The 69,357-nt window shown below is 53.6% G+C and overlaps 9 non-coding genes and 1 pseudogene across 9 annotated transcripts; 7 read left to right on the top strand and 3 right to left on the bottom strand.

Annotated features, from left to right (window-relative positions):
- Positions 1-8,336: 8,336 nt before the first annotated feature.
- On the top strand, positions 8,337-8,536 carry LOC142016250 (small nucleolar RNA U3; annotated as a pseudogene).
- Positions 8,537-12,642: 4,106 nt separating this feature from the next.
- On the top strand, positions 12,643-12,724 carry TRNAS-AGA (transfer RNA serine (anticodon AGA)). Its single transcript has one exon. It is a non-coding gene; the product is annotated as a tRNA-Ser (tRNA).
- Positions 12,725-22,538: 9,814 nt separating this feature from the next.
- On the top strand, positions 22,539-22,620 carry TRNAS-UGA (transfer RNA serine (anticodon UGA)). The gene has a single exon. It is a non-coding gene; the product is annotated as a tRNA-Ser (tRNA).
- Positions 22,621-26,212: 3,592 nt separating this feature from the next.
- Positions 26,213-26,284, top strand: TRNAH-GUG (transfer RNA histidin (anticodon GUG)). The gene has a single exon. It is a non-coding gene; the product is annotated as a tRNA-His (tRNA).
- A 1,392-nt stretch (positions 26,285-27,676) lies between these two features.
- TRNAS-UGA (transfer RNA serine (anticodon UGA)) lies at positions 27,677-27,758 on the bottom strand. The gene has a single exon. It is a non-coding gene; the product is annotated as a tRNA-Ser (tRNA).
- Positions 27,759-37,632: 9,874 nt separating this feature from the next.
- On the bottom strand, positions 37,633-37,705 carry TRNAA-AGC (transfer RNA alanine (anticodon AGC)). The gene has a single exon. It is a non-coding gene; the product is annotated as a tRNA-Ala (tRNA).
- A 4,026-nt stretch (positions 37,706-41,731) lies between these two features.
- Positions 41,732-41,805, top strand: TRNAT-AGU (transfer RNA threonine (anticodon AGU)). The gene has a single exon. It is a non-coding gene; the product is annotated as a tRNA-Thr (tRNA).
- Positions 41,806-47,055: 5,250 nt separating this feature from the next.
- On the bottom strand, positions 47,056-47,129 carry TRNAT-AGU (transfer RNA threonine (anticodon AGU)). Its single transcript has one exon. It is a non-coding gene; the product is annotated as a tRNA-Thr (tRNA).
- A 7,894-nt stretch (positions 47,130-55,023) lies between these two features.
- Positions 55,024-55,096, top strand: TRNAK-CUU (transfer RNA lysine (anticodon CUU)). Its single transcript has one exon. It is a non-coding gene; the product is annotated as a tRNA-Lys (tRNA).
- A 3,988-nt stretch (positions 55,097-59,084) lies between these two features.
- On the top strand, positions 59,085-59,157 carry TRNAL-GAG (transfer RNA leucine (anticodon GAG)). The gene has a single exon. It is a non-coding gene; the product is annotated as a tRNA-Leu (tRNA).
- The last annotated feature ends 10,200 nt before the right edge of the window (positions 59,158-69,357 follow it).

Raw genomic sequence — 69,357 nt, 5'->3', positions numbered from 1 at the left:
TTGTTGAGCACGGGGGGCTGGCGGGGGAGGCGGAGGACGCCGGCTGTGTGTGATTGCCTGGGTAAGTGTTTCCCAATTTTACTTGGCCACAGAACCCTTTTAAACTTGAAAGAATTTTACAGAATCCCAAATAACCCCTTAACCCCTCTCAGCCCCAAATCTGCTCCCCCCATCCCCAGGCTTAGCCCCTCTCAGACCAAATCTGCCCTCCCCATCCCCAGGCTTAATCCCTCTCAGACCAAATCTGCCCCCTTCTTCCCCAGGCTTAATCCCTCTCAGACAATATCTACCCGCTCATCCCCGGGTTTAACCCCTCTCAGACCAAATCTGCCCCGCTCATCCCCAGGCTTAATCCCTCTCAGTCCAAATCTGACACCCTCACCCCCAGGTTTAACCCCTCTAAGCCCCAAACCCTCCAAAATACCTCACCCAATCTGAGGCTTGAATATACCCCTGCTCCTCCAACTCTAGTGCGGAGGGCCCGACATAGGACAACGCAGAACCTGCCTGACTCCCCTTCCAGCAGTGGCAGAGGAGTCAGCAGTGGCAGCACCCAGACCAGCAAATGATGCGTTAAGCCCCGTGCAGCTCTGGAGCCACAGGTTGCTGAACCCGACCGGGGAACCCTGACTGTCACTTTGGGGAACACCGATTGGGGAACACTGGCCGTGTGAGAGGTGACAAATAAAGACACGTCAGTGACAAGACTGGAGCTGAACTGAGATCTTTGGGAAGTGGGTGGAGACGTCTCTGGTGAGCCCCAAAGTAGCCGTGCTGGGACTTGAAGCCTTTCATCGGAGCGGGTGTTTACTCCCTGGTGTGTGAGGGTTGCAACCTGGCACTTAGGGAACTGGCCTTGGGAGGGATAAAAGGGCTCAGTGTGCGGAAGCTGGTGTCACGCTGGAGAAGTGGTTCCATCTAAGGGTGGGCAGTTTGGACTCCCCGGAGACGGAGGAGAGGGAAACTGGGACAATGTAGAAAGGGAACTCCAGAGAGTGACCACATGGCCCTCTGGCAAACACCAGACACCAGTCTCTGGGGATAGGGGAGCTGCTCTCATGTGTCAGGGCTTTTCCGTGATGGGGGGGCTGCTGCCTCATGATGATGCCCCAGAGATAGAGGTGCCACAGCAAGATGAAGGGGAGCAGAGAATGGGGGATCCACAGCCTCCTCGTGGGGGGTGTGTGCTGAGAATCGGGTCCCTGAAACCTCCCAGGAGGGGGGCCAGGGAATGCAGCAGCCACCCCATGGCAGGGATCCCTCGTAGTGGGGCTGTCACGTTGGGTAAAGGTGCAGCTGTCCCATGGAGGAGTTTCCCCTTAGCAGGAGCTGCCCCCTGAGTTGTGACATGCTGGTGCATGAGGCAGCTGCCCCATGGAGGAGTTTCCTGGCAGCAGAGTGACTGGCGGAAATAACAGCCTAAACATGTGGCAACTGTGGCAGTACCAGTGAGGGAGTGGACAGAGCTGAGGTCTCTGGAGAGTAGATCCCTGCTGTGTGGAGGACCTGCCCTTCCATCTTCCCCAGCCCTCCCAACAGGCAATGTGCATTACAGTGACTCTGGTGGCATTTCAACCCACAGCCTTTGAATGACTGTCCTTAACTCCACACAGCCATGGCAGCTTAGGAGTCTAACTTGTTTTCCATTGCACCCCAGAGCCCTGTGTGCTATACAGCACATCCTCTCCTCTGGCACTCAGACGCCAGGGGCACCCAGCATATGGGGTCTCCTCCCTGACAGTCCTGGCTAAAGAGCCATCAACGCACCTCTCCTCCAGGGACTTAGCTCATTCTTTCATGCACCCAGCTGGGGTTGTGCCCTTCACAGCACAGTGACACACCTCTGAGACCCCAGCATTTAGAAAAACTATTCAAAAATGAGATTGATCCATGCAGGGCATAAGATTTTGAAGAGACAGACAGACAGACAGATTATTTTTTATGTTCCTTTCTTGTTCCAGAGTCTTAGGGTGGATGACTTCTTTGTTTCGGTCTTCACTGACAAGTCTGAGGAAGTATTGCCTAACACAGTGAATGCTAGATGGAAAGGAGTAGGGTTAGAAGTTGAAATATAAAAAGAACAAATTTAAAATCACTTCAAAAAGGAGATGTCTGCAAGTCACCAGGGCTTGATGAAATGCATCCCAGAATACTCAAGGAGCTGATAGAGGAGGTATCTGACCTTTAGCTATCATCTTTGGAAAATCGTGGGAGACAGGAGAGATTCCAGAAGACTGGGAAAGGGCAAATATAGTGCCCATCTATAAAAAGGGGAATAAGAATAACCCAGGAAACTACAGGCCAGTCAGCTTAAATTCTGTTCCAGGACATATAATGGAGCAGGAAATTAAAGAAATAATCTGCAAGCACTTGGAAGGTGGTAATGTGGTAGGAAACAGTCAGCATGGATTTGTAGAGAACAAATCACATCAAAGTGAAGTGGGGTTCCGCAGGGGTCTGTTCTAAGACCGGTTCTGTTCAATATCTTCATCAATTATTTAGATATTGGCATAGAAAGTACGCTTATTATGTTTGCAGATGATACCGAGCTGGGAGGGGTTGCAGCTGCTTTGGAGGTTAGGGTCATAATTCAAAATTATCTGGACAAACTGGAGAAATGGTCTGAGGTAAACAGGATGAAGTTTAATAAGGACAAATGCAAAGTGCTCCACTTGGGAAGGAACAATCAGTGTCACACACACAGAATGGGGAGAGACTGTCTGGGAATGACTACAGCAGACAGGGATCTAGGGGTTCTAGTGGACCACAAGCTAAATATGAGTCACCAGTGTGATGCTGTTGCAAAAAAAAAAACACACACACATGATTCTGGGATGTGTGAGCAGGTGTGTTGTGAACAAGGCAGGAGGAGTCATTCTGTTCCTCTGCTCTGCGCTGGTTAGGCCTCAGCTGGAGTATTGTGTCCAGTTCTGGGCACCGCAGTTCAAGAAAGGTGTGGAGAAACAGGAAAGGGTCAAGAAAAGAGCAACAAGAATGACCAAAGGTCTCGAGAACATGAGCTATGAAGAAAGGCTGAAAGAATTGGGCTTGTTTAGTTTGGAAAAAAAGAAGATTAAGGGGAGACATGATAGCGGTTTTCAGGTATCTAAAAGGATGTTATAAGGAGGAGGGAGAAAACTTGTACTTGTTAACCTCTGAGGATAGAACAAGAGGCAATGGGCTAAAACTGCAGCGAGGGAGGTCGAGGTTGGACATTCAGAAAAAGTTCCTAACTGTCAGGGTGGTCAGACACTGGAATAAATTGCCAAGGGAGGTTGTGTAATCCCCATCTCTGGAGATATTTAAGAACAGGTTAGGTAGATGTGTATCAGGGATGGTCTAGGACAGTGCTTGGTCCTGCCATGAGGGCAGGGGGCTGGACTCAATGACCTCTCAAGGTCCCTTCCTGTCCTAGCACTCGATGATTCTATGATCAGTAGATGCCACTAAATATCCATTTCACTCCAGAAACTGATGTTTCTTTTCCGATTTGGAATTACTGAAGGGCACAGACAGGGCCCAGAGGAATGAGGCGACGGGAGCCCTTGGCAGAGTTGGATTTCAGGCTGTGGAGTTCTGAGGGTTCCAGATCTGCTCTTGACAGTTTTGGTTTTAACGGTTACAAAGTTTGGAGTTTGGAGTGGGTGTCTGCTGCCGTTCAGTAATTACTGTCTGAGCACCGGATTGTTTCACCTCCTACCATGCAGAGCTTCCCACGGCTCTGCCCATTGAAATGGATAAAACCTTTGCAGCTGGGAGTGTGTCAGGAGATAAATGTAAAATACTGTAAATATTAATTCTGTCAGAACTATGTATTAAATTCACTGAATTCTGCCTAGGGCTGAATATCACCCCTTAGACACACCCAGTTCTGGCAGCTTATCAGGAGTGGGGGATTCTGGTGTCCACGTGCAGCCCCAGTGACCTGCCACAGCAGCACAAGTGGCAGATTGCAGGCTGGGCGCCCAAGTGTGGTCGGCTTTTCCCCAAAGCCCCCAGGGCTGCAATGACACCAGCTGGCTCTGCCCACTTCAGCCAAGAGCTGAGTCAGTTCCGGGAAGGGGAATGCCCAGTATTTGCTGCAGGCCGGGCCTAGTCTGAACTGAGGAAGTTGAAACTAGCCCTGTTCCCCAGCCCAGAGGGAGCCAGGGACGCAGTGAGCCCTGTGAAAAGTCTCCAGGAGGAAGCAACGTGTCCCGTCTGTCTGGAGAATTTCAAGGACCCCGTGATTACAGAGTGTGGGTACAACTTCTGCCCACCCTGCCTCAGCCAGTGCTGGGGGGGGACGATCCAGCCCCCTCCTGCCCTCAGTGCAGAGAGACTGTGTGGCAGAGACACCTCCGGCCCAACAGGAAGCTGCAAACGTAGTGGAACTGCTCAGAGGGCTGAGTTTGCTGGCAGTGAAGGGAGCCGGAGGGGACGGGGTGTGTGGGGAGCACCAGGAGGCTCTGAAACTGTTCTGTGAAGAGGATCAAAGCCCCATCTGTGTGGTCTGTGACGGACCCTGGGCTCACCGCGCTCACATGGTGCTGCCCACAGAGGAGGCTGCCCAGGAGCACAAGGGCGGGAAATTCAGTCTTACATTTAAATCGAATCACTGGCTAATTTGATTGGCACTTTCCTGACACAATCGACATTCAGCCCGTGAAGCCTTCCTGGCACAGGAGAGGCTGGAAGGAAATAACGGATCTCTCAGTGCGGGAACAGAGGCAAACTCTGCAGTGTCAAAGGAGAGCTGGTGTGGGGTACTTCCTGTGAGGTACTAAACCCTTCTGCAGGGCAGCCCCCGCTGGGGAGCTGGGGCCACTTGGGACTGAGGGGAAGGGGTTAACGGACAGTGAGGCTAAATCCTAAGGGCGGTTTACGCCAGAGAGCTGCCTTTGGGCTGGAGGAGAGGAAATTGGGAACTGGAGTTGCTATCAGTGATTTATATCATAGAATTGCCTGATATTACCTGTGTTTCCATCTCAGTAGTAGTGAGAGACCCTGAGGAGATCTGAACTTTGTGCAACACACTTATACACACTTATACACGTCTACACCTATACACCCTTGACTCCACCTGCTGGGGAGCAGAATGTGAGGTGTATTGGTGTCGTGATTGTGATCTGTGGTAGATGGTGGAAAGGCTTCTACCCCCCAGTGTCAGGGGTTCACATCACATCCCAGGCAGTTTCTTTCCCGCCTGGATATTGATTTTCTCAGCCAATACAGCAGCTCTCTCCCAGCTTGCACTGGTGTCTTGGACTTTGGTAGCACACGGCTGCTCTTGTTCTCTGATTTGGTGGAAGCAAAGACAGTGCAAATGGATAATTCCATCCTCTTTGGAGTGTGGCAGAGGATTTTCTTCTCTTCATTTCTATCCTCACCTGCCCAAGGAGGAGAGAAGAAAACTTTTCCCCAGCTGACTGTCCCCCTTCAGTGCTCTGCAGCTTCAGGGCTTTCTGCATTCGCTCCAGCTGTGCACTGGGCATGTACATGAGCTATGATTATCCAGGGGACGGTGAGAAATGTGGAGCTCGGTGCTCACCCGACTCACTTACACAAGGACAAGAGATGGAGAGTTCAAAAGTGTGATGGGAAAAGTGTCATTGAGAAGGGGAAGGTGATGGTTTGTGTTAAATAAACCTGGGGCTGCCGGAGGGGAGGTGGCAGCCTGGCTGGGGTGTCTGTGGCTGTCTGCAGGGCAGGCATGACGGTGACCCCCTGAACAGTATGGAACATACGTGCTATTGGGAGAAAGCTTTTGCACATGCTGGGGACAGGAGCGGAGCAGTCACTGAAGCAGGCAGCTTGTGCGCCATTACCTGTGCAGGGGCTCAGAGCTGGGTAGAGCAGTAAAGGTGGAACAAGCCTGCACTGCTGTGAGGAAAGGGACACTGAGGCAGTCCTACTGAGGAGTTTAACTCAGATTGCAAGAGGCAGAGTCCTGAGCTCTGTGCTTTACACCAGAGGACCGGCTGCTTGTGTATAACTGACTCTTCTCTCCCCCAGCTTACACGCTGCACTCTGCCTTTAGGGCTTGTTTGCATCTGCTCCCTCTCCTGGGCCTGGCAGGGCTGTGACTGTGCTGCTGGACCTCCTGTGCACTGGGGATGGAGCCTGGGAACACCACGTCTGCCTCTCCTAAGTGCTGTGAGTGCAACCAATGGCAAGAAGAGAATCCATTGAGGGTCTTGCATTTTGCTTTCCTGGTTTGTTGAAGGGGTCCCTGGGCTGTGGCAGGAAACATTGAGCAGATATGAACATTGTTGGTTGGAAGGTTTGTCTCTGTTTCTCCTCCTTGTGAGAAAGGCGAATTGGAGAAGCTGTTGCACCACTGCTACTGATGAAGTTTTTAGAAGTTCTTCGTGCCCTTTGCTTGCCCGTTCTTCGAAGGGAAACTTGCTGATGCACTGGCTCCTGTGAACACTTCATAAAAGCACCAAAACACCAGTGTGTATTTTCTGCAGTGTCGTGGTTAGCACATGGGTCTAACTTGTAACTAGTCGCTTGTTCTAAGCCAGGTAGAAACAGTCCTGCTTCCTCTTCTGTGGGGCCAGCTCATTTCTGGAAGAATCCTTAAGAGCTCTGCCTTCTTTCTCATTGGTTTTTTTTTTCCTTTCATGAAACTTTAATATCTAAGGATGGGGGAGAATATGATCCAATAAGAGCTCCCATCACTTGGGTGCTTGGTTGCCACCTCCTAGCAAAGATGATGATAGAAGAATTCCAACCCTCAGGGTGGCAAACTGGCAGTTTCTCCTTCATCCATTTCTTTTCATCTAATGTCAAAGCACGTCCCAGCATTAGGTCAGGGTGACTCTGTATAAAAACCTGCTGTGCTGAAGAACGGCTGTTTGGTGTTGAAAGAGTTGTGCTACAGTTGTGTATGGAAACTGTCTGCCTGACTCATAAAATATTAAAGATAATTAGTGGCTCAGGAGCATTCTTTCCAGCAGTGTCGAGATGGCTGCGTGGTCTAAGGTGCCAGATGTAAAATACTGTCTTTCCTTTCCCTGGATGTTCTGGCCTCCAGAAGGAAAGGTGGGTTCAAATCCATTTCCTGAGGCGAGTGGCTTTCTCCACATGCTGAACTGGCCTTGATTCAATGCCTCACCGAACAGCGCACCAGTGGTTGCTTTGGATTTCTGTTAGATCAGGGGCAAGAGTGAGGCAGAATTCAGATATGAACCTCTCGGGAGAGTGAAGGTGAACCTCCCACTCTGGCAGTGTGACCACACAGTCAACGGGCCAACACCCACCATCTGCACCAGGCTTCTCTTCTCTGCTCTGATAACTGCATGAATACCAGCTCTGTAATGCAGCACAGGAGACCAGAGTATTCACAGAATCACAGGCACATTCTCATGTTCCTCTGCTAACATCATTTATGCCATCATGTGCCAACAATGCCCGGGTGCTTTGTATATTGGACAGACTTCAAACTCTCTGCGACAAAGAGTTAATGGGAACAAAACAGACATCAAAACACTCCTGATCCACAAAACAGTTAGTCTACATTTTAATGGAGTGGGCCATTCTGTTAATGACGGAAGAGTTTGCATCTTATTGAAAAAGAATTTTCAGTCTGCTTTGGAAAGAGAAACTGCTGAACTCTCTTTCATATTCTAATTCCACACAGTAACACTTGGTTTCAACCAGGATGCGAATTTTCTGGGACATTATAGGGGCTCTTTTGCATACTTGGTTTAATCTAATTCTTGACCCTCACCCCGCCCTGCCACTCTGCTCTCTTATTTGCTCACATTGATAGTTTTTTTCTGATTTGTCAACCTTGATTACTGTTTTTGGTTCTCTGTGTCTAAAATATTGAGTCTGTTCTGGGCTAGCTCTGGTCTGAAGAAGTGGGTCTGTCCCACCAAAGCTCACCTCATAAATTCTTTTGTTAGTCTTTAAAATGCTACTTGACTGCTTTTTTGTTTTCATTTCAATTGGTGCCTGTTGATTTCAGTGCCTCTCTACTTTCCTTTTACATCACCTGCACAGCTGGCAAGAAGGAACTAACCTGTCAGAGTCCTCTGTGCCTGATACCTGTCACATGAGAGCCTGTAAGAAAAGTGGCAGATTGTGGAAGTAAAAGTGAGAGGGTTTGATTGACTCCAAAGGGCGCTGTATGCTAATCAGGAGGGGTGTGTCTGCAAACAGCCACATGCGACCACCTCTGATACACTGCGTCCCAAAGCGGGTGAATTGGGCTTCAGCGAAAGTGGTGGTTGATTTTAGACTTTTGTCCCTTAGTTGGAGGAGGGTGGAAGCAGCTGTTTGAAAACGTTCCCCATGGGCGGGAAACTTGTGCCTGTTCTGCTGGGTGTGCAGCTGAGGAGTATGTGTTTCAGACTGTACTTTTAGGGATCATTTCTGTAGTGTGTAGCTAGAGAAGTGCATGTGGGTGTTCTTGGTCTTACCAACAATGATGATGAATTGAAGTGTTCTCTTTTGAGCCTGAGATAAACAGGCAGTGCTGCTGTTTGTTCTTGATGATTGTTTTTGTTTTCTTTTGGAAGCAAGAAGAAGAGAACCTAGTCTGAGTGGTTGGTTTTTATTGTAAAGTTTAAAAGAAGTTTTTAGAGTGGGGAGAATTGTGTTAGCTGCTTTTGCATGAAATGTTCAGGAGCAGAGAGAGTGAAAATGGTGTTTAAAAGTTTCTGTTTCTTAGTCATTAAAAGAATTTTATCCTTTTTTGATATACACACACATTTCCTTTGTTACACTATGCTGCAATTTTCACGTGGGGACCTGGTTCTGCTTTTCTACCCTTTTCTCCGTGGCTGGCTGAATCTGAACCACAGAGTGATGTCAAAAGGCAAACTTTCCAAAGCCACCTTCTGACAGATCAGCTTTTGAAAGTGAGCGTCCGCACGCCCCAAGTGAAAGGAGATTGTGAGCCGCTCTTTGAAAAGACCAGGCCTTTGGTTTGCAAGGAAGCAGCCACATGTCACCGGGTGCTCTTTTGGGAGAAAAGGGGCAGAAAATGCCGTGGCTGCGCTAGCAAGGCAGATAAGCCCTTCTGGGGGCTGCAGCCTGGTGCTCCTTTAAAGGGCTCCTCCAAAACACACTCATTCTGCATATGCCAAGGGCTGGCTTGTACCCAGAGCACCAAGAACTCAACCACATGGAGAAGCCACTTGGTGGCACACAATGGCCCCCAGAGACTCCCCGATGCCCGACCCATCCAGACCATGGTCAGCCTGTAGGCACTGCTCCGAGCTGCCACCCTCCAGCAGCGAGTGATGGGACAGGCTGGTTCTGGGGGACTGGAATGACACCCGCTGGCCCCACAACTTCAGTATGACAAAGAGGCTATTTCTGGAGTTAAGTCATTGGCCGTGCCCTGCCCCCCAGCCCCATGACACACAGGTGCAGCGCACACTCCCCTTGCACAAGGGGGTAGCCATTGCTATGTGGAGGCTCACTACCCTGGACAGCCACCAGTCATTTGGCCATCAGTTGGGGGTGGGCAGGGCCACCATTGCGGCTGTTCTGCTGGAGGTAGGGCATGCTTGGGGCACCTCCCCACCATGGGGAGGAGGGCTACCAGGCAAGGGGGACCCTCAGAGACAGGGGAGAGGGACAGCGTGGGGTGTCTGGGGCCAGGTGGTGGGAGGGGAAGGGGATGCATGGAGCACCCCACCACGCACACATAGACATGTTCTCCCCACACACCATTCAGGTCTTCTGGGCAATCAAAAACAACCTACTTTACTGGGTTGTCCATGTCTGGGATCTGCAAGTCACCCTAATGGGGGCTCAGAAGCTGGACTTCCCCAAGTGCTTCAGAGCTCTGGATGGGACCCACATTGCTATCCAGGCCCCAGAATGCAGCACAGGCATCTTCATCAATTGCAAGGGGTACCATTTTGGGGTGCTCCAGACCTGCGTGGACACCAAGGGACGATTTGTGGCATTCTGGGTGGGTTTGTCTGGGTGAGCCCACAATGCCCGTATCTTCCAACTCATGGCTCTGCTGCAGCATGCAGGAGAAGACATCCATCCCAACCTGGGAGCTACCAAATGGGGACACCACTAGCCCTCCGATATAATGCCCAATGCCATTTACCCCTTGCATGAGTGGCTGAGTTGGCCCTACAGGGGACACACTGAGCCCAGCCAGGACATTTTTATTTAGTTCCTAAACTGGGCTTGCAATATTAGGTGGCTGGAGGGCACTTTCAGGGCCCCCTCAGGATACTGGAGATCATCCCGTGCAATGTACCAGATGTGGTGGGTACATGCTGCTCCCTCCACAACACCGTGGAGGTAAAGCAAGAGCTGTTCATGCAGGGGTGGGTTTTGGGTCTGGCCACGGCTCCAAGCAGCTGGCTGCTTTCCCATGCTGTCAGGCACAGAGGGTCAGGGTGCAGGTCAGGAAGTTCCTCTGGGAGGCCTTTGTGCGGGGGCCCATGTGACCCCCCAACATCCAGCCACCACCACAACTCCCTTCCCACACACCCAACTCTCGCTATCAACCCCACTCCCCAACACTCCCATACCCTCCCGGCCTCCCAATAGACACCAGGGACAGGGAGTGTTGCTAAGGAAAGTATTTCATGAAACTCTGGCAATGGATTCCAAACTGCATAAACAGAAGTGTAAACGATTGACAAGAGGGATGGGGGACTATAGACAATTGGGGTCCTGGGGTGGGCAGTGGGGGCAATGGAACTTAGAGGAGGTCTTGGAGAGGGGGTGGGGTAACAGAACTCAGAAAGGGCTCTGAGGAGCGGGTGGGAGGCCACAGTTCATATTCTCACAAGGGCTGGGAAGGAGCTTGGACCATCAGGAGGTAGGGACAAGGAAGGGGTCCAGTGGGCTCAGGCTTGGGCTCACTGGGGGCTACAGGAAGGGAGGGAGGGGATGGGGGAAGGCTGGGTGGGAGCAGGGCAGCAATGTCAGGGACTGTGGGTGGATGGGTGGGGGGAACTGTGGGACACTGTGAGGGACATGTGGAGGGAGGAGCTGCAGGGGCTGTGGGAGGGACTGGTGATGGGGTGGGAGGCTGAGCCAGGTATGTGGTCACAGCCTGTGTGAGGGTGTCCAGGCTGCCTGCCACCCAACCCCAGGCCTCCTGCTCCATCACCAGCCTCTCCTGCATGACAGCAGTCACGTCCTGCAGGGTGGTGTGAGCAGTGACAGCAGCAGCTTCCTCCTCCCCACAGTGGCACCATCACATGCCCCAGCACTGGCCCCATGTGGGCGCTCTTAGGGGTGCAGTTCCAGCCCCCTCGCCCTCCGGTGTGGGCCTTTCTGGCTTGTGTACAGGCCTTGTCTGGCCCCTGGATGGTGCAGCTCTGGAGACAGAAGGGGACCCAGGGAAAGGCCATCAGTACCATGACCTGGCCCTGGGGGCTGTGTGCCCCCCTCCACCTTGTCCCCCCATCTGGCCCGGGGTCCCTGAGGGATCTGTGTGGCTGGGGGGTCCCTGTGAGGGTGGGACATATGCAGTGTAGCTCAGCCTCCCTCCCTGGGCATGCAGCCTGTGGTGCTGTCCACAGGGGCAGGTGCTGAGTGTTGCATGAGGCCCCCATTGAGGCTCAGGGAGCACAGCCATGTGGGGTGCATCCAGACTGGAGCTGGTGGCTGTGTGAGTGGGCCACTGCTGGCCTCCCCTCCCCTTGTGCCAGGCATCCAACATGCACAAAACCTACCTTGGTGTCCCTAGAGGAACTGAAGGGAGGCCCAGGTGGAGGGGGCCCAGATGGAGACCTCTCAGGACACAGAGATGATGAGGGCCCCATTGCTGGAACCCCTGTCATGGCTCTGGGCTTCTGTTCCTGTGCCTGTTGGGTGGGAGCTGCTGCCTGATACTGGTCCTGACACCTCCTGCAGCCCCCTGGCAAGCGCCATCTGACCTTGTGGTTTGTAGGACGTGGGTGGTCAGTGCTGCCTCCTTGGGTCCCAGGCGGCCGTTGAGCTCCTGGAAGTGGGGCAGGTAGCGGCCACTGCCCCTCGGGTGGCTGGCCTCATCCTGGGCCTGGCAGTCGGCCTGCCACAGTTCCTTCACTTTTCTCCCCAGTAGTTCAGCTGTTCAGGTGGGGTGACCCTCAGAGCTCAGGCCAGAGAACAGGTGGCTGAAGGCTGCAGCATCCTGGCACCAGCCAGTCATGTGGAGCAGCAGCTCCTCATTCCCCAGTGTCAGAAGTCCTTAAACTCAGTCTCACTCCAGGAGGGGCCCTCGTCTGCGTCCCCTGGCTGGGCTCCTGACACAGCTCAGATGGGTTGAAGGGGGGTCTGGGGGATACAGGGCTGTGGTCAATGGCCATGGATTGCCCCATGGAACTTTCACTGGGGCAGAATGATCCCCCTCCCCCACCATCTGCTGCCCGAGGGCCACAGTTCCCTCTAATGTTCCCTAGGGACATAGAATACATTTTGCTCTGTGCCCCACGGCCTGGGCAGATGTGCACCTCCAAGAGAAACACCGGCTGCTGCCTGTGGGGCTCTGCTAATTAGCCAGGCAGCACCTGCATCTCTCCTGAGCAGCCGCCCAAGCACACAGCTTCCAGGGACACTGCCGGGGCCGGGGCTGAGGAAAGGGGAGGGCAGCAAACCCCAGCAGCTGTCTGGCAGTGTTCCTGACCAGCCTCGGCCCACCGAGCATTCACCAGGGCCTCTGGCCTGGGGGGCAGAAACAGTCTCACAGCTGTGATGGCCGAGTGGTTAAGGCGTTGGACTAGAAATCCAATAGGGTTTCTCTGCGCAGGTTCAGTTCCTCCTCACAGCGGGTGCTGTGTTTTAGCCACATCCTGGAACCCGGACAATACAGCAGCACAGGCCCTGAGACACTGCGCAGGGGCTGTCTGTGACCAGTGTGTGCAAGAGGTGAGGGGAGTCTGTGCCTGGGGGAAATGCTGACCCTGGGGCATGGTCACTGCTCTGGCTGCTGCTGGGCCCAGCCTGTCTCCAACGTCAGCCTGACAGTGTGACACTCACCTGTTTAATGCCCTGGCAAGGACTGGGCAGCCCTGGTTCAGCTGCAGCCAGAGATAGGGCAGCTGCCTCTAAGGGAAGGGCCTGTTCCCAGGGCTGGCTCAGGGGCTCTGGTCTCTCCCAGCTCCTGAGCTGTGCAGTACACAGCTGGGAAAGGGACAGACACTTGCCCAAGGGGAATGAAAGTCACAATCTCCTCTCTGCCCCAACAGCAATAGACTGATCTACACAACCAGACACAGGCCAGCATCCCTTCCTATGGTTCTCCCACAGGTTGTGGGGACCAGCTTAGTGCAGGGCCAAAAAGGGGGCACAGCATAAAAACTGTCATCACCCCTTTTCTGGGGCAGCCGCCACAGCTGGGAGACCCCGGCTCCTCTGCTCTCTGGGGCAGAGTCAGTGATGCTCCTTTGCATACCCACAATGCATTGCGTGGTGTGTCCAGAGTCCCTCATCCATGCGCTGCCTTTGCTCCTGGAGCCCCTGGTTCTGGTGCTGAAATTTGGCTGGACGCACCTCTGGGTAATGGACTGCACAAAGGGGAGGCTTTGCGAGTTGTCTGTGGGGGCCCTGTGATGTGAGAAGAACTTGCTTTCCCCCAGCTCCAGCTCCTTCAGTGGGTTTGGTGTATAATTTCTTCCTTGTTTTTTTTTTTTTTTTTTCTTCTCTCTCTCTCGTCTGTTTGAAAAAATGTCTCTGCAAAGAGACGTGTGAGAATTTTTACCTGGTTTGTGTTTCATGTGTGTTAACAATTTGAGTTTTATGTGTATGCTCTTGAATGTTTCATGCCGTTTTTTCCAAATGTATTTGATGTGCTGTGTGGATGAATCTGTGATTTTATTGAATTTTTTGTGTGCTGCATAATTTTTGCCCTTTTAAGGTGTGGGTCGCTGTCTTCTGGAGCAGCAGGGTGGATAGATTGTAGGTTGAGGGCTCTATAGCCGTGTCTACACATGCACACTACTTCGAAGTAGCGGCACTAACTTCGAAATAGCGCCTGTCACAGCTACACGCGTCGGGGGCTATTTCGAACTTATCTTGGATGTTAGGCGGCGAGACGTCGAAGTCGCTAACCTCATGTGGGGATCGGAATAGCGCCCTACTTCGACGTTCAATGTTGAAGTAGGGACCGTGTAGTCATTGCGCGTCCCGCAACTTCAAAATAGCGGGGTCTGCCGTGGCGGCCATCAGCTGGGGGGTTGAGAGATGCTCTCTCTCCAGCCCCTGCGGGGCTCTATGGTCACCGTGTGCAGCAGCCCTTAGACCAGGGCTTCTGGCTGCTGCTGCTGCAGCTGGGGATCCATGCTGCAGGCACAGGGTCTGCAACCAGTTGTCGGCTCTGTGGATCTTGTGTTGTTTAGTGCAACAGTGTCTGGGAGGGGCCCTTTAAGGGAGCAGCTTGCTGTTGAGTCAGCCCTGTGACCCTGTCTGCAGCTGTGCCTGGCACCCTTATTTCAATGTGTGGTACTTTGGCGTGTAGATGTTCCCTCGCAACGCGTATTTCAATGTGGTGCTGCGCAACGTCGAAGTTGAACATGGACGTTGCCAGCCCTGGAGGACGTGTAGACGTTATTCATCGAAATAGCCTATTTCGATGTTGCTACATCGAAATAAGCTACTTCGATGTAGGCTTCACGTGTAGACGTAGCCTATCTGTGTCAAAAGAGACACATTGTAAAAGAAGCCAGAGGGTTCTTTCTTTTCAGGAGAATGAGGCACTTTCTTGCACAGAGAACAGCTGTTATGTAAAAGTACAACAAAAGACAGAACCATCTGCTTCCCACCTGAGGCAACTCCCCCAGCCTTTTCCAATGTGGTCTTCTTGAACATTTTACATTCCTCTAATGCTGCCCTGACTGCACTTGTATCGAGGGCCAAAAGGAAAAGCCCATTTTACCAGCAGAAGTTGGATGACCATCAGGCTCTTAATCTGGCAGTGCCGGGCTCAAGCCCTTCTCTGGGCAGCTGGCTGTTAATTTGCTTTGTGCCCCTGGAGCCCAAAGAGTCCTGCCTACAGCTGGAGCAGTGGTCCAGGCTCCAGACTGGGGGGTGATGACCTAGAAAGGAAAACTCACTGGAAATCTTCCATGGTCGTACCGTGCTGAGTACTCTGCACTGTAGCTGCAGAAACCTTGGTTCAAATCCAAGTCATGACAGTAATAGCACAGGGCTGGTACCGCTTTTATTTTCCCCTAAAGGGCGGTGAAGCACTGCAACGCGTTACCTGAAGAGGTGCTGAAAACTCCATCCCTGGAGGTTTTTAAGCCCTGGCTTGACAAAGCCCTGGCTGGGATGATTTAGTTGGGGTTGCTCCTGCTTTGGGGAGGAGGCTGAACTCAATGATCTCCTCAGGTCCCTTCCAGCCCCAGGATTCTGTGGTTCTAAGCCCATAGCCACAGGAATGGGCCTGGAAAGCAGATTATCTGTCTAGTGGAAGCTTTGTGGGCCCAGGTGCTGAGAAAGCCCCGGGCAGAGAGAGGGAGACCTGGGAGACACAGGATCTGCAGAGAAGCAATAAGGACACAGTCCATGCTGCCAGCTGAGGGTGAGAGGTGCCCAGAGGGCAATGCCAGCCAGCCCCAAAGGGTAAGGGGCAGGTGGGGAGGTCTGGAGCCATTGTTCAGGGCTCTGCTTCCTGCAGTCTGAGTTCAATGTCAGAAGCACCTCCTGGGGCTGCCTTACTGAGGCACAGCCCTAAAGCTCTCTGAGCTGCTTCCCTCTCCTGTCCTGCACAAGAGTGAGTGGGGTGACTGGCGCCTGGTGGAGCCAGGTCTTTCGCCCAGCCAGATGGAAGGGTTCAGGCGATCGGTTGGTGCGCTGGAACTTGGCAGTGTGCCCAGAGCTCCCTGGAGTCCTGATGCTGGTGTGATCTTGTGAGCCTGGGGCAGCCCTCCCTGGAAATGCCGTGTCTCTCCTGCTGAAGGTTCTGGTGCAGTGAGAAGTGATTTAAACTCCCCACTCGCATGTCCACAGCGCTCTTCTGACCCCAATAGGCCCCCTGCCGCCCATCCCTGCAGTGTGGGAAACAAAAGTTTATGACCAAGAGAAAACAAAGGAACAGGACGGGAGGTGTTACAAGGCAGGTCACAGGCATACAAAGCTTTCAGAAGCCTTCTTCCATGCTGTGCTGGGGAGTTAGCAGGCCTGAAAGTCCCTCTGCAACACACCCCCATCTGGGGTGGGTCATTCAGTGCTTTTCTCAGAGCTCTGATTGTACAAAGGTGACCCCAGAGGGAAGAAGCAGAAACCTGGGATAGATGCAGCCTCCCTCTGACCTTCCTGGTGCCACGTGGCTTGTGTTTCCTCTGTCCCAGCCACAAGCTACCCAGCGTGTAGCCTGGAAGCCTCAGGGTTATGTGCATGGACATGGCCAAACCGACCTGCTGAGCCTTCAGCTGTACCCTTGTTTTCCCAATGGGCCAACAAGATAGCAGGCGGTACAGGATGAGCCATCAAGCAGGGTAGGCAGCCTTCCAGGCCAAGCCACCCGAGCCATTGGCTGCCCAAGCCCCACCCTGCTGGGGCCAGCCACCCACCCTCTAGCCTGAGCTGCCCGAGCCCCACACTGCCAGTAAGTTTCCCACCCTGTCAGAATGGTCCTTCTTTTGCTCCTATATGTGTGACCTTCAATTGGGCTGTACAGAAACACATATTTCATTGCACTTTGTTCATCAAGGTGTCCAGATTGGTTTGGGTTAGTGACCTGTCTGTCCCCTTCATTGTTTACTGCTCCCGCAGTCTTTGCCTGCGTCTACACTACAAAAATAACCATGAAGTTAAGTATGGACACACACCAGACAGCGAAGCTGGGCACTTCTCCATCCCCAGGAATAGAGTAAAGACTTTGACGTTAGCTCCCAAAGGGCAAATGTGTGTAGACTCTCTGCTGCCTACTTCGAAGTCGCGCCTAACTTGGAAGTTAACTCTGAAGTTAGTTTCTAGTGCAGATTCACCCTTTGTGTCCTCTCTCAACTTGGTCCATAATAACTTGATGTTGCCTTCCAGGTCACGCCTAAAAATGTTACATAGCGGTGAGTCAAGAGTCCCTGTAACGCCTCATGAGAAACACCATCAGCTTGAGTAGGACTCCCTGTTTACACTTACATTTTGAAACCAATTGGTGAGACAGTTCTTTTAATCCATGTCATGTGTGTTATGTTTATATTGGATCATTCTTGGTTCTTAATCAAAATGTTGTGTGGTACCAAGGCAAGTGCTTTACACCAGAATAAGTCAATTGTATCAACTCTATGATGTTATTCGACCAGCTTTGTAATCTGCTGAAAATCTCAGGTTAGCTTCACAGGAGCTGTTCTCCACAAACCCATGTGATTAGCATTATCTTCCTGTCATTTTTTTATCAAGTCCCATACCAGAAGCTCCATTATTTTTCCTGAAATCAGGTTCTGGCAAACAGGCCTATAACTACCCAGTTCAGTCTGTTTTCCCTGTTTAAACATTGGCACATTCACTTTCTTCCAGTTCCTCACAATCAACATTCATAGTTCAGCAGACTCCTTGGCTAGCTCTTTTAAAACTCTTGGATCCTTTCAGATTTGCTGCATTTAAAATGTCTAAACTTAGTAGCAACAAGGTGGGCAAAGTAAGAGCTTTTATTGAATGAATGGATGCTCCTGTCATGAGTGCAGGGGACTGGACTAGATGTCCTCTCGAGGTTCCCTTCAGTTCTGTGATTCTGTGTTGGTGAAAGAGACAAGCTTACGCACAAAACTTCATGTTTTTCTCCATTTCAATCAATAATAGACCAATACTGATTCTTTTTTATCTTAAAATGCTTAAATAACTCCATCTTATTGTCCTTAAATTTGCTGCCCATAGAGTTTTCTCCTGTGTCCTTTTGCTTCTATTATCAATTTTCTATCATTCTGCCATCTGATTTCTATTTATTGCTATCAGTTCTTCTCCAGGCGGTTGCTCGTGTCCATTCAGTGGAGATGTGTGTGTGCTTGCTGCATGCGCAGGTGCAGCTGGTGCACCGAAGGTAGCTGGCCCATACAGGAGGTGCCCCTCCACAGAAATGTCAAAGCGTTACAGGTGGTTCACAGGGCGTGTGAGATCTTCCGCCCTCACCTTGCAGGTAAAGTGGTTTGGGTCTTCATGGACAATACAGCCATGATGTTTTATGTCAAGCACCAAGGGGGAGCTCAGTCCAGAGGGCTCCGTCAGGAGGCCGTCCGTCTCTGAGCCTGCTGCACCCAGCACGGCGGTCACTGGGAAGCCGGCCATCTCCGGGTGCGAGGAGTTCCTTGGCTGACCCGCTGGCAGACAGTTCTCCTCTCCTGGGCTCTGAGATGGCCCTATTGTTCTGGACTGTCTGAGGTCACCGTCTCCCCACCGCCTTTAACCAATCAGCTAAGGTCCTTCAACAGGCCCTTGTGATGTCACTGCCACACCCACCCCTGCCCTGCAGGGCTCATGTCCTGCCCCTGGCAGACCCTTGTGTAAACACCCCCTAAGGATCTGGAGCAAAAAAGGCACATAAGAAACCCAACAACTGCTCCCATCCTCAGTGCCCTCTGGGCTGCAACTCCCACTGCCTTTATGTCTGTGCTGGGGAGCTGGAAGGTGTTGCTATGGGCAGTCCATGTTGGTCAGCCCCACCAAAGCTCATCACTTCATCAATTATTTCACTTGTCTTTAAAGTGCCATAGGGCTGTTGTTTGGTTTAAGATACAGACTAACACAGCGACTTCCAGTCACCAAAGAGCACTCCTGAGAGAGGGGCACCCTGGCTTAGGTGATTACCATATCTACCGCATAAGGAGGAGATCTGGGGTTTAATCCCTAGTGGTGTCTTGTTCTATGTGCAACCCTTCTATTAATGCCAGATGCCTGCCAGAAGGGCCCAGTTCAACTCTTGTGGGGTTTTCCTGTCAAGGATACAACCAACTGGCTCGAGCCCCCACCCAGTGGCCTGGGACAATTTCACCCCCCCCCCCCCCCCCGCCCACCGCTGGGTGCCTGTAAGGCCGTTTCTTCCCCCCCCTCCCCCGCCCCGTCGCAAGCACAGAGTCTGAGATAGAAAAGGCTTGTTTAATGACCATAACCTACCCCAAGGTTACAGTGACAGACGCAGTGTATCTAAGCAAAGAAGAGACAAACCCCCTTCACCCAGATCCCATCCCCATATGCAGTAGAACCCAGTCTCTTGCTGGGGCTCTTGGCCCTTTACCCCACACACAGTTACAGGGTGAACCTTCTGCGGTGCAGTCCCAAACCCAGAGCCCGCAGATACATCACCAGGGCAGTACTAGCTGTCCACTTGTCTGCAGCCTCCCCTTCCTGCCACCAGCCACAGCCCACACTCGTCCAATGCCGCTTCTCCTACCAGCTGCCCACCAGTTGCCCTTGTCCCCTGCTGCTCCTACCAGCTGCCCACCCGCTGCTCTCATTCCTGCCTGCCAATCACCATCATCACTCTCAACCCCACTGCTTGGGATCACCCTAAGACAGAACCCTGTGATTTCAGCTCTGCAGGGCCTCAGCTGCCAGTCTGTGATTCCAGCTCTTCATAGTTCTCATATGAGGTTTCATAAACACCCTAGTATCCAACTCTATCTTGGAACAGATAGAAAAAATTAGTCAAAACAAGCTTATAACTATATGGCCAAAACATAAGCAAGACCATGGCCTTGAACAAGCTAACTCTATCATTACCCTTCCTCTTCTTTTTTACAATGCTTTAAACCAGGGAGCCCTGTGTAATCAATGTCTGACACAGCTATGGCGACTGCCCTGTCCCCCACAACAACCCAGAGCATTGGCGAGAGCTCACAGCTCCCACACTGAGTGTCAGCTTCAATTGTGATTTTACAACTACATGTTTACAATAGACCAAATCTCATGGCTGACTTGCTACCCATTAGGCTTTGCCTGAAAAGGTATCACACATGCACACCTTTGCATTCTCATGCAAATGATCTCTGGGAGACACATTCCTCCCAGCCTTCAGCAGCCTTGTGTTCCTGCTGCCACATTCCTGACATATGTATTCCCTAAAGTTCTCCTATGCTTGGCAGGGGAGCAGAGGAGACCCCCCTTGCAAGCCCAGCCCATGATGGGGTCGGAAAAGGCTGATGAGAGAGGAGCAGTGGAAAGAATCCAGTTGCAGCCTGGAGCTTGGGAAAAGGCGTCTGTGACAGCTGCTTGGAAGATGGCAACCTCTGCAGGTGGGGCAGGGCAGGACAAGAAGGGTCACTCTCCTCCCGTGTCCCTTTGTCACTGACAAAACCCAAATGAGTTGGGAGAAAAGTCCCAGCAAGGCACTGCGGCTCCCCTGGCCGTGCACCTGCCAGGCAAATGGAGGGGAGGGAACCAGCACTCACTGGTGCCTGGCCAAATATTTCTGGCAGCCTCTCAGCTGTTTTGCAGAACCACTGGGCTGTGCTGGAGAGCTCAGAGCAGGGGAGCTGTTCCAGTGGTTCCCAGGGGTGGGGCACCCAGGGCCAGGGCTGTCCCTGAAACCCCTTCACCCGTTGCCTCTGCAGAGCGGAAAGGGAAACCCTGAGACACGGCCCTGGGGCAAGGCCTGGAGCAAAGCTCCCTCCTCCCCTCCCTCCTCCCCTCCCTCTGCTTCGATCATAACCCTGGAAGAGAGAGATACGAGCGGCACATCTCGCCCAGCACTGCTCAGAATGAAGGGAACTGCCTCTTCTCTCACCCACCCCAGGCAAAACCCTCCCTGCCAGCCTCTTGCTCCTGGCCACAGCCTTCTATCTGGTCCGGCCAAGTGCCACCTCCCCCACCCCCACCCATTCAGGAGGTGACTGTGCTGGGCCTTCTCCTGGGCTGCTGCTCACACAGCAGGGAGCCATGGAAGGAAACAGTGAGGGAGGCATCGGACACCAACGGGCGCTGAGCCCATGGTTGATTATGATGGTGATGATGATGCCAAGAGCCTCCCTCGTGTGTTCCCTCAGCAGCCGCACACCCACCTTTCTGGGCAGGAAAAGAGCACCAGGAATTGGTGATACCCCAACAATGAACATCTACCCCACATAATTGGCTACCCCTGGCCTCTTCCAGGCTGGTATTTACCTGGATGGAGCTGGAGTTCCCCATGGCTGTCTGCACCCAGCCAGGAGGGACAACACCACTCAGGATCCCGTCTCCACTTTACCCCAAGGCCTGGCACTTGGTGAGCATGTTCAGAGCAGCCTGCAGGCGAGAGGCCATGAGCAGAGACAGCAGAGTGTGGGGGCGGGAATGAGCCCTGTCGAAACGACCTGCCCTTCCCAGGGGAGGGATGGGACAGACAGACACCGAGGCATGTGCGGATCAGCACCGCCAATGAACACACACACTGCCAGCTGGGCGCGCTCTGCTAATCAGCTGGGCGGCATTTGAATTGCTCCTGGGTGGTGACCCAAGCGCTCAGCCTGTAGGAAACACTCGTGTGAAGAAAACGCTCGTGTGAGCTGCATTCTCTGATGCGCTGTGCGAGGACAGCAAGCCACAGAGATGCGGGTGTAGCAGCACTTTGATGAGCCGCTGACGTTGAGGCCTCGAGTGATCAGAGACCGGTAAGCGCACCTGAGAGCATTGCTGGTGCTGCTCTCAGTTCTGCAGGAGCTGGGTGTGGAGGGGAAAGTGGAAATGTGACATCGATGCTCCTTTGGGTTCCCCCAGAGCTGCACCAGGTGCAGCAAGGATCTGGCCCCTTGCATTGAGTGGGGGATGGTCTCTAAATGGGGAAAGTCCACCTGTCGGAGGAGGCAGAGTTCATAGTTCTGCAGTGGTGTTTCCCTGAGCTGAGACTGGCTACAGACAGAATTTCAGTCTCTTGCTTATTTAATTCTATGACTTTTCTCCGAGGCATTTTCAGAGCTGGAGCTCAGGAGGGTGTTTGTGCCCTGCCTTGCATAGAGAACCAGCCCTGACGGGAGAGCAGCTGCACATGAGGTCGCTGTGGTGTCTCTGGCACATGTACATTGTCGCTGCACAGCCCAGGCTGACCATTTAATCCTTGTTTTGTTTGGCTCCATGTGTGGGATCTCTAGAAATGCTGCCGTTGACATTCAAAGGAGGCCATTGGGAGAAGTTCCACCTGGGGAGAGATGTGAGGGAAGGATAACAAAGGAAGTGATTCCACTGTGAGAAGTGTACCTAGGTGCCGGCTTTTGGAAACCTGCTGAGCGTAAATGAAAATGTTCCTCTATTTGCACCTTGTGGCAACAATATTTTCTGAATTAGAAAGCTGTGATTTTTCCGATTTTACATTGAACTTTAGCCGGGGCAGCATGATCCCCCTCCCCCACCATCTGCTGCCCCAGGGCCACAGTTCCCTCGAATGCTCCCTGGGGATGTAGAATACATTTTCCTCTGTGCACCAAGGCCTGGGCAGATGTGCACCTCCAAGAGAAACACCGGCTGCTGCCTGTGGGGCTCTGCTAATTAGCCAGGCAGCACCTGCATCTTTCCTGAGCAGCCACCCAAGCACACAGCTTCCAGGGACACTGCCGGGGCCAGGGCTGAGGAAAGGGGAGGGCAGCAAACCCCACCAGCTGTCTGGCAGTGTTCCTGACCAGCCTCAGCCCACTGAGCATTCACCAGGGTCTCTGGCCTGGGGGGCAGAGAAAAGTTGCACAGCTGTGATGGCTGAGTGGTTAAGGTGTTAGACTTGAAATCCAATGGGGTTTCCTTGTGCAGGTTCAAATGCTGCTCACAGCGAGGGCTGTGTTTTAGCCACATCCTGTAACCAGGACAACACAGCAGCACACACCCTGAGACACGGCCCAGGGGCTGTCTGTGACCAGTGTGTGTAAGAGGGCAGGGGAGTCTGTGGTGGGGTCACTGCTGTGGCTGCTGCTGGGCCCAGCTGAAGGCTCAGCAGGTCTCTTTGGCCATGCCCATGCGCATAACCCTGAGGCTTCCAGGCTACATGCTGGGCAGCTTGTGGCTGGGACAGAGGAAACACAAGCCACATATCACCAGGAAGGTCAGAGGGAGGCTGCATCTGTCCCAGGTTTCTGCTTCTTCCCTCTGGGGTCACCTTTCTACAATCAGAGCTCTGAGAAAAGCACTGAATGACCTGCCCCAGCTGGGGGTGTGTTGTAGAGGGAATATCAGGCCTGCAAACTCCCCAGCACGGCGTGGAAGAAGGCTTCTGGAGGCTTTGTATGTCTGTGCCCTGCCTTGTAACACCTCCCGTCCTGTTCCTTTGTTTTCTCTTGGTCACAAACTTTTGTTTCCCACACTGCAGGGGTGGGCGGCAGGGGGCCTATTGGGGTCAGAAGAGCGCTCTGGACATCTGAGTGGGGAGTTGAAATCACTTCTCACTGCACCAGAGCCTTCAGCAGGAGAGACACGGCATTTCCAGGGAGGGCCGCCCCAGGCTCACAAGATCACACCAGCATCAGGACTCCAGGGAGCTCTGGGCACACTGCCAAGTTCCAGGGCACCAACCGATCGCCTGAACCCTTCCATCTGTCTGGCCCAAAGACCTGGCTCCAACAGGCGCCAGTCACCCCACTCACTCTCGTGCAGGACAGGAGAGGGAAGCAGCTCAGAGTGCTTTAGGGCTGTGCCTCAGTAAGGCAGCCCCAGGAGGTGCCGCTGACATTGAACTCAGACTGCAGGAAGCAAAGCCCTGAACAATGGCTCCAGACCTCCCCACCTGCCCCTTACCCTTTGGGGCTGGCTGAAATTGCCCCTTGGACACCTCTCACCCTCAGCTGGCAGCATGGACTGTGTCCTCATTGCTTCTCTGCAGATCCTGTGTCTCCCAGGACTCCCTCTCTCTGCCCGGGGCTTTCTCAGCACCTGGCCCCACAAAGCTTCCACCAGACAGACCCTGTGTTTTCCAGGCCCATTCCTGTGGCTATGGGCTTAGAACCACAGAAACCCGGGGCTGGAAGGGACCTGAGGAGATCATTGAGTTCAGCCTCCTCCCCAAAGCAGGAGCAACCCCAACTAAATCATCCCAGCCAGGGCTTTGTCAAGCCAGGGCTTAAAAACCTCCAGGGATGGAGATTTCACCACCTCTTCAGGTAACGCATTGCAGTGCTTCACTGCCCTTTTGGGGAAAATAAAAGCAGTACCAGCCCTGAGCTGGGCTATCACTGTCATGACTTGGATTCGAACCAAGGTTTCTGCAGCCACAGTGAAGAGTACTAATCACATGGCCAGCTGGGGAAGCTTTTTAGTGAGCTTTCCTTTCTAGGGCATGTAGCTTTTGTCTGGCCCTGTCGACTTGTTTTTTTACTTCTCCTGGTAGGTAATTCAGGTTTATGAACATTTGGTAAAGTTCTTGTAGTTTTTGGTCTCTGTCAGTTGGACCAGAGCAAATGCGATTGTACCTAAGAGCTTGACTGTAAACAATGGATCTAGCCACGTGTGCAGGATGGAAGCTAGAAGGGTGTAGATAAGTATAGCGATCAGTAGGTTTTCGATACAGTGTGGTACTGATCAGGCCATCCTTGATTCGTACTGTAGTGTGCAGGAAATGTATCTCTTGCATGTTGTAATCGAGGCATAAGTTGATGGTGGGGTGCAGATTATCAAAGTCTCTGTGGTGGCCGGGGCTGAAGAAAGGGGAGGGCAGTAAACCCCACCAGCTGTCCGGCAGTGTTCCTTACCAGCCTCGGCCCACCGAGCATTCACCAGGGTCTCTGGCCTGGGGGGGCAGAGGTGACCTCACAGCTGTGATGGTCAAGTGGTTAAGGTGTTGGACTAGAAATCCAATAGGTTCCAATCCTGCTCACAGCGAGGGCTGTGTTTTAGCCACATCCTGTAAGCAGGACACTACAGCAGCACACACCCTGAGACACTGCCCAGGGGCTGTCTGTGACCAGTGTGTGGAAGAGGCCAGGGGAGTCTGTGCCTGGGGGAAATGCTGACCCTGGGGTGTGGTCACTGCTCTGGCTGCTGCTGGGCCCAGCCTGTCTCCTATGTCAGCCCAACAGTGCTGCACTCACCTGTGTAATGCCCTGGCAAGGAGTGGGCAGCCCTGGTTCAGCTGCAGCCAGTGATAGGGCAGCTGCCTCTAAGGGAAGGGCCTGTTCCCAAGGCTGGTTCAGGGGCTCTGGTCTCTCCCAGCTCCTGAGCTGTGCAGTACACAGCTGGGAAAGGGACAGACACTTGCCCAAGGGGGAATGAATGTCACAATCTCCTCTCTGCCCCAACAGCAATAGACTGATCTACACAACCAGACACAGGCCAGCATCCCTTCCTATGGTTCTCCCACAGGTTGTGGGGACCAGCTTAGTGCAGGGCCAAAAAGGGGGCACAGCATAAAAACTGTCATCACCCCCGTTCTAGGGGCAGCCGCCACAGCTGGGAGACCCCGGCTCCTCTGCTCTCTGGGGCAGAGTCAGTGATGCTCCTTTGCATACCCACAATGCATTGCGTGGTGTGTCCAGAGTCCCTCATCCACGCGCTGCCTTTGCTCCTGCAGCCTCTGGTTCTGGGGCCGAAATTCGGCTGGAAGCACCTCTGGGCAATGGGCTGCACAAAGGGGAGGCTTTGTGGGTTGTCTGCGTCATCACTGTGATGTGAGAAGAATTTGCTTTCCTCCAGCTCCTTTCTTTCTTGCTTGTATAATTTTTGTCTGTTTGTTTATAAAGCTGTCTGTGCAAAGAGGCATGTGAGAATTTTTATCCAGTTTGTGGCTGACGTGTGTTAATAGCTTGATTTTTATGTGTATTTCCTTGAATGTTTCTTGCTGTTTAACACCATTTTTTTCAAATGTACTTGCTGTGCTGTGTGGATGATTCTGTGATTTTATTAAACTTTTCGTGTGTTGTATAATTTTTGCTCTTTTAAGCTGTGGGTCACTGTGTTCTGGAGGACGAGGGTGGGTAGGTAGTAGGCTGAGGGCTCTATTTGCGTCAAAGGAGACACATTGTAAAAAGCCAGAGGGTTCTCTCTTTCCAGAAGAATGAGGCACTTTCTAGCACAGAGAACGTGTGTTATGTAGAAGTGCAGCAAAAGACAGAACCACCTGCTTCCCACCTGAGGCAACTCCCCCAGCCCTTTCCAATGTGGGCGTCTTTAACATTGTACATTCCTCTAATGCTGCCCTGACTGCACTTGTATCGAGGGCCAAAAGGAAAAGCCCCTTTTACCAGCACAAGTGGGATGACCATCAGGCTCTTTATCTGGCAGTGCTGGGCTGAAGCCCGTCTGTGGGCAGCTGGCTGTTAATTTGCCTTGTGCCCCTGGAGCCCAAAGAGTCCTGCCTGCAGCTGGAGCAGTGGCCCAGGTCCCAGACTGTGGGGTGATGCCCTCGAATGGAAAGCTCACAAGAAGGCTTCCCCAGCTGGCCATGATCGTACAGTGGTTAGTACTCTGCACTGTGGCTGCAGAAACCTTGGTTCAAATCCAAGTCATGGCAGTGATAGCCCAGCACAGGGCTGCTACTGCTTTTATTTTCCCCAAAAGGGCGGTGAAGCCCTGCAGAGCGTTACCTGAAGAGGTGGTGAAATCTCCATCCCTGGAGGTTTTTAAGCCCTGGCTTGACAAAGCCCTGGCTGGGATGATTTAGTTGGGGTTGCTCCTGCTTTGGGGAGGAGGCTGGACTCAATGATCTCCTGAGGTCCCTTCCAGCCCCAGGATTCTGTGGTTCTAAGCACATAGCCACAGGAATGGGCCTGGAAAGCAGATTATCTGTCTGGTGGAAGCTTTGTGGGGCCAGGTGCTGAGAAAGCCCCGGGCAGAGAGAGGGAGTCCTGGGAGACACAGGATCTGCAGAGAAGCAATGAGGACACAGTCCATGCTGACAGGTGAGGGTGAGAGGTGTCCAGAGGGCAATGCCAGCCAGCCCCAAAGGGTAAGGGGCAGGTGGGGAGGGCTGGAGCCATTGTTCAGGGCTTTGCTTCCTCCAGTCTGAGTTCAATGTCAGAGGCACCTCCTGGGGCTGCCTTACTGAGGCACAGCCCTAAAGCTCTCTGAGCTGCTTCCCTCTCCTGTCCTGCACGAGAGTGAGTGGGGTGACTGGCGCCTGGTGGAGCCAGGTCTTTGGCCCAGCCAGATGGAAGGGTTCAGGCGATCGTTTGGTGTCCTGGAACTTGGCAGTGTGCCCAGAGATCCCTGGAGTCCTGATGCTGGTGTGATCTTGTGAGCCTGGGGCAGCCCTCTCTGGAAATGCCGTGTCTCTCCTGCTGAAGGCTCTGGTGCAGAGAGAAGTGATTTAAACTCCCCACTCGCATGTCCACAGCGCTCTTCTGACCCCAATAGGCCCCCTGCCGCCCACCCCTGCAGTGTGGGAAACAAAAGTTTGTGACCAAGAGAAAACAAAGGAACAGGACGGGAGGTGTTACAAGGCAGGTCACAGACATACAAAGCCTTCAGAAGCCTTCATCCACGCCGTGCGGGGGAGTGTGCAGGCCTGATATTCCCTTTGCAGCACACCCCCAGCTGGGGCAGGTCATTCAGTGCTTTTCTCAGAGCTCTGCTTGTCGAAAGGTGACCCCAGAGGGGAGGAGCAGGAACCTGGGATAGATGCAGCCTCTCTCTGACCTTCCTGGTGCCATGTGGCTTGTGTTTCCTCTGTCCCAGCCACAAGCTGCCCAACATGTAACCTGGAAGCCTCAGGGTTATGTGCATGGACATGGCCAAAGAGACCTGCTGAGCCTTCAGCTGGGCCCAGCAGCAGCCAGAGCAGTGACCCAACCACAGTCTCCCCAGCCCTATTATACACACTGGTCACAGACAGCCCCTGGGCTGTGTCTCAGGGTGTGTGCTGCTGTATTGTCCTGGTTCCAGGATGTGGCTAAAACACAGCCCTCGCTGCGAGCAGAATTTGAACCTGCGCAGGGAAACCCTATTGGATTTCAAGTCCAACACCTTAACCACTCAGCCATCACAACTCCAAGGCTTTTTTTCCCTGAAGGCCAGAGACCCTGGTGAATGCTCGGTGGGGGAGAAGGAGGTTCACTGGCCCTGGGGCAACTTGTCACTTGATAGCTGTGTTTTGAGCACACTGCTGTACACCAGTGAAACATGGACTTTTCACTCAAAACAAGAGCAGCGGCTCAACACGTTCCACATGCGCTGCCTTAGGCGCATACTCGGTGTCTCATGGCAGGACAAGGTCCCCAGTAGCGCAGTGCTTGAGAGGGCGCCGCCTCCATGGTCACCCTTCTCAAACAGAGGCGTATGCGCTGGCTGGGCCACGTCTCACGCATGACGGATGGCCGAATACCGAAGCACCTCCTCTTCGGCCAACTGGCGTCTGGAAAGAGGCTGAAAGGGCGACCTAAATTGCGCTACAAGGACACGTGCAAGTGTGACCTCAGTGCTCTCTCTATCAGTGCGAACACCTGGCATTCGCTCGCCTCAGACAGGCATGTCTGGAAACAGGGAGTGAAGGAAGCGCTTGTTATGTATGAAACTACCTTGGTGAAGGAAGCGGAAGGCAGGAGAGCCCTCAGAGAGGTCCGTGCCCGTGACCCCAGAGCGACGTCTGCCTCCTGCTGCTCACTGTGCGGAAAGGACTGCCACTCCCGCCTTGGACTGCACAGCCACAGGAGACACTGCGCGAATCAGTCCAGCTGGGGCGCAAACCCAGGATCCCTTGGGATCGAAGGATGCCTACAACTAATGAAAAAAGAGCCGGGGTGGGGTGGAAACCACATGCTCAGTAATTCATATTTCTGCATGTTGCCCTTTTAGCCCCCCTCCCCCCAAAATGGGTGCTGGTGGTGTAGTGGTTTGAATGGCTGCTTCCCATGCAGTTGACTTGGGTTCAATTCCCAGCTTTGCTTCTTACTTTCTCTTCCCCCAGCAAGTGCTCTGTTGGAATTGGAGAGCAGGGATGATTTGCTGCTTGGTGAGATGGGGGGTGTTGGAGTTCTAACTTGTGGTGCTTGGTGTGAACTAAGATCTGTTGGCCAAAGCTTTCAGGCAGCTTAAGTGCAACCCCTTTACTGTGGTCAAAGGAGCCCAGAACAAGGGGAGAGCAAAGCAGCTGCTCACCAGGAGCTTCAGGTGTCTCCAAAACAGACCTTCCCACATGGAAATGAGAAGTGGGAGGGGAAAAGTCAAGTTGAGTTGCTCTGCTCCAGTGCAGTAGTGGTAGAAATGCAGTCACCACCAGGCTGTGGGTGTTTGCCGGCTTCTCAAGAAAACTGGCAGCAGAAAACTCCTGAATATTTAATACCCAGCCAGCAGTTCCCCTCTTTCTGTTCTTTCCAAATACCTACAGAGAGCCTCTGGTGCCCTTTCATGTGAGACCAATCTCGTGACTGATGCTCACCTGCCCCGACTGCCCTGGCTAGACAAGTGTCAGGTGTGAAGAATCAGAACTCTCCAAGCAGAAATCTCCATCCAGCCCTTCAACATGCACCATCCCCTCCCCCGTCTCAGTAACACTTTTCCCATCACCTTTTTGACCCTCCATCTCTTGTCCTTGTGTAAGTGAGGAACAGGAACGCTGAGCTCCCCATTTCCTTACCGTCCCCTGGATATACGTAATTCATGTCTAGGCCCAGTGCACAGATGGAGCTGATGTGGAAAGACATAAGACATAAGAACGGCCATACTGAGTCAGACTAAAGTCTCATCGAGCCCAGTGTCCTGTCTGCTGACAGTAGCCAATGCCAGGTGCCCCAGAGGTGCTGAGGGGGACAGTCAGCTGGGGAAGGGTTATTTTCTCTCCTCTCTGGGCAGGTGTGGATAGAACTGAAGAGAAGAAAATCCACTTCCACTCTCTGAGGATGATGGAAATACCAATTTCTCTTCTCTTCACTTCTACGAGAGCTGAGGACAAGAAGAGACTTTTCCTGCCTAAGCCCAGGATGTCAAAGGAAACAGAACCAGAGAGAGAGCAGAGCCCTGGCTGAGTGTGTCTTGGGGTCATGACTACAGCTATTTTGAATATTTCAAAAAGCTCTTTTGACAAAGGGACTGTGTAGAGAGGGAATAGCGCCTCGTTCAAAATAAGCCATAGTCCTTCCAATGACTGTATTCAGAACAGGCTTCGGTGTCTGCAGCTGCTGTATGTCAAAATAGCTGAGCCATATTTGAAATCCATATTATGTGTAGTAAAAGAGAGTAAGCCAAGCTAGTCTATACACTATCAAACCAAAAAGCAGTCAAGTAGCACTTTAAACTATTTTGCTAGTCTTTAAAGTGCTACTTGACTGCTTTTTGTTTTGATATTGTGTGTAGCTGTGCTATGTTGGAATCGGCTATTCTGGAATACCTCTTCTGGAATACCTCACTCAGGAATAATGCTGCTGTGCAGACATAGCCTTTGGCTGTGTTGACACGTGCCGCTTCTTCTGGAAGCCTCAGGCTAATGAGTTATCTGGAAAGTGCTAATGAGGCATGGATGCAAATTTTCCACACCTCATTAGCATATCAGCACATGGTTCGGAGTCCAGAAGAAGCTCTTCCTGACTCCGAAGTACATGTGCAGACGTGTGGCCTGCGGGGATCTTCTGGAAGGAAACCCACCTGTGCCCCAAACTCGCTCACCCGTGCCCCCAGAGCCCTGAAGTCACTCTTGACCTGCTCAGCATCACACTTTGCCGTATCATTAGTGCCCACGTGGATAAGAAGCATAGGATAGTAGTCAGAGGGACGGATAATCCTCGACAACACCTCTGTAATGTCTTGGATACGGGCCCCGGCAGGCAGCTCACCTCCCGAGATGAACTGTCAGGGCGACAGATGGGCACCTCCTTCCCCCTTAGAAGAGAGTCCCTGAGCACCACTAATCTGCACTTCCTCCTCGCAGGGGTGGCAGCAGACTTCCCAGCCGTGGGGGCACGAGGCTTCTCCTCTGCTGTGTGGGGCGATTCTTTGTCTCCTGTATCAAGTACAGCGTAACGGTTTCCTAGTACCACGGCGGGAGGGTTCGGAGCAGGGGTGGAACACTGCCTGCTGCCAGCAGTAACCAGCTGCCAGTGTCCCCCCGATCTATCTCCTCCTCCACCAGTGGTTTATCAGCCGTCCTGTGTCCTGGGACAGTCACCTCAGCTGTCTCCACATGAATACTGTCCAGGACCTTCTCGTGGAGTCGGGTACTCCTCAACCTGGCCACCTCCTCCTGTAGCTCTCCCACCTGCCCCCTGAGAGATTCCACCAGCAGGCACCTTTCACACTGGATGGTGCCCCCAGCCTGGGTATCAGTGAGTGGGAATTGCAAGCCACAGTCCCTGCAAAGCCGCTCCAGCATCTGGGCAGAGGCATCCATGGCCAGGCCGTCTGTCTGGCTACAGGCGCAGGTGGAGGAGACAGGAGTCGTGTTCGCACAGGTGTTGGGGGTCTTCCTAGCCATCGTAGGCCTCCCTCTGTCACACTCCCTCTTCAAGTCCCCGTCTGCAGCGCCCTGTCCGTGTCTCTCCCCTGGTCACCCTTGCCTCTGACTTTCAAAGCCGACTGGCCTGCGTCAGGCTCTCCCCCTGGGAGTCACACAGGGAAAGGCTGATGAAGGCAATCAAGGGAACAAAGGTGAGACAGGCATCCCACCCGCCTCAGAAACTGAAACTGAAGCTCACCCACCTGAAATCAAAATGGCAGTTCAAATTCAAACAGTTAAGCACACGCACTCACTCACTCACTCACTCACTCACCCGCCCCAAAAGCCAGCGCTCTCACCTGGTAGCTTCTGCCGCGGCAGGATCACTTGCTCTGCCTCCGAAACTCCCCTGTCTGCAGCGCCCTGTCCGCTTCGCCATGAAGTCCAGCCCCGAGCTGAGACTCCTTTCTGCAGCCCTATTGGCAGCGTCCCAGAGCAGTTGATTGACTGACTGACCCTGCTTTAGGCAGCGGCAGAAACAAAAAGTTGTGTCAACAACCAGGGTGAACTTGCAAATGTTACAGCTTCTTAGCAAGGGCGCTGATGACCTCTGTCCCTGAACAACTTGCAGGAGAAAGAAGAACCAGGCAGAAGTTCTCTGTCTGAGCTGGAGCTCACAGACGCAATGGATGCCGGTTTCCCTCCCATGCGACTCAGCAGGTGCAGTTACAGTCCCCTCGAACTGACACACCAGTGTGAATCTGATAAACTCTTGCTCGAGCTGGAGCTGCTGAGCTGTCAGCCGGCACTTTAATGGAGTGGGCCATTTTGTTAATGACCATTTGCATGGCCATTTCGAAGTGTTTGGCTTGTGCAGACGTAGCCTTAGAAAGACTTAGTTTTCACAGCTCAGAAGAGAAAAATTGTTCTCTGTTGTTGAAATATATCGTAAAGCTTCCCACAGAGCTGTCACTAAAAGCAGTGGGGGTTCATCTGGGTAAACGCGTGAGTGTAGGAGGCTCTGAGCGTGTGTGGTCGTAGAATCATAGAATCGTAGAACAAAAGAGCTGGAAAAGACCTAAAAAAATCATCAAGTCCAGCCCCCTGCCCGAGGCAGGACCAAACCCATCAGATCAGCCCTGCCAGGGCTTTGTCAAGGCGAGACTTGAACACCTGCAGGGATGGAGACTCCACCACTTCCCTGGGGAGACCATTCCAATGCTTCACCACCCTCCGAGTGGAAAAAGTTTTTCCTAATGTTCAACCTGGACCTTCCCAACTGCAACTTGAGTCCATTGTTCTGTGTTCTGCCATCCGTGACCACTGTGAACAGCCTCTCTCCAGCCTCTTTGCAGCCTCCCTTCAGTAAGTTGAAGGCTTTTATCAAGTCCCCCCTCAGTCTTCTCTTCTGCAGACTAAACAGTCCCAATTCCCTCAACCTTTCTTCATAGGTCACATACTCCATCCCCCTAATTATTTTGGTCACCCTCCGCTGGACCCTCTCCAATGTATCCACATCCTTCCTGTAAAAGGGGGCCCAGAACTGGACACAGTCCTCCAGATGCGGCCTCACCAAAGCCGAATAAAGAGGAATAATCAGTTCTCTGGATCTACTGGCAACGGTCCTGTTGACGCAACCTAATATGCCATTAGGTTTCTTGGATACAAGGGCACACTGTTGACTCTTGTCCAGCATCTCGTCCACTCCAACTCCCAGATCCTTTTCGGCTGTTATTCCCCACTATCCCTCAAGTGTTAAAGTTTCATGAAAGGAAAAAAAAACCAATGAGGAAGAAAGCAGAACAGGTGAGGGTTGGACATCCCTGGACCCAGCCTCCCAGAGCTACCAGCCCTCACTGCACAGCGCTCCTTACTCAGGTAGGAGCAGCAGGATCACTCTCCCAAGGGCACCAGAACTCCACAGCAGCTCCATTGGCTCTCTCTGCTTCTCATTTCCTTGCCAGGTCTTCTGGCCTCAAGAACTCCCTCTCGAGGAAGCAAGAAAGTTATGGAAACAGGAATCCACTACTCAAGCCAAACACAGCCACACTTTAGCAGAGACTCGTGTGGCACCCGAGAAATCCCATTCAGCCTGGTTCAAATGCCTCTGGCTATGTCTGTACTACAAAATTAGGTTGAACAAGTTTGTCATGGCTGGTTTTAGTAAGAGGGAGGCCAATGTTGCAGAACAGAGAGACATTTGCAGGCTGACAATTCTGGGCTCCTGGGAAAGGAAAACCAGCAGTGGGAGGATATGGACATGGAACCGACTCTCGCCTCACCTGAAAGGGGAGGAGGTACCACTTGAGCTAAGCCCCCACATATGCAAGCCGTTTGAGGCACCAGCCAGGGAAAGTGAACGCTCCAGAGTCTGAAGTGGAACAGGGTCAGATGTGTGTGGTGGGAGGGGAATATGTACATTTGGGGAAAGGGTCCTGAGTCCTGGATCCCAGCCACATGCCTTGGCACAAAGAGCAACGGCTCCTGCATGAGGTGTGATGTTGGGCTAAGAGTTCCACCCCCCCCAAAAAGCACCATACCCCAGAAGAGAAAACCACTGTGATGTAAACCAACAAACCCAGCCGCACACCCAGCTCGGAAGCCCCAGCTGGCCTTCCCAGAATTCCCACTGAGGTCCATCACACTATGACCAGCCCTCCCTTCACCTTGCTGGACACCCACAGACAATGTCCCGTCCAGCCTTTTCCATCGAGGGCTGGATTCTCCCCTGGAGCTTGAGCGGAGGCGACAGGAGAGCAACAGGGGCTCAGCTGCAGCTTTGGCGCTGGGTCTTGAGCCCAAAGCCACGCCATCTTTCTTAGTGGCACTTGCTTCTTTCCTCTAGTTCCTCTTTGGCAAGTATAGGAAAACAGGCCGGGGGAAAAGCTGACCTCCAAGGGCAGAGGAGGCCAAGCTTGAAAGCTGTTTAAAAGAGCTGATTGGCCTTTTGCCTCTAGTTTGCCCCGATGGCACCAAGGGACGTTCTCTTGGGCCGGGAGGTGATGGTAGAGCACAGGCCCGCGGGAGAAACAGAAGCGCTTGCCAGAAGAGGAAAGGGATGAGCAAGGATGAGATGCCGTGTTTCTGTCTGCTTTCAAGCGGGAACCATTTTGCAGGCCTGGCTAAGACGAGAGCCCAGTGGGCTACAGAATCTCCACTTTCTTCTTTTGCCTCTTCCCTGAAATGCCATCCGCTCGGGAGGCGCTCGCCCCGACGCATGCAGACGGGCCTAGCTGGGCAGAGTGGACATGACCGGATGGGAATAAGGGGAGTTCGAAGTAGGCGGGGTCCCTTCGAAAAGCAGCCCCGTCTGGACGAGACGTGTGGCAGCGAGGCGCGTCAATTTCGAAGTGCCGCGGCTGCCCGCATGCTAATGAAGTGCTGATTATGCGTTTCAACGCTTAATTAGTAAACTTCGAAAAGGCCATTTGCGTGGCCATTTCGAAGTTTGGGGCACATGTAGACGTAGCCATGAGGAGACGCTAGAGAGACTGGGACTTTTCAGTCTTGAAAAGAGGAGACTGAGGGGCGATATGATAGAAGTATATAAAATCATGAATGGTGTGGAGAAAGTGATTACAAAAATGTTATTTACTTGTTCCCATAATATAAGAAGTAGAGGACACCAAATGAAATTAATGGGTAGCAGGTTCAAAACTAATAAAAGAAAGTTTTTCTTCACACAGCGCACAGTCAACCTGTGGAACTCATTGCCAGAGGACGCTGTGAAGGCCAGGACTCAAACAGAGTTTAAAAAAGAGCTCAATAAATATTTGGAGGTTAGGTCCACAGATGGCTATCACATGTCACAGTTTTAGACAAAAGCCAAACCAACCACCCCCCTCCCACACACACACCAGCTGCACTTGAGTTCTCTTTGCCAAAGCCTTCCCCACACTTCCTCCTGCCTGGAGGGAGATTCATGATCTGCAGGGGGGCTGGTGCTACTGGGCTCAGTCATTCACAGCTCTGCCTGGTCTGTGTGACTCCACCCAGCACAAGTTGAGCTTCCTCCGGTGCCTTATAAGATCTAAACACCATCAAAGCTGGGCAGCCCCAAGTGTTGGGGCTGGCAGGGGGTCAGGTGTGGGCAGACAGCAGAGCTTTATCTGATATTTTGAGGAAAGAGGTAGAAAGGTTAGTGGTACGACTAACGAAAAACAAATGCCCTAGAAATGATAAGATCATGGGAGGGATGATCAAATACAGCAGAGAAAGTATGAGTCAGGAAATACACCAACTATGTAACATAGCATGGAAGGAAGGAAAGTCCAGTAAGGAAAGGACAACATCCGCGCTGGTGACAATACACAAGAAAGGAAGTGCACAGAAGGATTACCCTGACAAGTCACCGAGGCAAGCTGCTGCTGCTGGTACTGATGGAGAGACTGAGACCAAAGATAAAGGAACATCCAACAGGCAAGTAAGTGGGATTTGGAAAAGATAAAAGTACCATAGAGCATATTCAGACACTAAGATTAATAGCAGAGAACGCTCGCTGAAAGACCAAGGACATCTACAACTGCTTCATTGGTTGGGAAGGAGGCTCTTGAAGAGTTCCACCAGGATTTCAACAGTTTCTACCCCACCATCAAACTTAGTCTGGACCAGTTCACACAAGAGATCCACTTCCTGCACACTACTATGCAGATAAGCGATGGTCACATAAATACCACCCGATACCAAAAACCCACAGACCTCTATGCTTATCTACACGCCTCCAGATTCCATCCAGAGCAGACTACACGATGCATTGCACACACCCAGGCACTAAGGTACAACCGGATTTGCTCTGATCCATCAGAGACAAACATCTACAAGACTTTTACCAAGCCTTCCTCAAACTACAATACTCACCTAAGAAAGTGAGGAAACAGATTGACAGAGCCAGACGGGTACCCAGAAGCCACCTGCCTCAAGACAGGCCTTGCAAAGAAAACAAGAGAACACCACTGGCCGTCACATAGAGACACTACCTAAGGCCTCTCCAATGTATCAATTGTGATCTGCAAACCATCCTGGACAATGAGCCTTCACTCTCACAGCCCTTGAGAGGCAGGCCTGTCCTTGCCTACAGACAGCCTGCCGATCTGAAACAAAATGTCACCAGCAACTAACAAAAGGTCACAACACAGTAACTCTAAACTGGGAACCAAGCCCTGCAACAAACCTTGCTGCCAATTCTGCTCGCATATCTACACCATAAATATCATCACAGGACCGAAGAGCAAGCACACTTTCAGGGGTTCCTTTAGCTCACATCTACTAATATAATATATGCCATCACGCACCAGCAATGCCTCACTGCGATTCACATTGACCAAACTGGAGACTCTCAATGGCCGTGTCTACACTAGCCAAAAACTTCGAAATGGCCACGCAAATGGCCATTTCGAAGTTTACTAATGAAGCGCTGAAATACATATTCAACCCCTCATGAGCATGCGGGCGGCCGCAGCACTTCAAAATTGACGCGTCTCACTGCCGCACGTCTCATCCCGAGGGGGCTCCTTTTCGACAGGACCCCGCCGACTTCGAAGGCCCCTTATTCCCATCTGCTCATAGGAATGAGCAACTGAGCGAGCCGGCCTGCCCAGTGACAGCTCACAAGGGCCCTTTCAGAAAGGAGCAACAGGGAGCTGCAGGGTCACGGGGGCTCTGGAATTAGCTTGCTACCCCTCCCCCACTGCTCAGAATCCCAACTGGGCATCCCCTCTGCCCCTCCCCCACCACCCTGAACCCCAACCTGGCATCACCCCCTCACACTCTGTCTCCCATTCCCCACTACCCTGAGCCCTGGCTGGGAATTCCCTCTGACCCTGCTGCCCCTCACCCCCTGTCCTAGGCCCCTGCCGGATGTCCCCACAGACCCTGCCTATCCCCTCCCTCCGCTGCCTTGATCACGAGATTAACATGCCCCATGTTCCCTGGCAGAGGGTAACACCATCACCCCCTGCTGCAACGTCCTTCCCATGGAGGGACCCCCAGCCTGCTGCCTGCTCCTGAGTTCAGCTGCTCCAGCTCACCCAGAGCACATGGCCTTGCACCAGCAGCTGCCCTGTCTGCTCTCCTACCCACAGGCACAGAGCCCAGAGGAGCAGAGCCCACAGCTGTCACCCCAACTCCAAAACCTTCTGCGTGTGCAGTGCTCAACCTGCCCACCACAATGACTGACCTACAACTCACTGCTACCCGCTCTGGGGCATCACCATATTAGTTACATGGCTCACATGAGCATCACCACTTTCTCTCACCTGAGGCAGCCCATGGCCATGGCTTCCTCCTTCAAATTCAGCCTCCAGGTCAGAGCTGTTCTTCTCAGCAGGTGGGAGAGAAGGTGTTCAAATGCTCTTTTGTGCCATTGCACACAGCCAAGCAGAGACAGCTCCAAATGCCCCCTCTACACTGAGAGCTTCCTGGGGAGCAGCCAAGCAGAAGGAAGGGAGCCTGGTCTCACATTGCCTTGCAAGAAAAGGCTGCAGAAAAGCCACTTACAGTGGAGAATGTGGGTATCGATCCCACTACCTCTTACATGCTAAGCAAGCGCTCTGCCATCTGAGCTAATTCCCCTCTGCATAAGTAGAAGCTTTGCCCCCATCACCTCTTTGTTGAGTCCATCTGTCCCTGCCGCTCCCTTGGCTCCTTTCCTAAGATGCCACTTGTAAAACCAGTTCCTATCAGCTGGCTGAGCTCTTTAGACACAGCTGCTTACAAGGCCACGGTGGCGGTTTCATGCTCTAGGTGAGCCCTTGATGCATCTTGACTAAGTGGCCTGGCTGCTATGGATGGGGAGGTTCCAGCAGGCACAGGGAGCTGTGCAGCTCCAGTCTTGTGGGAGGGCTGTAAGGGAGTCCCTGCCTGCATCACAATACCACTGCCTGGGGGTGCTGGTGCCTGGCAGCCTGGCTTTGCAGAACCTGGTGTCCTGTGACCAGGTATCACCTCCCTGGGCTCAGACTTTCATTGAGCTGCATGGGCAGGTGATCTACATGCAACAGGGGTGGCTCTGTGAACTGCAGAGGTCTGTAGCACGTGCTGCTTTGACAGATGCTTCATTTCTGAGAGCAGCTGCAGAGGAGATGATGGACAGTCAGTGTCTGTGGGAGGAGGGGTTCACATTGGGGCTCTAGGGCATATTTGTATGCTTTTAATTACTGGCCATTTCTGTGATTTATTTGTGGAGCTGTTTTCGGAGTGCCCCACCCGGGTATGTTCACGAGCCAGAGCTATTTGAAAGCACCCACCCGGGCTGAGGGGTACGACCAATGAACGAGCAGGACCCACCCGGGCTGAGGGGTACGACCAATGAACGAGCAGCACCCACCTGGACTGAGGGATATGACCAATGAATGAGCAGCACCCACCTGGGCTGAGGGGTACGACCAATGAATTGAACATCCCTTCCTCTCCACGGCCTCCTATTCAGAAGATAAATGGTACATTAGTTTGCCACAGGAGGCAGGATCCAGACATTCGGCACAATGGGGTGCTGGGCACGTCGGACGCTGGCCTCAACCAAGCACCCAACATTCCCTGGGGTCTGGCCAGCCCCAGCGGGGGAGTGTGCTGATGGGAGGGCATGTGTGTGGGTTATAAGCCTGTGTGTACTTAGCTGGGTTAAATTGGGATAAAAGTGAGACCATGAACCGTTCGAGCTGTGCATGACTTTTGATTGGCTTTCTAATTGGTAACGATTCCAATGAAACCTGGTTTGGAAACAATTCACTCGTCGGTTACTTTGAAGTAACCGGCACAATATCAAAATAGCGCATTGTGTCTGCTCGCGCCATGAGCTATTTCAATGTTAAAGTCAACGTCAGGTGGCCAGACGTCAAAATCACTATTCTTATCCAAAGATGGGAAAAGCCCCCGACTTCGACATTGAACGTCAAGATACGGCATGTGTCAACGATCCGCATCCCACTACTTCAAAAGAGCGGGGTCCTCCATGGCAGCAATCAGCCGAGGGGTTGAGACGTGCTGTCCACCCCCTGCGGGGCTCTATGATCACTCTGCACAGCAGCCCTTAAAGCACCATGGACCCGGATTTCCTGTAGCAGGAAGCTGAGAGCATACAGGCAGGAGCACACGCATGTGCTGGCCTGCAAGCCCTCTATGGACCTCAACCCGACCGCCCAGCACCAAGGCATCGAGCCAGCCCCCTGAGAGCCCCCAGGGCTCCCCCCCAAGGGGACCCAGGGACTCCCAGCAGCCAAATGGGGGGCCAAAAAGCAGCAGGGCCCTCCCAGTTGGAGGCCAAGCTCTGAGACCTGTTGGGGCTCTGGGGTGAGGAGGACGTGCTCCATGTGATGGGGAGTAAGTAGCGGAATGCGGAAGCATTGACCTGACTGGCCAAGGGCCTGGCCACCCAGGGTCACCCTGCCTGTACTGCGGATCACGTCCACAGCAAGGTGAAGGAGTTGTGGCAGGGTTACACCCGGGACTGGGAGTTGGTCAGCTGGTCTGGGGCTGCCCCCACCACTTTGCCCTTATTACAGGGAGCTCAGGGATATCCTGGGCCCCCAGAACACCTCCTCCCCCCAGACCACATTGGACACAGCAGCTGAGGAGTCCCAGCAGGCCTTGGATCTGGAGTCCATCCCGGAGGCCAACCTTGCACCCCAGAGCCCACCCGAGCAGCCACCCCTTGGGATGGAAGAGGAGGGGTCCTGCAGCAAGGTGGGGGCTCCTCATAGACCTCCCCTCCCAAAGCACCAGCTGGGCATCCACCCACCAGGGTTCCCCCGACCATGCAGTGGAGGGTCAGGTACATACCCTACAGGGCAAAAACCTCCCTGACATGGGGTGGGGGCACCAGACATGACCGGGAGCCCCACACACCCCCAGGGGACCCCGAACCACAACTGCCCAGCCACAGCACGGTCCCAGGATGGCGGCATGGCCAACAGCACCCTGCTCAAATTTCCACACTTTATGGGTGCACATGGCCCAAGCTCAAAGACCCACCTGGCCCTGCGTGAGCCAGGGCTGCCCATTGCAACAGCCTGTCCCTGGAGCAAGGAGCTGGGATTTGGGGCATGTGCCTCAGTGCTGTGAGCTGCACCCCAGAAAGTCCCTTGCTGCATTGCAGAGCTTGTCTACATGAGCCGGTGGCATCAACTCAGTTCCATTCTTATTACAGCAGCCCAGAGGCTTTCCAATTCAGGCGGCCTGGATTCCCCCTCTGCCAGCTGCCATCTCCTCCTGGGAGCCACAGATCTGATCCCAGGGCAAGAGGCAAATCCCCTGGGACCATATCCCAGCCCCAGCTCCCTGTGTGGGGCAGACACAGCAGGGCTCACACTCAGCAGAAGAGCCGCCCTCGGCCCCAGCACACACTGTCTGTGCTGCCCAGGGAGTGAATTGCACTAAGGGAGCCTGTGAAGCGAAGGGGCCTCACCACAGACCTGCAGCCCTCGCCAGTGCAGACGTGTGGTGCCCCTCGCTCCTGACCTACAGCCCCTAACAGCCCTGGGAAGCCTCTTACTCATGACTTGCAGCCCCTACCAGCCCAGCTCTGTGGTGCCCCTCACTTCCCACACGCCGCCCGTGCTCACCCAGCCCTGTGGTGCCCCTCCCTCTGTCCATGGGGGGAGATTGTCACACCTCAGCTCTGCTATTGGAGTGTGACCAGCACAACTGTCTCCTGTGCACAAGCCCCTGTGCACCCCTACTCCGGCACCATCAGCCTGAGGTGACACCGAAGCACCAGGCTGGTGGGGAAGGGGCAGAGATCTCTCTCCTCAGGGCTAAGGACACTGAGATACTCGGCCCGAGGGCACCTCTGAGCTGGGCCCCCAGTGCCAGTCCTGTCTACACAGCTCCACACTCCCTGCAGGTGAGTGACTCTTGTGAAGAGGATCCAAAGGGCAGCTGGTCCCTGTGAGAGGAGTCTGGGCCAGGGCTGCCTGTGGGATCCCCTGGAAAAGCCAAGAGCCCCTGGGAGGCCATTGACTGGCTGCCAAGTCCCCGGCCCTGCTCAAAGGTTTCACACAGGGAAAGCTGTAAAGTCAGCCCCACCCCCAGGGCACAGGGATTTGCACTGGGCTGGTAATAGAGCAAAGGGGTTGTGTGGAGGGTCACAAGTGGGGCTGAAGGGCAGAAGGAGACAGAAAGGCAAAATGTTCTTCTCGTTACGCTGCATCAAACACTCCCCCTGACGAGCTCCAGCTGGGGCAGCGCAGCCCATCCCCCCTCCGTGAGAGACAGGAGATAACTGTGCCCCAGAGCTGGGCCCTCCTCGCCCCACCACTGGGGTGTGAACAGGGAGAAAGGAGGGAGTGGGGAGCACAGAGTGAAAGTGAGGGGGGGACTCAGGCTGGGGGAGCAGAGGACGGGCAGGACTCCAGGCTCTGCTGGTGGGATCCTGGCACTGGGGCAGGTGGGGAGAGAGGAGGCTTCCCTCAGGCACAATGTCTGTGCTGGGGAGTGGGACGGGCTGGTTGTGGGCAGTTCATCACAGTGGTTCAGCCCCACAAAAGCTCAGCACTGGATAAATTAGGTCAGTAACCTTTAAAGTGCTGCAGGGCTGGTTTCTGGTTGGACACAGACAAATACAGACACCTCTGTGTCAGGAGACACAACTTGCCAGAGGGGGGCACCAGGGCTTAGCTGGTTAAAGCACCTGCCTAGTAAACAGGAGATCCTGGGTTCAATTCCCAGTGGTACCTTGTGGACAATCCTTAACAACATTTTCCTACCTGTGTCTGGGGAACAGAAGAGCCCTCCCTTGGCAATCCCGGCCATTGCTGGGGAAGGTAAAGGCTGATGGGAGAGGGGCATTGGAAACTATCCAGTCACAGAGCAGAGCTCAGGCAAAGGGAGCTGGGACTGGTGTTGGGAAGGTGACTCCTCTGGCTGCAAGAGCAGAGTCTGATCCTCCCAGCGCTGGGGCTGTCTGTGCACACAGAAGGTGGCAGTGGGGCAGGGCAGGAGGGAGAGTTACTCTCCTCTCACATCCCTTTGTTTGTCACTGACAAAACCCAAACGAGTGAGGAGAAAAGTCCCAGAGAGGCTCTGTGGCTCCCCTGGCCATGGACCTCCCAGGTACATGGGGATGAGGAAAGCAGCACCCAGTGGTGCCTGGCCAAATATTTCTGGCTGCCTCTCACCTGCTTTGCAGCACCTCTGGGCTGTGCTGGAGAGTTCAGAGCTGCAGGAGGCGGCTGCCGTCCTTCTGGAGGAAGAAGTAACAGACACTGACAGGTGGACGGCTGAGGTGGCTGCAGAGGGGGCCTGGGGAGCATGGGAGGAACCCCAAAGCCCTTTGTCTGTTACTAAGGCAGGGAGGTGATACCCTTGATTCTTGTTATTCACCACCAGGTCTGTGCAGCCCAGTGCTCAGCACTAAGTCCTGGGCCACTGAGCACGAGGGAATCCCGGTCACAGTGTGTGGTGCCTCCTGGCCCTCTCCAGACAGGTCAGTGCTAACCAGCTCCTGCAGCACATTTGTGACACAGACACAATTGCCTGAGCCGGCAGGAGCTACGTTCTGCCCTGTCTGCGGGAGCAGCTCCTGCCCCAGCCCTGCCACTGCAGAGACACCCCACGCTAGTGAGCGACAGGGAGAGTCTCACTCCCAGGTGCTCACACCCAGCTCTGCCCCCCCAGTGGTAATTCCCTCTCCCCCAGCTGCCCCCAGTGCTGAACTGATGCACCCGCACTGCCGGGGAGCAGCCTGGGACCCCTCCTGTGGCTTCCCTTTGCTTCCCCTCGAAATGTCCTTGTCCTGCTGGGAGCAAAACCCCTGCAGGGACATGAATGGTGCAGGTGGGAGTGGGGCAGGATCCCCCCAGGCAGGGGCTGCACCCACAGGCTGTCTCTGTTCTCACCCAGCCCCTGGGCAGGCCCCAAGGTTTCAGTGTGTGACTGTGCAATGGAAAGGGAGGAGGAGGTCGGGTGCCAGTGGGGAGGGGTGGCAGGTGTGGGGGGAACCCAGCCAGGGGTTATGGCTGAGGGAGGAGGGGAAAAGGGCAGTGGGGGGTTGGCAGGGTCTGAGGGGACAAGGGGCTCAGGGCAGTGGGGAGGGGCGGGAGAGACAGGGTCTGAGGGACACACTGCGGGGGCCCAGGACAGCTGGCAAGGGGCAGCCGGGGCTGAGGGGACCCCCCTAGCTGGGCTCAGAGCAGTGGGGGATGGGTGACAGAGGCTGAAAGGGGAGGCCAGGCTGGTGGGGGAGGGGAGAAAATCTCATTCAGGGGCCAGGGGCCCTGCAGCTGCCTGTTGCTCATTTCCAGAAGGCCCCTTGGGAGGCCCTTCTCTGCAGGCTGGAGAGCTCAGCTGGCCAGAGCCTGGTACTCAGAGCACCAAACTCGTGAGTCCCAGCCCCATGCCGGCCACTGAAGGGTCTTTCCTGTTGCCCTTCACCTGACCCCTCTGGGCAGGAGAGCAACAGAGATGAGGGAAACAGGCTGAGTGGCTGGCAGGGAGCAGGCCAGAGTCACCACCCCCGGCTAAGGGAGGGGCTGCAGCTGGGGTGTGGGACAGGAGAGGATTCCCCAGTTCTTCAACACGGCAACACCCACCTCACACAGGAAGAGACACCAGGAACCCAAGGCCAAGGGCACCAGCCGTCCCCAACAGCTGCTGCACAGGCTTTCTCTGCTCTCCATCACCTCCCCAGGCCTTCCAGCCTCACATCAGACTGTCAGGCAAAGTCTGAGAAAAGAAAGTGCTCCCTGCAGGCCTCCTGTCGCTGCCTCTGACTATACAGTGGTTAAATACTCTGCATTGTGGCTACAACAACCTTGGTTCAAGCCGTAGCAGCAATAGCCCAGTGTTTGGGTCGTGCTGCTTTTACTTCACCAGGAGGATGGTGAAATACTGCAGTGCTTTACCTAGACGGGTGGTGCAATCTTCATCCCTAGAGGTTTTCAAGTCCTGGCTTGAGCAAGCCCTGGCTGGGATGATTTAGTTGGGGTTGGTCCTGCTTTAGGCAGGGGACTGAACTGGATGACCTCCTGAGGTCCCTCCCAGCACTAGGATTCTATGATTCTAATCACATCTCCACAGGAATGGGCCTGGACAGCTCAGTCTCTGACTGGAGGAAGTGCCCTGGGGCCACATGCTAAGGAAGCCCAGGGTGGGGAGAGGGGGTCCCGGGAAAAAGAGCAGCTCCAGGGAAGCAATGAGGGCAGAGTGCTGCTGCCAGCTGAGGGTGAGAGGTGCCCAGCGTAGAATACCAGCCTGTTCAAATGCGTAAGGAGCAGCTGGGGAGGTGTGAAGATCACCATTCAGGGCTCTGCTTCCTGCAGTCACAGTTCAAGGTCAGAGGCACCTGCTAGCGCTGCCTTGGCAAGCTCTGTGTGCTGCTTCCCTCTCTCATCCCATGCGAGAGAGAGAGAGCAGGGTGACTCAGGCCTGCTGGATCCAGGTGTTTGGCTTAGCTGGCTGGAGGGGTTGGGGCAATGGGCTGGTGCTGTAGAACTAGGCAGTGGGCCCAGAGATGCCTGGAGTCCTGATTCTGGTGAGTCTGGGTCCATCCTCCCTGGAAATGCTCGATGTTGCCCCTGCTGAAGGCACTGGCCACTCTCAGGGCTTGATTTGATTCCAGTTCTCTGACTCCCAATCAGGAACTAGGTGTGGGACAGTGAGAATCAGTTTAACCGCCCTGCTCACATACAAAAATGTTCTTCTGACCCCACAGGCCACCCAACCCTTTAGTGTGTGAAACAAAAGGTTTATTCTGAAGAGAACACAACGGAACAGGATGGGAGCTGTTCAATGGCAGGTCACAGGCACACAAAGCCTCCCAAACCTTCCGATTCCAAGCAGTTCTGGGGAGTTTGCAGGACTGAAAGTCTCTCCGTGATCCAGCCACAGCTGGGGTGGGTCTTTCGGTGCTTTTCTCAGTGCTCTGGTTGGAGAACAATTACCCCAGAGAGAAGAAGCAGGAATGAAGACAAGCTGGGGAAGATGCAGCTCCCTCTTGTCTTCCTTTGCCATGAGATTTGTGGTTTCTTTTTCCCAGACAAAAGCTGTTCAGCATGTGGCCTGGAAGGCTCTGGGTTCTGTGCATGGGCATGGTCAGAGCTACTTGCGTAGCCTTCAGCTGTATTCCTGGCTTTCTCATTGGGGCAACTGGATAGGAGATGCCACAGGAGGGGCCATTGAGCAAGCTAGGCAGTGCGTTGCCCAACTGGCTTTGAGTGTGACCCAGAGACAGAGCAGAAGTTCTGAAACACAGACAGACAGACAGACAGACAGACAGACACAGCCATCACCCAAAATAGAAAGGCTGCACACACAGAAATGAGCTTGTAATATGTGAATGATTCAAACATTTTCCCCCCCTACCTTACCGCCTCTGTTTAGGACAATTGCCTCAGATCTGCCTCCTACACAAGCTGGCTGGGGCTTCGTGGTGTCCAGTGGCTCACATCCAGCCATGCCCAACACTATGAACCACTCCCCTGGCTCAGCTGCAAAGGGTCAGTGCTTCTCAGTTCCCTGAGGCTGACAGGGAGCCCCCTCAAACCCACTTCTGCTCACTCAGCTTTGCCACAATGGAGTGGCGGGTCTTGCCCTCTTGGACACAGCTTTGCTTCTTTCCCTTCCACTCCGACACCCACGTCTGCTCCTGGGCTGCCATGAGCCACCCCGGACATGCCATGAGACAGACACAGGATTCTTCCTTCCCTCAGGCAGCCTCACCTCCACAGGCTTTGGCAGAAGAAAGGGTGGCGCTCCATTTATGGGCCTAAAGCACTCAGCTTCCCCCCCGCCCTCCTTCCTCAGCTTGGCTTCCTTCTTCCCCTACATTCCTGCCTCACTTCTTCCTTCAGCAACTCAAGCAGAGGAGGCCAGCAGGGAGAGCCGACCTCCACAGGAGAACCTCCAAGGGCAGGGAGGCCAAGATTCAAGCCTCCTAGAAGTGACTGGTTTATCTCCTGCAGCTTCCCCATGTTCACAGCAAAGGCAATGCTCAGCTGAGGTCTCCATCTTCTGTCACACAGGAGCTGGGCTTATTAGAGGGACAGGTGGGGGCAGAAGGAGGTGAGGGGAGAGAGAATAAGGAAAACGTTGAGGCTTTTACTTGTTTTTGAGCAAGGGACCTTTTACATGTTAAGCAAATGTGACAACCACTACACCACAGAAGCTCTTGGGGCAAGACTTTTCCATCCCTCCAATTCCATTGACATTCTGTCAGGCACACAGGGCTGGAGAGCCTGAAAGAAATTGTGGGGAGCCCTTCACAGGCTCAGCTGCTGGATCCGAGGGCTGCAGCTGCGTTCAGGAAGTATGACTGGGGCTTCAAGGGGAGTGTGATACACCACAGCTGGGAAGAGGAGCTGGTAACCCCCATCTCCCTCCTGTGTGTGTCAGTGTGATCTGAAATGGAAAGCGGCCCAGTGAGGAAGTGACTGTCTAGGAAGGAGAACTGCAGAAATGGATTTAGGGTTCACTGCAGGACCACAAGCTAAATATGAATCAACAGGGTGATGCTGTAGCACAAAAAGCAAACGTGATTCTGGGATGTATGAACAGGAGAGTTGTGAGCAAGATGTGAGAGGGGGCACAGTACATGCTGTGCTGTGCAGGTACTTCTCTTCCCACAGCCCACACCTCCATGTGCTTCCCCACCATCCTGGCCATGTTCTGCCTTTCTGGGACTTTTCTTCTAACTTGTTTGGGTTTTGTCAATGACAAAGGGATGTGAGAGGAGAGTAACTCTCCTTCTCCTGCCCTGCCCAGACAGCCCCAGAGCTGGGAGGATCATCCTCTCTTCTTGCTGCCAGAGGAGTCACCTTCCCAACACCAGTTCCAGCTGACTTTGCCTGAGCTCTAGTCTGTGAGTGGAGGCTTTCCAATGCCCCTCTCCCATCACCCTTTACCTTCCCCAGCAATGACTGCGATTGCTTAGGGAGGGCTCTTCTGTTCCCCAGACAGATGGAAGAAAACATTGCCACAGATGTGCAGCAAGGCACCACTGGGAGTTGAACCCAGGATCTCCTGTTTACTAAACAGGTGCTTTAGCCAGCTGAGCCATGGTGCCCACCCCTTTAACCTGTGGGTTTTGACAAAGAGGTACCTGCATAAGTCTGTGTCTTCAACCAGAAACCCGTCCTGCAGCACTTTAAAGGTTACTGACCTAATTTATCCAGTGCTGAGCTTTTGTGGGGCTGAACCACTGTGATGAACTGCCCACAACCAGCCCTTCCCATTCCCCAGCACAGACATTGTGCCTGAGGGAAGCCTCCTCTCTCCCCACCTGCCCCAGTGCCAGGATCCCACCAGCAGAGCCTGGAGTCCTGCCCGTCCTTTGCTCCCCCAGCCTGAGACCCCCCCTCACTTTCACTCTGTGCTCCCCACTCCCTCCTTTCTCCCTGTTCACACCCCAGTGGTGGGGCGAGGAGGGCCCAGCTCTGGGGCACAGTTATCTCCTGTCTCTCACGGAGGGGGGATGGGCTGCGCTGCCCCAGCTGGAGCTCGTCAGGGGGAGTGTTTGATGCAGCGTAACGAGAAGAACATTTTGCCTTTCTGTCTCCTTCTGCCCTTCAGCCCCACTTGTGACCCTCCACACAACCCCTTTGCTCTATTACCAGCCCAGTGCAAATCCCTGTGCCCTGGGGGTGGGGCTGACTTTACAGCTTTCCCTGTGTGAAACCTTTGAGCAGGGCCGGGGACTTGGCAGCCAGTCAATGGCCTCCCAGGGGCTCTTGGCTTTTCCAGGGGATCCCACAGGCAGCCCTGGCCCAGACTCCTCTCACAGGGACCAGCTGCCCTTTGGATCCTCTTCACAACAGTCACTCACCTGCAGGGAGTGTGGAGCTGTGTAGACGGGACTGGCACTGGGGGCCCAGCTCAGAGGTGCCCTCGAGCCCAGTATCCGGACAGCGTGTGGGAAGTGAGGGGCACCACAGAGCTGGGCTGGTAGGGGCTGCAAGTCATGAGTAAGAGGCTTCCCAGGGCTGTTAGGGGCTGTAGGTCAGGAGTGGGGGGTACCACACGTCTGCACTGGCGAGGGCTGCAGGTCTGCGGTGAGGCCCCTTCGCTTCACAGGCTCCCTTAGTGCAATTCACTCCCTGGGCAGCACAGACAGTGTGTGCTGGGGCCGAGGGCGGCTCTTCTGCTGAGTGTGAGCCCTGCTGTGTCTGCCCCATGCAGGGAGCTGGGGCTGGGATATGGTCCCAGGGGATTTGCCTCTTGCCCTGGGATCAGATCTGTGGCTCCCTGGGGGAGTTGGCAGCTGGCAGAGGGGGAATCCAGGCCAGCCTGAATTGGAAAGCCTCTGGGCTGCTGTAATAAGAATGGAACTGAGTTGATGCCACCGGCTCATGTAGACAAGCTCTGCAGTGCAGCAAGGGGCTTGCTGGAGTGCAGCTCACAGCACTGAGGCACAAGCCCCAAGTCCCAGCTCCTTGCTCCAGGGACAGGCTGTTGCAATGGGCAGCCCTGGCTCACACAGGGCCAGGTGGGTCTTTGAGCTTGGGCCATGTGCACCCATAAAGTGTGGAAATTTGAGCAGAGTGCTGTTGGCCATGCTGCCATCCTGGGACCGTGCTGTGGCTGGGCAGTTGCAGGTCGGGGTCCCCTGGGGGTGTTTGGGCTCCAGGTCATGTCTGGTGCCCCCGCCCCGTGGCACAAAGGTGTTTGCCCTGTAGGTTACGTACCTGAACCTCCACTGCCACGGTTGAGGGTACCCTGGTGGGTGGATGCCTGGCTGGTGCTCTGAGAGGAGAGGTCTATGAGGAGCCCCCCCTCCTTAGTGCTGGATCCCTCCTCTTCCATCCCAAGGGATGGCTGCTCGGGTGGGCCCTGGGGTGCAAGGTTGGCCTCTGGGATGGACTCCAGATCCCAGGCCTGCTGGGACTCCTCAGCTGCTGTGTCCAATGTGGTCTGGGGGGAGGAGGTGTTCTGGGGGATCAGGATATCCCTGAGCTCCCTGTAAGAAGAGGAAAGTGGTGGGGGCAGCCCCAGACCAGCTGGTCGACTCCCAGTCCCGGGTGTAATCCTGCCGCAACTCCTTCACCTTGCTACAGACGTGATCTGCAGTGTGGGCAGGGTGACTCTGGGTGGCCAGGCCCTTGGCCAGTCAGGTCAATGCTTCTGCCTTCCGCTGCTTGCTCCCCATCACATGGAGCACGTCCTCCTCACCCCAGAGCCCCAACAGGTCTCACAGCTAGGCCTCCAACCAGGAGGGGCCCTGCTGCTTTTTGTCCCCCCGTTTGGGTACTGGGAGTCCCTGAGTCCCCTTGGGGGGGAGCCCTGGGGGCTCTCAGGGGGCTGGCTCGATGCCTTGGTGCTGGGTGTTCGGGCTGAGGTCCGTAGAGGGCTTGCAGGCTAGCACGTGTGTGTGCTGCTGCCTGCATGCTCTCAGCTTCCTGCCACAGGAAATGCAGGTCCATGGTGCATTAAGGGCTGCTGTGCTCAGTGATCGTAGAGCCCCGCAGGGGGTGGACAGCACGTCTCAACCCCTCAGCTGATTGCTGCCATGGAGGACCCTGCTATTTCGAAGTAGTGGGACGTGGATCGTCGACACATGCCCTACTTTGACGTTCAGTGTCGAAGTCGGGGGCTTTTCCCATCTTTGGATAGGAATAGCGATTTTGACGTCTCACCTCCTAACGTTGATTTTAACACTGAAATAGCGCATGGTGCGAGCAGACACAATGCGCTATTTTGACGTTGTGCTGGTTACTTCAAAGTAACCGACGAGTGAATTGTTTCCAAACCAGGTTTCATTGGAATCGTTACCAATTAGAAAGCCAATCAAAAGTCATGCACAGCTCGAACGGTTCATGGTCTCACTTTTATGCCAATTTAACCCAGCTAAGTACACACAGGCTTATAACCCACACACACTCCCTCCCATCAGCACACTCCCCTGCTGGGGCTGGCCAGACCCCAGGGAATGTTGGGTGCTTGGTTGAGGCCAGAGTCCAACGTGTCCAGCAGCCCATTGTGCCGAATGTCTGGATCCTGCCTCCTGTGGCAAACTAATGTATTATTTATCTTCTGAGTAGGAGGCCATGGAGAGGGAGGGATGTTCAGTTCATTGGTTGAATCCCTCAGCCCGGGTGGGTGCTGCTCGTTCATTGGTCGTACCCCTCAACCCAGGTGGGTGCTTCAAACAGCTCTGACTTGGAAACACACCCAGATGGGGCACTCTGAAAACAGCTCGAGAAATAAATCACAGACATGGCCTGTAATTAAAAGTATAAAAATATGCCCCAGAGCCCCAATGTGAACCTCTCCTGCCACAGACACTGACTGTCCATCATCTCCTCTGCCGCTGCTCTCAGAAATGGTGCATCTGCCAAAGCAGTGTATGCTACAGACCTCTGCAGTTCACAGAGCCACCCCTGTTGCATGTTGATCACCTGCTCAGGTAGCTCAATGAAAGTCTGAGCCCAGGGAGGTGATACAGCAGCGGAACCTGGTTTGAGGACACCAGGCTCTGCAAAGCCAGGCTGCCAGGCACCAGCACCCCCAGGCAGTGGCATTGTGATGCAGGCAGGGATGTCCTTAGAGCCCTCCTGCACAGCTGGACATGCACAGCTCCCCATCCATGCTGGAACCTCCCCATCCAAAGCAGCCAGGCCACTTCATCAAGATGCCCCAAGGGCTCACCTAGTAGCTGTGTCTGAACAGCTCAGCCAGCCGGCTGCTTGGAACTGGTTTTACAAGTGTCATCTCTGGAAAGGAGCCAGGGGAGCTGCAGGGACATATGGACTCAACAATGAGGTGGCTGGGGCAGAAATTTTCTTTAAGCAGAGGGGAATTAGATCAAATGGTAGAGCAGTTGCTTTGCATGCAAGAGGTTGTGGGATGGATTTCCCTCAGAGTGGTTTTATGCAGCCTTTTCTTCCAAGGCAATGTGAGAGCAGTGCCCCCTTCTTTCTTCTGACTTTATTGTCACTCCACCAGTTCCTGCTGGCTTGGCCTGTCCCCTGGTTCAGCAACCCACTGGCCTGGCCACTCTTCCTCATCCAGTAGCTAAAAGCTGAAAACTAAGAAAGCAGAGCCCTGGAGGCCTTCTAATCCCACCACCTCCAAGGGAAGGAAGGGAGTGCTGGGGGGAAGACTCGATATCACATCTTGAGGAAAGGTTGCAATCCAAAGTTATTCAGAAGGTTTTTAGTTCCTGCTGAGCATCCCACCCAGCAGAGGAATGAGGTCCCACCACCCTTAACATCTCTGCACTAATTTGTGTCGCACAGCCAGACACTTAGACACTTGAATGTCTCTGAAGAGGATTTCCAGAGTTCCACAACAACCTCTGCAGAAGTGCTGGGGGCCATGACTGGCTGGGGCAGTGGTCTCCTGTGTTTATGACTTCCCTGATTCCTAGAGCTTTGAGGCCAGCAGAACTGGGGAGGAAATGGAGAGCAGAGAAAACCACTGGAGCTGCTGTGGAGGGCAGGTGCCACTTGGCAGGGTGCTCCTGCTGCCCCTTCCTGGGGTAGTGTGCGGTGCAGTGCGAGCTTATGGGGGGCTGGCTTTGTTTTTTGAGAAGCTGGGTCCAGGCAAGCCCCAGCCTCACCTGGTCCAGACCCACTTGGAAGCCTGTCCCTTTTGTAGAGGTGGTGACTATTAAGCCTTCCTCCGCCTCATGGGCTGGAGACCCTGCCCCGGTGGGGTGTATTTGGACCGCAAGAATTTTGTCCGTCAGGTCAACACAATGAGGACTGGACAAGAACCTTGTGATCAACATCATCTCCTGGGATGGGGAAAGGCTGGTCAGGCTGTGTCCAGGGCCCAAGTGCTTCTCAGTCAGGTGAATCAGTGATAGAATCATAGGACACTAGGACTGGAAGGGACTTTGAGAGGCCATCGAGTCCAGCCCCCTGCCCCAATGGCAGGACCAAGTACTGTCTAAACCATCCCTGACAGACGGCTCTGTAACCTGTTCTTAAATATCTCCAGAGATGGAGAATCCACAACCTCCCCAGGAAATTTATTCCAGTGTTTGACCACCCTGACACTTAGGAACTTTTTCCTAATGTCCAGCCTAAACCTCCCCTGCTGCAGCTTAAGCCCATTGCCTCTTGTTCTATCCTCAGAGGCCAAGAAGAGCAAGTTTTCTCCCTCCTCCTTATGACACCCTATGAAGTAAGTAGCCAAGCGAGGGGAGGGATGGAGATGGCCAAAGCCCCTTTCCAACAGGCTGGCCAGCCTCACCACATGTGCATGCTGGTGTCTCCTCCTATCAGAGCTCTAGATTGCTCTCTGCCAGCTAAGTATCCGGTGGCAGGGCCGTCCTTACCCATATGCTGACTGCACTGCTGCATAGGGCACCTCAGCATTTCCCGTTTCATTCCATTCATTGCAACGGCAGCCGGGCACCTGAGTCCCCAGTCTCAGCCCTGTGTTCCTTCTGTGCTGTGTGGGCCATGCTGGCAGGGAACAGAGAGGCCCTGGGGATGCCAGACCTGATGTACAGGGTCAGGGACTCTGCTTAGACAGCCCTTTGCCTCCAGCAAACCCTCCAGGGGCTGCAGTGCATTGGGTAGCTGCAGTATCCCTTGTGCAGCAGCGTAGATTGGGGCATATCAAACTCTGGTGCAGCCATGGGGTGGCGCAGTGGGTTAAAGCAGGTTCACCTCCCACTAGCAGCAGCTCCTGGGGGTGAGGGGAAAGTGGCTCCGTGCACTCCCTGCCATTCGTGGGCACCACACACCACTTCCTATTGGCTGCGGTTCCCCCTTCCTGGCCAATGGGAAACGCAGGGGCAATTCCTGCAGTCAAGGGCAGATATGAGTTCCCCCTTCAGTGCCTCCCCTGGGGCTGCAGAGGATGTGCCGGCCACTAAAGAGAATACTTGACACTCCAAGGCTAAGGAGCAGGGCATAGAAATTCAAAAGTCTTTAGAAGTGAAGCAGGGCGAGGGCCAGGGCCAGTGGGAGTCACAGACTCATAGGGCTCTAGAATTGAAGAGACCTGAAGTGGTCATCAAGTCTAGTCCCCTTCCCTCATGGCGGGGCCAAGCACCATCTATCGTGGGGTGAGCAAACCTCAGGGGGCATGAAATTTCATAAGGGGGGCACAGCCCAGTTACCTGCTGGGTCTCAGGCTCATCCATGTAATGAAAAATGATGAAATCTGTTACTGTTTCTATGTCTGTGTCATCACATTTATACACTGATGAATAAAGTTCTTCTATTTTACAGACTTGTTTTCTTTCACACTCCCAAATGGGCGTTTAAGCCTGTGAACATCACTGAAATTTCTGTAGGTTCTGATCACATTCGAGAGGTTGTGCGGTAGCTCCTAATTTCAGAGATGAAAAGTGGGGACCAAAGTAAAAAGTTTCCTTACCCTTGGTCTAGGTATTCTCCGCTGGATATTTCTCCAACTTCTAAAATATCTCCAAAGATGGAGATTTTGCCTTTACCCAAGGCATTTTATTCCAGTGCTTAACTGCCCTGATAGGAAATATTTCCTAATGTCCAACTGAAATCTCCCTTGGTGCAATTAAAGGGGAATTCAATTTAATTAAAATTAAAGGGAAGGAATTTTATGACATATAGTTGTATTCCCAATTAGATAGATAGATTGATGGATTTTTGGTGTCTATCTATCTATCTATCTATCTATTGTTCATTACTCTGGCCCGATTAGGAATTGTAGAACTCACTGCTCAAAGAATTCAATTTCAGCTTGAGAGAGATATAAAACTGTGAAATGTGCAGACCTGAACACAGAGATGTTCTGCATGTGGATTATGATGCAGAGCCACAAGAGTGGACTTTGGGTCCTTTCCTTTCTGGTCACTGCATTAATGTCCTCCAGATGCCCCAGGGGCATGAGGCTTTCTCTAGCCCTAGGCACCTTCCAGTGCAGACCAAGTGCTTGTCTGGTGTGCGCTTTGGTGCCCTGCTCCCGACTGTGCCATACAGGAGGCCTGTGATGTGCAAGGAGGTCAGACGAGATGATCTCTGCAAACAGCCTGTGGCACAGAGCAGCCTCTGGTGTTCCCATGCGCAGCCGAGTTGAGCCCCAGAATGTCCCTGAGTGAGTGGGGGTGACACAGGGGTGGAAGCTCAGCCATGCAAAGGGGCTGCCAGGGGCAGGACATGAACCCTGCAGGGTACAGGTAGGTGTGGGAGTGACATCACAGGGGCCTCTTACAGCACCTCAGCTGATTGGTTAAAAGAAGTTGGAAGGTGATGACCTCACAGAGAGGCCATGACAACAGCCACGCGGGACAGGCTGCAGGGCAGGTGACATCTCAGACACCCCCGGGGCTTTGCCTCAGGGACTCTCCTTCCTCAGCTCTGCCCACGAGGCTGGAGAGGAATCAGGGTGAGGAAAACGAGCATGAGGAGGAGCCTCTTTGTCCCGTTCTCCTGCCCCACAACTAACTGCGCTGGACGACCGACGTTCATCTGGGGCAGGTCAGAGCCTGATCCACCCGGTGCTGGGCACATTGAAGGCAGGAAACACTCGGTTAGGGTTCTGCCCTCCCCAGTGGAACTGAAGGGTGAGTGAATCAGGTCCCTCTTTCTGCTCCCTTCGCCCAGCGTTGTAAAGCACAACCGCCTGTGAGCCACTAATGCCCCTTTCTCTGGAGAGTCACTAACAGGCAATTTCCCACGGAAAACTCTCTTCACCTGCGTGTTCTCTCTGAATGAAAAAGAAACGTGTTCGACTGCCTGCACCGGCTCTGCGCTGGGGGAAACGGTGTCAGCGTTAATTTGTTGTGCAGAAATGGCCGTAGGTGTGTGAGGTGTGCGGGAGAGCTCGCAGCAGCAGTGAGAGGCTTGGCCAAGATTCACTCCAACAGTCTGTTTTCTTTGCATCTCACCTCCGGCAGCCCCAAGAAGAAAGACTGGAGTCTGGCCCGTGTGAGCACTTTGCCACGCACATTTGTCTTTGACCCACCTGACATGCAGATTTGACTCCTTCTCCTCAGTGATAGGTCATGAGACACTTTTACCCTTGTGGTCTGGCTAGCTCAGTTGGTAGAGCATGAGACTCTTAATCTCAGGGTCATGGGTTCAAGCCCCATGCTGGGCGCTTCCCTTCTTGCACTCATGTTTTCAGCTGATTGAGCAATTCTCAAACACCTGTCGCTGACGTCCTGGCCTAAGGCACGAAATGTGTGTTCTTGTTCTCATCTCTTGTACAAACTGGTATTTCCATCATCTTCAGAGAGTGGAAGAGGATTTTCTTCTCTTTGTCTCTATTCCCACCTGCACGAGGAGGACAGAACAAATCCTCTCCCCAGCTGAGTGTCCCTCTTCAGTGCTCGGTAGATTCACATCTTTCTGCATGGGCTCCAGGTGGGCACTGGGTGTACAAATCAGCTCCAACTATCCAGGGGATGGTGAGGAAATGAGGAGCTCTTGTTATTCACTTACATGAGGACAAGAGATTGCGGGTTCAAAAGTGTGATGGGAAAAGTGTTATTGGACAGGGGCAGTGATGGTTTGTGTTCAATGGAGGGATGGAGATTTCTGCTTGGAATGTTCTGATTCTTCATTCCTGCCGCCCGTCTCGCCAGGGCAGTGGAAAGGTGAGTGTCAGTCACTAGATGGCTCTCACATGGAAAGGGCACACGGGGCAATTTGTAGTTATTTGGAAAGAACACAGAAGGTGCGTCTACACGAGAAAGCGAGATGGAAGTAGCAAGCACAGCTTCGAAATAGCATGTGCCACATCTCCACGTGAGACACGCTACTTCAAAGCTGCAACCGATGTTAGCCAGTGTGATGTCAAAACTGCAGCTCCTATGAGAAGATGGGAACAGAGCCCTACGTCGACATCTGTCATCGAAGTAGGACGTGTGTAGACATTCCACGTCCCTCTACTTCAAAATAGTGGGGTCCGCAATGGCGGCAGTCGGCTGTTAGGAGCACTTCCTGGACTGACTCTGAGCTCCGTGACCTCTGGGGCTCTGAGTGAGGAGAAGGTGCTCCACGTAATGGGGAGCAAGCAGCAGAACGCAGACGTGTTCCCCAGCTGGCCAAGAGCCTGACCACCCGCGGTCACCCTGCCCGCACCCCTCACCACATCAGTGGTCAGGTCAAGGAGTTGCAGCAGGGTTACGCCTGGGCGCAGGACTCGGCCAGCTGGTGTGGGGCTGTTCCCACCACTTGCCCCTATTACTGCGAGCTCCTAGCCATCCTGGGCCCCAGCGACACCTCCTCTCCCCGGCCTTCCTTGGCGCCATGGCTGAGGAGCCCCAGCAGGACGTGGAGCCTGAGTCTGGACCGGAGCCCAGCCCCGCACCCCCAGGGCCAGAGCAGGAGCCAGTCACCCACCGTCCAAGTGGTCCAACAGTGAGGCTGAGCTTGTGCTGGACATCCCCTCCTACGGCTCCAGCCAGGCATCTGCCCAACGGGCGTTCCCTGACCACGGCGCTGGACTGCCAGGTACGTACCCCCCAGGGCACACACCCCCCAGGGCATGACCCTGGCATGCCTGGGCCTGGCAGACGACAGCCCACGGATTAGGCCACGGCCACCAGTGCCCATCAGCACCCACACCCTTGGGCAGTCCCATGCGCCCCGTCCCCCCATGAAAATAGTTAGTGTATCTCGTTTCCCCCATGTCCGTACTGAGTCATGATGGTGTTTGTTGTGTTCCACACTCAGAGGTGAGCTTTTTGGTTGTTTAACAAGGAATCAGTTTTATTTTCACACACACCCGTGTTACGTGTGGGGGCGGTGAGCGGGTGGTGGGGGCGGTGTGCATGTGATGGGGCTGGTGTGTGGGTGATAGGGACAGTGAGTGGGTGGTGGGGGTGGTCAGTGGGTGGTGGGGGAGGTGTGCAGGCCGTGGTGTGAGTGTGCAGGGGGTGCACCAGGGGTGGCCTGGGTGGTGCTCACTAGGACCACCCCAGTCAAAGTACTCCCATAGGACCTCCCAGACATGGACCCACTCTTGGTGGGCCTGATGGCTCCGGGCAGCAGCCCAGCTCACCTGTCCTCCTTCGGGCACCCGGAGGTGCAGCTGCTGGTAGTGACACATCCGTGGGTTCCTGTTTAGAAGGGAGGTGTTTTCGCCAGCTAAGCCATGAGGCCTGCCTCAGCCTGAGCTCTGCTGTCTGCCCACACCTGACTCCTGCCAGCCACACCTGGGCCTGCTTCGCTCTGCTGGAGTTTAGATCCCATCCGGCAGAGGAGCTGGGGAAGTTTAACTCCCAAGGGGGGTGACTCTTTGCACAGATCCGCGCTAGACAACTGGGTGGTGTCTCTCAGGGGTGTAAAAGAACTATTTGAACTAGCTAGAATCATGATCCCAGGAGATGCCCAGCCAGGGCTCTGCTCTCCCTCTCTCCCTCTCTGGCTACGTCTACACGTGCACCCAACTTCGAAATAGCTTATTTCGATGTTGCGACATCAAAATAGGCTATTTCGATGAATAACGTCTACACGTCCTCCAGGGCTGGCAACGTCGATGTTCAACTTCGACGTTGCTCAGCCCAACATCGAAATAGGCACAGCGAGGGAACGTCTACACGCCAAAGTAGCACACATCGAAATAAGGGAGCCAGGCACAGCTGCAGACAGGGTCACGGGGCGGACTCAACAGCAAGTCGCTCCCTTAAAGGGCCCCTCCCAGACACACTTTCATTAAACAGTGCAAGATACACAGAGCCAACAACTAGTTGCAGACCCTGTATATGCAGCACGGACCCCCAGCTGCAGCAGCAGCAGCCAGAAGCCCTGGGCTAAGGGCTGCTGCCCACGGTGACCACAGAGCCCCGCAAGGGCTCGAGAGAGAGTATCTCTCAACCCCCCAGCTGATGGCCGCCATGGAGGACCCCGCTATTTCGATGTTGCGGGACGCGGATCGTCTACACGTCCCTACTTCGATGTTGAACGTCGAAGTAGGGCGCTATTCCCATCCCCTTATGGGGTTAGCGACTTTGACGTCTCGCCGCCTAATGTCGATTTCAACTTCGAAATAGCGCCCAACACGTGTAGATGTGACGGGCGCTATTTCGAAGTTACTGCCGCTACTTCGAAGTAGCGTGCACGTGTAGACGCAGCTTCTGTCTCCTTTGAGCTCCTGGCCTTAGGCAGGAAAAGTCTCTTCTTGGCCTCAGGTCTGGAGAGGAGCAATTGATGTTTCTGTCACCCTCAGAGAGCAAAAGAGGATTTTCTTCTCTTCAGTTCCATCCCCATATGCCCCAAGAGGGCAGAAAAAAACCCTTTGCCAGCTCACTGTCCTCCTCAGCACTCTGTCGTGTCATGTCTTTCCACATCAGCTCCGTTTGTGCCCTGGACCTATAAATGATCTACACAGAGCCAGAAAAGGAGGAGCTCTGAATTTGTGTTATTCACTTACACCAGGACAAGGGTTTGAGCGCTCTGCCACTTGAGCTAACTCCTCTGCCTGGGAACAACTCTCTTAACCCACTCACCTTGTTCCTGACCCCATAATGGGACTCTTTCTGCCCCTGAATCTTCTCTTTGTTAAGTCATCCCATCTCCTCCTTGCAACATGTATGCCCAGAAGAGAATCCCACGGTTGAAGAAACCTTCGCTCTCTCTCCGACATGATCTGCACAACCACACATTTATCTCCATGGTTCAATGATCCTGGACCTTTTCCTTCAACAGGGAGGATGGCCGAGAGCACCTGAGGACCCCTGGATGCTTCATCCCGATGGGTCACTTCTTCAAAGACTCTTCCTGGGGTTGCTTTGCTTTGTAACTCTTGGCCTTTACACACGAGTGGCCCTGCTTACTTCTTGCCCCTCTCCAAAAGCTTGGGCACCATCCGGTCACACAATGATCCTGAGGCTAAGTGGCCAGGATGTGGTAAGATACTCTTGTGGTGAAAGGGTCAGATCCCATCTTCTTCCTTACCATCAGTATCCTGCAGTCCCCTGCGGCCACTGGGTGAACCAGGAAGTTAGGCAGAAATGGGGCAAAAGAGGAACTCAAGCTGAAGGAAGCTGCCAATATTCCTCCTGCCTCTCAAGGACACTTGCAAAGGCAACAATAGCTGAGAAAAACATTTCCCATAGTGATGGGGTGGTATTTACACAGCTGCTGAAGTAGCTCAGTTGGGAGAGCGTTAGACTGAGCATCTAAAGGTCCCTGGTTCAATCCCAGGCTTCTGTAGACCTTTCCCAAACAAAGGCCCTAGAGCAGTTAGTGACTAGTGGGGTCCTTGCTGCTGGCAAGCACTCCTGGAAAGGGCATTGTCAGACCTTTCCAGACACCTTACTGCTTGAAGGCTGTTCCTTTCTTCTGTTGCTCTTCCTCAGCAAGGGGAGTCTAAAAAGACCCCCATTGTGTCCACTCAACTACACAGAACTTGCTGAGAGTTCCCTAAAGTCCACTGCTCCACCCACTGAGCTAGTGAAAGGCAGCTCTTAGGGCCTCTCACCACCACTTTCTCCAGGTTGGCCTATCCATGTGTCTCGGCACATGCGGCACAGGTGGATGGCATTGCAGGGGAGGCTCAGAGGAAGCCAGCTGAGATTCTGTGGTGCACTGGTTATCCCAAAAGTTTCCAAGCTGAAATCAGCAACAAACACAGGATGTCGTTTGTGTCCTGGCATGTGCTCCTGCTTGTATGGCTGGCCTGGAGCCTGGCCTTCCCTGCCCCTATGAGTGCCAGCAATCAGACAGCCTGCGGTACCTTTCAATGAGCCAAGGGAACACTTTTGTTCTAAGTGAAACAAAAACCATCCACCAACAGCCTTGGCCAGGGAGCCTGTCCTTCCTCTCTGGCTGCTATGAGCAGAGGCCCAAAAAAAATGACACAGTCTGAGTGGCTGGCAGGGAGCAATCAAGAGACCTGATGGGAGGCGACTTCAGCATTCACAGGTGGTGTGGATGGCAAGTTAAAGGAATGTGGATTGGATAAACGGACGGTAAGATGGATAGAAAGCTGGCTAGAAGGTTGGGCCCAGCGGGAAGTGATCAACAGCTCAATGTCGGGATGGCGCTCGGTTACTAGTGGAGTTCCACTTCGGTTCGGTTCTGGATCCTGGTCTGTTCAACATAGTTATCAATGACCTGAATGAGGGGTTGGATTCCACCCTCAGCAAGTTTGTGGATGACAATGAGATCGGGGCAGAGGTAGATATGCTGGAGGGTAGGGCTACGGTCCAGAGTGACTTCAACAAATTGGAAGACTGGGCTGCAAAAAATCTGACGAGGTTCAATAAGGACAAGTGCAGAGTCCTGCACCTTGTCTGGAAGAATCCCAAGCATTGTTAAAAGCTGGGGTCTGACTGGTTCAGTAGTAGTTCTGCAGGAAAAGACCTGGGAGTTGAAGTGGACGAGAAACTGGACATGAGTCAACGGTGTGCCACTGTAGCCAAGAAAGCTAACGGAATATTAGGTCCCATCAAGAGGAGGGTTGCCAGTAGATCCAGAGACGTGATTATTCCTCTTTATTCGGGTTTGGTGAGGCCGCATCTGGAGTACTGTGTCCAGTTCTGGGCCCCCAGTTTTTGGAAGGATGTAGATACACAGGAGAGGGTCCAGAGGCGGGCGACCAAAATCGTGAGGGGGCTGGAGCATGTGACCTATGAAGAAAGGTTGAGGGAATTGGGACTGTTTAGTCTGCAGAAGAGAAGACTGAAGCGGGACCTGATAACAGCCTTCAACTTACTGAAGGGAGGCTGCAAAGAGGCTGGAGAGAGGTTGTTCACAGTGGTCACGGATGGCAGAACACGGAACAATGGACTCAAGTTGCAGTTGGGAAGGTCCAGGTTGAACGTTAGGAAAAACTTTTTCACTCGGAGGGTGGTGAAGCATTGGAACGGTCTCCCCAGGGAAGTAGTGGAGTCTCCATCTCTGGAGATGTTTAAGTCTCGTTTTGACAGAACCCTGGCGGGGCTGATCTGATGGGTCTGGTCCTGCCTCGGGCAGGGGGCTGGGCTTGATGGCTTTTTTAGGTCTCTTCCATCCCTGTTCTGTCATTGTAGTGCAGCCACCCCCCTTTGTCCGATGGATTGAACAGCTCTGATAATAGACAAACCCCCAAAGGGCCATCACTCCTTTGCTTTCACTTAACCCAGCTCTGCCCTCTCCACCTCAGCTGCTGCTCTTCGCATGGAGTCTTTTCCAGGAGCACACACCCAGCTGGCTGCAGTTCTCTCCCAGAGGCCATCATTTTGATTTCTTTGACATCCCCAACTGGCCTCTTTTCAATGTCTCTCCTGACATTGTCCCAGCCCCTACTCCAGGTTTCTGTGGGAGCAGTGGTAAGAATGATGCATCATTCAGACATGAACTTCTTGGGAAAGTGATGGTGAACCTCCTACTCTGGCAGTGCGGCCACACAGTCAACCAGCTGATAGGAACTGGTTTTACAAGTGTCATCTTAGGAAAGGAGCCAGGGAAGCGGCAGGGACATATGGAATCAACAATGAGGTGAGTGGGGCACAGGTTTTCTTTAGCCAGAGAGGAGTTAGCTCAGATGGCAGAGCGCTGGCTTTGCATGTAAGAGGTAATGGGATCGATACCCACATTCTCCACTGAAAGTGGCTTTTCTGCAGCCTTTTCTTCCATGGCAATGTGAGACCAGGCCCCCCTTCTTCTCCTGCTTGGCTGCTCCCCAGGAAGCTCTCAATGTAGAGGGGGCATTTGGAGCTGTCTCTGCTTGGCTGTGTGCAATGGCACAAAAGAGCATTTGAACATCTCCTCTCCCACCTGCTGAGAAGAACAGCTCTGACCTGGAGGCTGAATTTGAAGGAGGAAGCCATGGCCATGGGCTGCCTCAGGTGAGAGAAAGTGGTGATGCACATGTGAGCCATGTAACTAATATGGTGATGCCCCAGAGCAGGTAGCAGTGAGCTGTAGGTCAGTCATTGTGGTGGGCAGGCTCAGCACTGCACACGCAGAAGGTTCTGGAGTTGGGTGACAGCTGTGGGCTCTGCTCCTCTGGGCTCTGTGCCTGTGGGTAGGAGAGCAGACAGGACAGCTGCTGGTGCAAGGCCATGTGCTCTGGGTGAGCTGGAGCAGCTGAACTCAGGAGCAGGCAGCAGGCTGGGGTCCCTCCATGGGAAGCACCGTGCAGCAGGGGGTGATGGTGTTACCCTCTGCCAGGGAACATGGGCCATGTTAATCTTGTGATCAAGGCAGCAGAGGGAGGGGATAGGCAGGGTCTGTGGGGACATCAGACAGGGGCCTAGGACAGGGGGTGAGGGGCAGCAGGGTCAGAGGGAATTCCCAGCCATGGCTCAGGGTAGTGGGGAATGGGAGACAGAGTGTGAGGGGGGGATGCCAGGTTGGGGTTCAGGTTGGTGGAGGAGGGACAGAGGGGATGCCCAGTTGGCTTGTTTACATTTGCTCCCTCTCCTGCGCCTGGCAGGGCTGTGACTGTGCTGCTGGACCTCCTGTGCACTGGGGATGGAGCCTGGGAACACCGTGTCTGCCTCTCCTAAGTGCTGTGGGTGCAAACACTGGCTAGAAGAGAATCCATTGATGGTCTTGCACTTTGGTTTCCTGTTTTGTTGAAGGAGCCCCGGGGCGGTGGCAGGAAACTTTGAGTGGATATGAACATTGATGGTTGGAAGGTCTGGCTGTGTTTCGTCTCCTTGTGAAAGAGGGAATTGGAGATGCGATTGCACCATTGTTATTGATGATGTTTTTAAAAGTTCTTGGTGCCCTTTGCTTGCCCATTCTTCAAAGAGAATCTGGCTGACGCACTGGCTGCCGAGAACACTTCAGAAAAGCACCAAACTGTCAGTGTGTGCTGCAGTGTTGTGGTTAGCACTTTGGCCTAACCTGTAAGTCGTCACTTGCTCAGTACCAGTGCTCCTGTCTCTTGTTATTTCTTCAGTGGGGCCAACTCATTTCTGGAAGAATCGTTAAGAGCGCTGCCTTCCTCCTCAATGTGTTTTTTTTCTTTTCATGAAACTTTGATATCTAAAGATGGGGCAGAATAAGAGCCAAAAAGAGCTCCTGTCTCTTGGGTACTTGGTTGCCACCTAATTTGGAAATATGAGCATTGAAAAATTCCCCTACTCACTGTGGCAAACTGGTAGTTTCTTCTTCATTTGTTTCTTTTCAGCTAATGCCATATATATAGCACCAAGTCAAAGACAACACCAAGGACCAAACTGCATTGCAACTTTCTTTTCTTCCACTTACAATGCTTTCAACCAGGGAACCCTGTGCAATCCATGTCTTATGCAGATACATCGACTGCCCTGTCCCCCACAATGAGTTGGGGAATTGGTGAGATTTCACAATTCTTCTGCTGAGTGTTAGCATAAATTGTGATTTTACAACAATGTGTTTACAATCGAAAAAAACCTCATTGCTTCCTTGCTACCCATCAAGCTTTCTTTGCAAGGTATCACACATGCACACCTTTGCATTCTCATGCAAATGATCTCTGGGTGACACATTCCTCCCAGCCTTCAGCAGCATTGAGTTCCCCCGGCACATTCCTGACATAAGTAACCTAAATTGTTCTTGCCAAAATCAGGCCTAATTGGTCGAGAAAACCCTGAGGGGTACCAGAAATCATTCCCTTTTTGCTGCCTTAGAAAAAAAGACTTGGGGAGAAAAATCACCTCCTTGAGGAAATTTCATCTTTGTGCTGCAGCCGCCGTCAGTGTTCTGTGTAAGGTGTGGGTTTGTGTGAGTGTTCAGCAGAGATTCCAGTGCTTCCCAGCTGGTTAGCAGAGCATGTCCACCTAGGTTTCTTGTGTCTACTCATGGTGTGCGTTTGCTCAGACATAAGGTCCAGGGGTGGAAGGGGGCAACAGAACTGTGAGAGGTCTCTAGGGAAGGGACAGGGGGCCATACTCCACATTCCCACCAGGGTTGGGATGGGGCTGGGATCATGAGGAGGTGAGAGCAAGGGAGGGGTCCAATACGCTTGGGTTAATTAGGGGCTGCGAGAAAGGAGGGAGGGGTTGGAGGCAGATTGGGTGGTAGAGGGCAGCAATGTTAAGGACTGTGGGCGGATGTGTGGGGAGAGCTGTGGAACTGTGGAGGACATGTTGGGCAGGGGCTGTAGAAGTGGCTGGTGAGAGAGTGGGCGGCTGGGCCAGCTGGGTGGTCACAGCCTGTGTGAGGGTGTCCAGACAGCCTGTTATCCAGTTGGGCTCCATCTGACCTGGTGGTATCCCAGGTGGGTCCCAGGAGGCTGTTGAGCTCCTGGAAGTGGGACAGATGGTGGCCGCATCATGGGCTTGGCAGTAGACCTGCCACAGTTCCTTCATTTTGCTCCATCGTTGGTCTGCTTTGCAGGTGGGGTGTCCCTTGGAGCTCAGGCCAGTCAAGAGGTGGCTGAAAACTGCAGCATTCTGGCACCTACTTGTCATGTGGAGCAGTAGCTCCTCATCCCCTCAGAGCACCAGAATTCCTTGACCTTGGCCTCACTCCTGGCTGGGTTTCTGCAACCCCTCAGATGGGTTGAAGGGGAGGGTCTGGGGGATACAAGGCTCCAGGTCGTTGGCCAGGGATTGCCACAGGATTGGTTTGGGGAGCCATAGGCCGTGTCTACACGTGCCCCAAACTTCGAAATGGCCACGCAAATGGCCATTTCGAAGTTTCTAATGAAGTGCTGAAATGCATCGTCAGCGCTTCATTAGCATGCGGGCGGCAGCGGCGCTTCGAAATTGACGCGGCTCGCCACCAGGCGGCGCATCCAGACAGGGCTCCTTTTCGAAAGGACCCCCCCTACTTCGAAGTCCCCTTATTCCCATGAGCTCAGGAAGGAAGTGATTCCACTGTGAGAAGTGTGCCGAGGTGCCGGCTTTTGGAAAGCTGCTGCGTGTAAATGAAATTGTTCTTCTATTTGCAACTTGTTGCAACAACATTTTCTGAATTCGAAAACTATTTTTTTCCTATTTTACACTGAACTGTCTCCAGGGCAGAATGATCCCCCTCCCCGACCATCTGCTGCCCCAGGGCCACAGTTTCCTAAAATGTTCCCTAGGGACATAGAATACATTTTGCTCAGTGCACCAAGGCCTGGGCAGATGTGCACCTCCAAGAGAAACACCGGCTGCTGCCTGTGGGGCTCTGCTAATTAGCCAGGCAGCACCTGCATCTCTCCTGAGCAGCCGCCCAAGCACACAGCTTCCAGGGACACTGCCGGGGCCGGGGCTGAGGAAAGGGGAGGGCAGCAAAACCCCCCAGCTGTCTGGCAGTGTTCCTGACCAGCCTCGGCCCACCGAGCATTCACCAGGGTTTCTGGCCTGGGGGCAGTAATAGTCTCACAGCTGTGATGGCCGAGTGTTTAAGGCGTTGGAGTTCAAATCTAGTGGGCTTCCTGGGTGGAGGTTCAAATCTTGCTTTCAACAAAGCCTGAGTTTTAGCCACACCAGGACAACACAGCTGCACACGCCCTGAGACACTGCCCAGGGGCTGCCTGGGGGCCGTCTGTGTCAGAGGTGAGGGGAAATGCTGGCAATGTGGGCTGGTCACCACGCGGGACACAGGCTGGCTGCTGCTGGGCCCAGCCTGTGTCAGCCCAACAGCGCTGCACTCACCTGTGCCCCCTGCAGAGCTTCTGCCTGGGCTGAGCAGGGCCCCAAGCATAGTCAAGGTGTAGTGCCCTGGCAAGGAGGGGGCAGCCCTGGCTCAGCTGCAGAGTGGGACGTGGGCAGCTGCCTCTAAGGGAAGGGGCTGTTCCCAAGGCTGGCTCAGGGGCTCTGGTCTCTTCCAGCTCCTGAGCTGTGCAGTACACAGCTGGGAAAGGGACAGACACTTGCCCGAGGGGGAATGAATGTCACAATCTCCTCTCTGCCCCAACAGCGATAGACTGATCTGCAGAACCAGACACAGGGCCTGGGGCAGGTCTCCATGTGACTGTGCCGAACCCTGTGCAAGCTCTGGCTTGTTTTGTGCTTGTCTCCACCTGGGGAACAGCCTCTTCAGGACACATCTCCTGCCCCACAGCTAAAATGAGCCCCACAGTTATGAGACCTCACTGAGGATTTGGCTGATTTCCTCCCACCTTGTGACGCTGCCTGTAGACCACACGCTGCTTTGGGGGTGTCCTTAGTGAAGGTTTGGTGGTGGGGAGCAGCCTGGCTCAGAGACGTTATGAAGATTCTCAGGCCACATAAGGTCATGGTCCTCCCCTCCTCTTGCACTGCCCTCAGGTGCTCTGTGGCTTTTGAGCCATCCCATAGAGGTGTCAGTATCAGCAGGACAGGTGAGCTGGACTCCAGCCTGGGACTCTTGCTGTCCCATGATTTTTTTAGCCTGGTCTTGGTGCTCCTTTCTTTAAGTGCCATGTGTGCAATAGGAATAGCCTGGCACCTCCAGGACAAGTTGTGAGGGCATCAGGGGCAGCCATGAGAAACACAACCTCAGACCACATCTATCTCTACACACACTGGTGAGTTCTAGGGCGCCAATATATTGCAGGTGGATTGGTGAGTCAGCCCAACCAGACACCTGGCTCCAATGGGCTTCATTCATCCAGCAGGAGGATAAAGCACTCACTCGGGTACTCCTGGGGATAAAATAGCCAAGCCTTTGGAAAAGAAGAGGTATACAGTAGAGAACCACCAGGTCCCACTGATATTTGAACTCAGATTGCAGAATTGAAAGTCCTGAGTACTGCCCTTTCCACCATGCAACCCATAAGCAAGTGTATTTTCTGAGCACCCATGACTTTTTCTTGGCTGGTGTTGGGGAACCCTGTTCCCCTGGCGTACAGTGTCCCCCAAAGGTCCGAGGCTGGAGGTCAAAGCAGTGAGGCAAGAGTGAGATCTAAAAGGAAACTTTATGATGCATGCATGCAGGCTGCCAGCTTCCAAAGAAGTGGGAGCCATGAGAACCAGTTCCAAGGACTCTTTCCAGTTTGTTTGGACAGTTTAGTCGTTAATTGTCTTCTTTAACATATGAAAGTCTCAGCAGAATTGCCCTGAGATGTGTCTGCAAACACCAGCTGTGCTTGAGGCCAGTTTACACTACAAAGGTACCTGATAACCCAGACAGAGGAGCCTACAGGATAAATTGTCTCTAGGCAACAAAATAGGGACTTCTCGGTGACAGGGTGGGGACTTCAAAGAAGTGCAGATGACCCCCTTGTACCCCCTTACAGAGTGAGTCTGGTTAGTGTGAAAAAACCTCTTTTAACCCTGAGAGCAGTTTTTTCCCCCACACGCCTTTTTGCTCTCTTGTCACACCACTGTCAGTGTGGAGGGGGCCTGCGAGGTGAATTGAAGGAACGGTCCCCTGAGCTGCTCATGAACTGTACGCAAGGAGGCATCAGCTCATCTCCTGCTTCTCAGAATTTTTTTCTTGTTGTGAAGAACGTGCCAGCAGGAACTCAGTGCTGCTGGGGGATTGGGGAATGTGCCCTTCAGAGGTCTTTGCCACGAAAATGTAAAGGGGTGCCCATGTGGTACCTTGTAAACAAAGCCTGATGGGAGCAAGTGAAGCAATGATTTTTCATCTATTGTAAATAACTTGTTGTTGTAACGTGACAATTTGTGCTGTCACCCAGGGTAAGAATTGTGGAGTCCCACCAATGCTTGAAGGTGTTGTGGGGTACGGGGCAGTCACCACTGCTGTGTAAGATATGGGTTACACAGGGCTCCCTCCATCAAAGCATTATGAGGTGGAAAAGGGGAGGAATAGTGGTTGATTGAGCTTGCTGGAAGCCTTTGGGCGATACAGCAGGAAAACTGGTTTGACTATTTCTTCCCCCTGCTGTTGGAAGGTAGAGCTGGAGATGGGTCTATAACTATTCTGGAAGAATCCATCCTGGTGAGACTGAGATGCTGTACGTAGGTCCAGAGCTGAATACCACTCGGGACTGAACTCCCCTGTGAGCGGGTAGCTGAAGCCCTGGAGTGCTACAACCCCAGGGTTCTGTCCACTGCAAAACCCACAAGAGAGTAGAGGGGCATCTGGTGTGAGAAGCAGCCAGCAGGTGTGCTGGCGGGTGGGCAGCTGGCAGGGGAAGCGGAACGATGGTCCAGCACAGAGGTTGCATTACCTCCTGTTCAGTGCGGGAACGCGTCAAAGGCCCCATCGACACCAGCCTTTCGGAAGGGGCATGGTCATGAGTGAGGTCAGAAGAAGCAAAGGAGATGCCACCATGAATATTCAGTGCCTCATTAGCATAACGGAGGACACGACGATTGAAAAGTGCCACTTTCTAATCTTGTGCCGTCTGTGTAGATGGGGGCCTGTCGAAGGGACCCCCTATTCTTCAAATGTCCCTTCTTCCTGTTTAGTTTTATGAAGGGGCAAGTGTAGACAAGTCCAATGTGACGTGTCAGGGCCTGCACGGACTGGGCAGACTTGTAAGTGGGACATTTGAAGCAGGTAGGGAGAAAGTTTGGGTGTGTGGATTGACTCTTTACAGTAGAGGACTGCTGAGCCTGAGAGGCAAAGGGCGCTGCTCCATCTAATTGAGCTGGGACACTTAGTTGAGGGTTGGTTGCGAACTCTGGGTTTGGTATTTCCCCAAGCTTGTGCCATGTGACTTTTCTGCCTCTTTCATTCAAAGCTTATTTTCTCCACTCAGACTCTCTGCCTGTGAGTGGGGAAGCATTGCCTCTGCGAGGCGCCTAGGGGCGTGAGAATTTCCCGGGCTACTGGGTGGGGGCTCCAGCCGGTTCTGTGTGAAGTGGATGAAAAGGGACCCCTGGATGTTGAAACAGGCCCTGGTTGCTGCCGACTCATTCTGACAAAAGGCTCACATTACACAGCTGTAGACCATCTTATTAGAGTGAGCTCCCTCTTGAGTCCCTCAGTAAATCAAAGGGGTGACCATGCTCCAGTCTCTTTCTTCGAGTACTAGAACTGGAAGGGACCTCACGAGGTCAACAAGCCCAGTTCCCTGCACTTTACCTTGCACAGACTCCCCAGATGTCAATCAAAACCGCAGCAGCTAAGATGAAACGTTAAAAAGCATTTATTCCCCACAAGCAGATCAGTTGCATGTGCTTCGAGGTGCTATTGGAGCTGGAGTCCAGAACTGCTCCAAGAGAAAGAAAAGAGAAATTCTGGTCGAATTCCTAAATGTTCTCAGGCTGAGCCAGATTGGAAGGTTTCCCTTCCCCATAACTTCTGGCAGTTTGTGCTTGCTGGGATGGTTTTCTGGTTTGGACAAGTCACAGGTTTCTTTGTCTTTCCAACATTGTTGCTGCCTTCAGTGTAGGTACAGGAGGAGAGGAGAAACGATCATGTCAATGTCCCTTATTTTACATGCTCCTCTGGGTGCCAGAAAGATCCTTGGTGAGTCTCAGAGCCAGGCAGCTCACGGCGTACAGCCCACTGAGCAGCTGCCTTTCACGGGAACTGTGACTCTATTACCTACATGTCCCTTAGTGGTGAATGGCCAGGGATGGTAACTTGACATCTAGCTGGGTGTGGGTC

This window comes from Carettochelys insculpta, chromosome 7, assembly GCF_033958435.1.
Source record: "Carettochelys insculpta isolate YL-2023 chromosome 7, ASM3395843v1, whole genome shotgun sequence".
Taxonomy (NCBI): Eukaryota; Metazoa; Chordata; order Testudines; family Carettochelyidae; genus Carettochelys; species Carettochelys insculpta.
Note: the sequence above shows the minus strand (reverse complement) of the source record. Positions and strands in the feature narration are given on the sequence as shown.